The following is a 72,089-nucleotide window of genomic DNA, read 5'->3' as shown; positions in this document are numbered from 1 at the left end:
GTGAAACATGGACAACAATATCAGATAGGAAATTGTGCAGCGACCCACTAAACTAAACCCTCACACTCTTAAAATGCAATAATTACTGATCTTTAGCTTTGGTGAACTGGAAGTAACTAATGTCATACTGACAGCGAACAATTAGCCAACCTCTATGTGATATGTTTTTCAATTAAGCCCAATAGCGCTCGGTTATTCATGTCTGAACTGTTGCCCTCATCTCAGATTTGCTCAGAGATTTAAGTGGGACTGGTGGTGTGCATATAAACGACTGTTTCCCTCAGTTAGAAAAGAACAGCGGGGTCACCCCCCTGCAGAGCACAATCTGCTGAGCCTAGATAAAAACAATAGAAAAGACTTTGATGGGTTTGGATGAGAATATCACAGCTTTACAAATGATTGTAGGTCTGCTTACTTAAATAATAACTCTTAAATCAGCGCATCAGCCTACAATGAGATAACTGCCACTGGAAACCACAACCGCATTGTCCTTGTCAACTGAAAATTATATTGTAGCATTAACAGAGAGCCTGCATTGCAAAATAGGGGCATGGGAATTAGGGTCAAATGGGAATTTTCACATCTACCTTGTTTGGTTTGGACCTTTGGACTTTTCAGTTTAGTCCTAACCAGGATGACAGGTGTGAAAGGTGCCTCACACCATGGTTTGGACCAACACACCAAATTTTTGTCCAACCAAAAGAGGTGGTCTCAGTCCATATCAAAATGAACCATGGTTAGGTTCATTTGCAGTGTGAAAACACTTCATTAGTTAAACCACATGAGAAGAAAAAAAGCGGAGTCCTTGCCGCTCTCCCCAGAAGTGACGATATAATGTTTGAATGACGAGGTCGTTAATTTGGCGTCATTCGAACTACTCAAGTGATGAAGTTGGAAGTATGGAAGTTGGTGATTCTGGTAGTAAAACCAAAATGATATCACAGTGGTGCCAACGTTAACGAAATGAACCACTTAATTTATTTCTCCATTCAAATGGCAAGACTATGTCAGACGAACGCCCATCCACAAAACAATCAATGTCAAGTACAGGTAGATAGAACCCACATAGGTGATGACAACAGGACAAACATACATTTATCATATAAAAGTATTCAGTACACCCCAAATAACATTACAATGTGAACCAAGACTATCAATGTGAAACCATAACTAACTGGATCAAATGTTTACAATGAAAACAAGATATGGACCTTTGTCCTGACGCCCTAACAGACTAGAATGCCTCCGTCAACCAGTGCAGTTTCTGTGTACATATTTCGACATACTTTTTTCCAGATTCATATAAAGGTCACTGTAACCTTTACCTTGAACAACTCAAACATAATCACTTTATCTTTGAGTCCACAACTGATAAAAAGTTGAAGAAATTCCCTCAAGCAGTCTTGAGATATCACATTCAATGTTTTTTTAAGCCAGCGTGACCTAGAACTTTGTCCTCTGAAATCTAATAAATGTATCAGTGAGTCCAAGTGAATTGTGCCAGATGTAATGAAATCCCCTACGGGCAGTCCTAATATGTCACATTCAGAGTAACATGAGGTCTCTGTGACCTTGACCTTTGACCTCCAGGCACCAAAATCGAATCGGTTCATCTTTGAGTCCAAGTTTTTGTACCAAATTTGAAGACATTCCCAGACATTCAAACTGATCTTAAGATATCATGTTCAAGACTAAAATAATCATACATTGTGAGGCCACTGTGACCTTTGACCTTTGGCTACCAAGATGAAATCCAAGCTCAAGTGAATGTTATTCCCTCAAGGCGTTTCAGAGATATTGCATTCACAAGGCAAAAAATATGCTTTCTGAGGTCATAGTGACCTTGACCTTTGGCCACCAAATTCTATTCAGGTTGAATCTTGAGTCTAATGAATGCTTGTGCCAGATGTGATAAAAATTCCCTTTGGGCATTCCTGATATATTGAGTTCAAAACAATGCTAGGCCGTGTGACCTTGACCTTTTGACTTTTGAACACCAAAATGTAATTAGTTCATCTTCGAGTCCAAGTGAACGGACGGACAGATGGACAACCCGAAAACATAATGTCACAAGCTGTCACCGGCACGGAGGCATCACATTTTTTATTTATTGGTATTATGGCAAATGCAGGAATATAGTTTGACCAATACTAGGACTATATGTCTTGATATCTCATCCTCAGCTGCATCAGGTTTGACCAGTTTTTGTTTATATGTCCTGTGTAACTCCCCAAAATTGATAGATAAGTAAAACTGCGCTGCCCCTTTAAATCAGTCACAGCCTTCTTCATGTACCCTGACAAAAAAGAATTACCATATTTTATTTTACTTTGCAATTAAAGAAGTTACACCCCAGTTCTTCTTTTGAAATGGAAAATTTATGGTGCCATCAACAAGCGTGAGCTGATGCCCACCTTTCATTTATTTTCATTCACACCATACTTCCATCCTTAATTAGCCGGCACTGAAAATAATTAAAGACCTGATTCCTGAACTAATGAGTGAGTCAGAGGAAATAAAATAAGAAGCTGATGGCCGTACGCAGTCCCACATCAATCCAATTATCCCAGTGACCTTGTCAGTTTTGTCCCTGTGCAAATGGACAAACATTTTGAGACCACACCCTCAGTAACACATCAAAGTGAGGGAACGGGTGCTTTGCAGGATTCACCTGCCAAGTCCGCCGGGTGCACCGTCGGTTCCCTCAGAGCCAACGCGCTTCAATCGCACTGCGAGGGAGGAGGTTATTAGATTTTATCGGTATGCGTGCCATGTTGGAGAGATTTCCACCCTGAGCACAGAGCGGCGGAGAGAGACAGAACCTGAATCTACAAGCTGCACAATGACCTGCATTTAAATTCAGCGCTAGCTCTCCTGTCTGTCCTCTGAGACACGCACTCTTCAAAGTCGCACAAACACTGCATACACTCAATCTATATGAACAGTCACAGGTGTAATAAGAGCCATACCTTTTGAATACACCTCCGTAAAGTAAAAACACATTTATCCTTACTTCTAAGAGAACATGACTCATGCGCATACACACGCACACACATATGTATACACCTGCATTTATATATATACAAACTCTTACAACATGCTCAGAGATAGTCGATTTTAGTCGACTAAAATCTTAAATCCTTACTGTTGTGTGTAATTTTTCAATAATAGGACTCAGTGTTTCCTCTAGTGCAGTCATTCCCAAAGTGTGGGAATTGTTTTAGCATGAGGGGGCAGGCCGGTGGGGGCCTACAAAATGAATGCCGCTGCAAAATGAACGTAGCGGAAACTGTGGGATAAAACAGTTTTTGAACTCAGGGTGTGTGGGTGCAGAGTAGTTTACCTAGCTTGATAATATAATCGCTGATTCCGACTAGACGTTACTTTTCTTTGAAGGTTTTCTACACCAGAGTCATTAGTACCTATGGTCCACATATCATTGAACATGTACCATTCAGATATCTGTGCATTCACATTCACAAAGCTAAAGTTAGCACTGATTTTCATGCAACTGTCCATGGGACCAATTATAATTAGGCCAATATTATTAACTGTTTTAATACCTGCCAACACAGATATTACACCAATCAAATTATACTAAATCATCAGCCAGAACCAAAACTTTTACCAGAACTCCAGACACAAGGGCACAACGTGCATATGTAGAGTGAACACTCACAAACCTCAGCTCAGTGTTCAGCGTCACTTATCTTGACGCAAGGCTCTCTTTCATCTGCGCGTGTGTGTGTGTGACTGAGTGATGGAGAGAGAGAGAGCGATAGGGGGAGATTGCACTGATCGTAAACAACAGCAGCAGGGAAACAAATGGGAGGTCCCCCATCGGCTACATCCCTGCGCCCAATCGATGATGCACGATAACGCAGCAGCGAGGCCTCAGGGGAGACGGATGGGGTCCCGTGCCTGCAGCTGAAAACCCGCTGTCAAACTCCCCGGCAGCGGAGTGGCGTGTTGTTTTGCATTTCTGGATTAGGCGATGTTGCAGTTAATTTAGAAGCTCGGAGGTGGATGAAATTTTTATCTAAGACTTTCAGAACAGCTTGGCTCTTTGTTCGCTTTGTTGTTCTCCTCCTGCTATGGGGAATAAAGCAGTGGGATACATATTTTTCCCAAAGGAATGATGAATGCCCCATGTGAGCCAATCAGTTACAAATACATCCCCTTGTTTTGTGTTTCTGCCTCAGGACCAGTGCATGTTTGGATACTGGAATGCAGCAGTAAATGCAGCAACTCAGTGTCATAATTCATAATTTGTCAAGTCTAATTTCAGTTTTGACTGGATTCATGTGTCTGATATATTACATGTAGTACATGAGTGGATCTGTGAGGATAGTGGCAGTGATTGACTGCAATCATGTGCGTGTAGGAGGCAGATGGCAGGTGTTGCTTTAATTTGTCTTAACCCACTGTCGTTCCACATTGTCAGCTATAATCCACTGTGCAGAACCAGAAACCACTATCACTGCCACGTAGTCCAGATATACACTACCGTTCAAAAGTTTGGGGTCACTTAGAAATGTCCTTATTTTTCAAAGAAAAGCACTGTTTTTGTCAATGAAGATAACATTAAATTAATCAGAAATACACTCTATACATTGTTAATGTGGTAAATGACTATTCTAGGTGGAAACGTCTGGTTTTTAATGAAATATCTACATAGGTGTATAGAGGCCCATTTCCAGCAACTATCACTCCAGTGTTCTAATGGTACATTGTGTTTGCTAATCGCCTTAGAAGACTAATGGATGATTAGAAAACCCTTGAAAACCCTTGTGCAATTATGTTAGCACAGCTGAAAACTGTTTTGCTGGTGAGAGAAGCTATAAAACTGGCCTTCCTTTGAGCTAGTTGAGTATCTGGAGCATCACATTTGTGGGTTCGATTATACTCTCAAAATGGCCAGAAAAAGAGAACTTTCATGTGAAACTCGCCAGTCTATTCTTGTTCTTAGAAATGAAGGCTATTCCATGCGAGAAATTGCGAAGAAACTGAAAATTTCCGACAACGGTGTGTACTACTCCCTTCAGAGAACAGCACAAACGGGCTCTAACCAGAGTAGAAAGAGAAGTGGGAGGCCCCGGTGCACAACTCAGCAAGAAGACAAGTATATTAGAGTCTCTAGTTTGAGAAATAGACGCCTCACAGGTCCTCAACTGGCAGCTTCTTTAAATGGTACCCGCAAAACGCCAGTGTCAACGTCTACAGTGAAGACGTGACTCCGGGATGCTGGCCTTCTAGGCAGAGTGGCAAAGAAAAGCCATATCTGAGACTGGCCAATAAAAAGAAAAGATTGATATGGGCAAAAGAACACAGACATTGGACAGAGGAAGATTGGAAAAAAGTGTTATGGACAGACGAATCAAAGTTTGAGGTGTTTGGATCACACAGAAGAACATTTGTGAGACGCAGAACAGCTGAAAAGATGCTGGTGGAGGTAATGTGATGGTCTGGGGCTGCTTTGGTGCTGGTAAAGTGGGAGATTTGTACAAGGTAAAAGGGATTTTAAATAAGGAAGGCTATCACTCCATTTTGCAACGCCATGCCATACCCTGTGGACAGCGCTTGATTGGAGCCAATTTCCTCCTACAACAGGACAATGACCCAAAGCACACCTCCAAATTATGCAAGAACTATGTAGGGAAGAAGCAGGCAGCTGGTATGCTGTCTGTAATGGAGTGGCCAGCGCAGTCACCAGATCTCAACCCCATTGAGCTGTTGTGGGAGCAGCTTGACCGTATGGTACGCAAGAAGTGCCCATCAAGCCAATCCAACTTGTGGGAGGGGCTTCAGGAAGCGTGGGGTGAAATTTCTACAGATTACCTCAACAAATTAACAGCTAGAATGCCAAAGGTCTGCAATGCTGTAATTGTTGCAAATGGAGCATTCTTTGACGAAAGCAAAGTTTGAAGAACAAAATGAATATTTCAAATAAAAATCATTATTTCTAACCTTGTCAATGTCTTGACTATATTTTCTATTCATTTTGCAACTCATTTGATAAATAAAAGTGTGAGTTTTCATGGAAAACACGAAATTGTCTGGGTGACCCCAAACTTTTGAACGGTAGTGTATATCCATAGACACTTTCAACTGCAAATCACATTCATTGATGGTAACTTGCAAAAGTTATATGAAGAAACAATCACTGGGGAATGGCTGGATTCAAAAATGCCAAGGCTGGCCTTGTACCCGTCAATGTCCATCAGTAAAGTTAGCCTACATGGAATAGAGAGAAAAAAAATCCTGTCCCAAAAAAGGTAAAGATCCTCCTACGGTATGTTTTAATAAATATATATCATGCTTAGAATTATAATGTGTTTAGTTTTTTAGGAACAATTAGGAAAAAAACCTGATGAAAACATTCTCCCCTTAGGAAATAATCCTCTCTATGAACATACACACCTGATTATGCTGGACACTAAATGTCTATTTTGTTGTCCGATCTCCGTGTATGTGCACTGGAGGTTTCAGATTTCCCCATCCCAACCTGAGCGGCTTTCAAACGTAACAATAAGCAAAGTCAATTTCTGAATGGAGGTTTGATTTAACCAGTGACGGGGTTTCTCTAATCCAGATGCAATAGAAGTTGTCCAAATCACAGTGTGCTGCAAGAGAGGCTAAAACATGCATCTTTAAACAAGAGTAAGCCTTCAAACTGCCAAAAATCCTATTTATTTTTATTGTCACGAAATAGGATGAACAAACTGCCAGCACAATAACCTGCATAAATACATAGTTACAGCCAGTTCAATTCTAACATCTTTGTGGGAGAATTTTAAAGGATAAAATCTGTAGAAAAATGCAGATTGAATGATTATTATTTTTTGAAACCTCAATCGTCAGTCCTGTATAATAGTATCTGCAGGTATTCTACATACAGCCCTCATACATTATCCAATAGGTAAGAGCAGCCCGTACGGAGCCTGAGAAGCATCAGCGCGCTCAGATGTTCTCTCATTTAGACTGTGGAGGCTGAATAGTGAGATAATACGTCCAGAGAGACTGTAGAAAAAACCTGAAACAATAAAGGTGAGGAGGGGGGGGGTGTCCCCAGAGGAAAGTACGCCCTTTGCGAATGACAGAGAAAAGTGAAATGAAGGACTGGACGAAACTCACTGCTGTGTCACTGTGTCCACTCCGATATGGTCCTAATGCGCAGCATCCCCCACTTCAGAATGATCTAAATCAAAAGATGATTACAGAACTAACTCAAAGCAGTACCTACAATTAACAATTAATTGTCCTATTGGAGCGTATTGTTACCCTGCATGTATACATTCTACAGCTACACGCTACAGCTCACTATAGAGAAGAATCCAATATTATAAGATTCCACATTCCACAAGTTTACAAAGTAGGCCTGTAAAATAAATAAGCACAGATTAGACGTGGAAAGGCTTTGAAAGAGCATTTATGCATTTGTTGCTGGAAATAAAATGGTAGTAATAATAATAATGATAATAATAATAATAATAATGCATTATAATTTGTCACTGTATAAGGGAAAAGAGACCATGTTCTGAGATAGTAATTTAACCTCGGGTTTTTTTCCGTGATTTCCAGATTAATTTACTTTAAAAAACTGCTACATTTAAATTAGATATTCAGTAAATATGACTGAACAGCTAACTGTGTGAATAATTAAAACTGTTTACAGACTTATCTTTTTGGTATCAGGGGATGGGTTTGATTTGTGACTTCTAAAAACCTGGCTGGGGCCACGGCCCGGTTCATTTGTACAACTAACTAGCAACGATTTAGTGCATTGTGGGTAAGGAAAGTGCAAGGGATTTTTGACCATGGCAGTAATCATTAGGATCCACAGGGCCTTGTAGAGCTTTATTTTGATATGAGGAAAAGGCAGAAATACTCCAATCAAACATCATCTTGAAATTCTTTTTGAACCAGGGGATATGTAAAAAACAAAAAAAAACACTGAAAATAAAATAAAAAGCTAGATCTCTTTAGCTGCCAGCCTGGAGACTGAAAAACGACCCGGCGCAGCTGACAGGCAGATAAGAGCAGAGACTGTGAGGCGAGGTCACCTTCAAGTAAACTACGCTCCGTTAGATCATTCATCACAGAAGATGATGGATGGGAAAGTGAGACGTCAGCAGCAGGAATCTTGGGACACGACTGGGAAAACAGATGAGTGCTGTGACGCAGCAGGAGCTCTCGACCAAAGCCAAACCAACAGGCGGGGCTGAAGCTGACATGTCAGACAACACATCGGGGTGAATTTCGGCAACATGGATTTGATTCCTGCTTGGGTGACGCATTTATTTATAGTAATTATTTAGCCAGGGGGCACATAATGTAGAATAACCCAAAATAAATAAAACTCAGCAAAACAAATAACAGCCTCTGCCATTGGGGAAAAATGTGAGATGGAGCTTGTTTTGCTTTATTCCCACGCTGCCAAGGAATAAACCTGGATTTGCATCAAAACGGTATAGGTGGGAGACTGTGCACATTTAATTTATTTTTATATATTCTTCTTCTGTGTCTTCTACGTGTTTGGCACAGCTGTTTCATCCTGAGATATTTGTATTCTTTTAGTTTTTCTAGTTTTGAGTCCATCGCATGTTCAAATGTCATCAACACATCCACTCATTCAGATCTGACAAATTAAATGTATTACACAACACACATCCACACCAAAGTTGTGGAATGCCTTACCCACATCTGTATAGGGAGAGTTCACCGAAAAATGAAAATTCAGTCATTATCTACTCGCCACTATGCCGATGGAGGAGTGGGTGAAGTGTTTGAGTGCTCAAAGCTCTTTGAGAATCAGGGGTAAACAGCGTTGCAGCCAAATCCAATACAATTGAAGCAACTGGGGACCACTTCAAACATAAAAGAATAACAGAAAATAAACTAATAAAATGCCTCCATACTGCTCCTGAGATGTCATCTAAGTGTCTGTAAGCCCCGAAATTCAAATTTGACCCGTAACGGCCTCATTTACACCGTGTTTTTAGCCTTAATGTTCGCTGTTATCCTCCTCCGGAGCCACGTTCATGCTCGCGCGCACAAATGCCTTCGCGCACATATGCCCGCACCTCTATGCTCGCGCCCAGGGGCACGTGACGACATCAGTGAGAACTCATCACGTGGGTTAAGGGTGAGTTACACTGTTTTGAGTCGAATTTGAATATCAGGGTTTACGGACACTTGGATGGCACCACAGGAGCAGGATGGAGGTATTTTATGTTTACGTTTGAAGAAGTGCTGTAACTGTTTTTAACTTCTTTGACCCTGTAAAGCACTGTGTGACTTTTGTCTGTGAAAATTACTACACAAATCAACTTTACTTGCTTACTTAGTATATGAACTAAATTAAAACACAAGGCAGTAAGAAGTTTAAAGGTTTTCAAACAGTGAGACATGTTCACTAGAGATTTGAAGCATGGACCAGGTAGAATTGCTACACAGAATGGGCAAAGTTTGGATAAAAATTATAAGCTGACATAAAAATTTGCCTATGAGCGTTTCTAATTTTGACTGAAATGTGAGGACTCCCTCGCCCTGCCCTCACCTCTTCACAGTCCAGCTGAGATGAGCGGCTGGTTAATGTGCGCCGTCATCCCGCAGAAAAGAGTCTTATCTCAGCAGGTCTCTGGGTAATTTACTGCCGGCTCTGTCGTTCAGAGCAGTTTGAAATATGTTAGAACTATAACTGCTGGCAGACAACATTTGTGTTGAAATATAGTATCTGATGCTGCCGCTTTGTCTGACGGCAAAGCTGAATACATAATAAATACATGTTTTATTGGATAGTTTAACAACAGCACCGCCTCTATGGACTTCTCTGTGGATTCATAAATGTACACATATATCACTACATTTCAATAAAAGTATATATACATATACAACCATATATAAACATTACTGATAAACATACAGTTGTATCTTTTACTATACTCAGTGGTAGGTTTTTTTCACAGAAAACTTTTGTTTATCTGGAAATGCTCCCATCTATCTGTCTGGCATCTCAGAAGACTTCTAGTGCTGCAATTGTTGTTGCATGTGATGGGTTTAACCTTAAGATGCTTTTGCGAAACAGGGCCTTGGCATAGTTTGTCATCGTAATGTCACAGCTAGGGCCCTGATATAACACTGCAGTAAAGTGATATGGTAGAGGTTAGATAAAATGCAAAAATGTCAAGGCTTGTTACTCTGTAAAGTTTTAATATCTCTGCTTGACAGGTTCAATTTTTATATCCGACCAAGGAGGTTATGTTTTCAACCCATTTGTTTGTTATTTTTGGAAGCAAGATTAAAAACCACTCGACAGATTACCAGTAAACTTGTTGGAAGGATGTGGTGTGGTCAGGAAAGAGCCCATTAAATCTGGTGTGGACCCAGGTCAGGGGGCGGATCCAGGATATTTTCTGTAACTCAGCAGCCAACCAAGTAGACAATCGACTTCCAGTTTACACCAGCACACACACATGCCCAGTGTACGTGTATGGTCACGTGATATACATTTTCAAGTTTGTGAGTATGGATAGGGAATATTACTGATGTGGAGCTAAAATGCTTATGTGGACAGAGATAGTAGTGTGTGTGTATGGATGTAGCCTATAAGGCCAACGCTGCTCAAGAATTTAGTCTTGTTTTTCTTCCACTGTAACATTTCGTAACATAACTTTTCTTGGAAAGTTTCTTAGTTTTTTTCTGGACTGTTCAGACTCCAAGCTTAATTTCGTTCTTCTCTATTCCATGTCAGTGAAGAAGTGTTTGGACTTCATTACCGCTGCAGCAAGGTCTCCACAGATCATTTTAGCCTTGAGCGCTAGCCGCTGATGCTAGGGATATGGTAATTACCTTGCCAGCCATTCAACATTCACACACACACACACACACACACACACACACACACACACACACACACACACACACACACACACACACACACACACACACACACACACACACACACACACACACACACACACACACACACACAGGTTTCTATGCCTCTCCTTGCTCTGACTGTAGATCTCGGGGGGGAATTGCTCATCCCAGAGGAACAAAATGTTCCAGAAACTTCCACAGTCTCTCATCATATCTGCTATTTGTAGAAAGTGGCAGTAATCAGATAGAGGATGTGTAAATTTTAGCAGTGTGGGATGTTACCATTAGTATTCTCTGGTAAAATGCTGCCATTGATTGCACAGCAGTTTCAATGCTCCTCCTGTTAGACGATTACATGATGAATGTTTGTAATAACACTGATGATTACTGCTGTTAGTATTGTAGTGTACTCATTCAAGGGGCACACTACCAATAACTATATTTATATAGCACTTTCAAAAGCCACTTAGAAATTGCTAAACAATAATTGAGATGAACTGATGAAGTAAGCAATTAAAAGGGAACAATTCAAGTAAACAGTTCAGGTAAAATCGGGATATGGCTCCTGGTGGAAGTGAGGTTTGATAAAAGACACTGACTCACTGACAGCCTTGTTTGCTCTGGCAGGTCATTCCCAGACCGGGGGCATTCAGGGTCATTTTACTGACGTCATCAGTATCTGACGTCATCATGGTTATCTTGGCATAAGATTTGTCACCAAACTTAGAGACATACATTTTAACTAAGCAGGGTAAATCTAATAATAAGACGCTATTGTTATCAGGAAGCTGAGGTTCAGAGCCCTAAGGAAAGACAAGCAATGCTGACCTTATTTTGAGAGGGTTATAGATTGTGCATATTGACTCCATAGTGGAATCAATGAGACGAGAACAAACTGTAAGAGAACTACAATCAGAGATAGATTGTTGTAATCAGTCCCTCGCGTTGAAGTGTTAGGATTCTAATAGCAATAGCTCACTTTCACTGAATCCTAAATAGGAGGATACAACAGTAACCAGTATTGCAGACAGAGGTGTAGTAATCCATGGTCCTAATGGGTCTGAGAAACCTCGCAATACAAAACTGTTTCAACACCAAACCCTAATGACCAGCCTGGGAAATTAAAGGAGAGAACAGAACCCTCGAAAAACTGAACTGAGAACAGCAGCTGTCGCACTGAACACCATAGTCTCTGGACCAAACCACAGCATTGTTGGTCATTACTGGACACTAAAACCACTGAAACCAGACAGATAGATTACTTAAGGTTAGCCGCTTAGCATCTTCAGGACAGGGTGACACAAAGTGCTGGGATGCAAATATGTGTTGCACGTGTGTTGTATACATGTATTGTGCTGAATGCAGCCATCTATCTCACAGAAGGGAAATATCTACATAGTCAACACCATCCTATATATTATTTGTATTATGAATATTAACCTGCAGGTTAATCGTTTGCCCCAGGAAAATCGTGTGTGAAACTCACAGCTCGTTAACACGTAGCGTAGCAGTCAGGAAGCATGCTGAAGACTAATGAGGTAGCTACAGTACATCAGCAACTCTCAGCACTCGAAAGTTAACATTCCACTTAAATTGCCCATTATGGAGCTTCTGGGTTACACTTTTTTCTCCCACGCTGCTTGAAAAGATGAAATGCAGCACATTTTATAGACTATAATGACTAGTGTACATCCCATATTTAGCAAACTTTAGTCTGTAAGGATCTTTGAGGTTGAAGAGGTAACTTCTGCTGTTATTTGTTCAGGGTTAGAAGCTCATGCAGAGGCAGAATCATGACAGTTTCATTTACAGTCTTGAAACCAAACCAAAGGTTACACACCACCAGTGTAAATGTCCCTGTAACTTATGTATTTTTTTCGTAACTTTTTTCTAGAGCGTGGTCTTACAGTTGGAGAGCAGGACGTATTGATTTCATCTTTCACATTTTGTAACGCTTTCAGTCAAAACCCTGCGCTCGCACTCAAACAGCCCAAAAGCTCAAGAACAGCATTACCAACACTGAACAGCATTACCAAATCAATAAGTCCTGCTCTCAAACTGAAAGACACCTCTCTTTAATAAAAATAAGGGGAAAAACAGGTTGAATTTGGTTGGGTGCCCTTTAATGGTAATTTATTTCTGAATATAGGCTTCATAAAAGTTTTTTCAATTACCATTTTGGTTTGTTTATACTGCATTTTTACACGTCAGCCTTGCAGACATAAAAGCATTAGTGTTCAGCACAGCAGCATCACATACGACATGATGTCTTTTCACCGCCTTATTCTCTCAAGGTGCCTTTTGACCTCAAGCAAGAAATATGGCCTCCCCACAACCCTGCTATTTATCAAAGCCAAACTGATAGGAAGACATTCACTGTCCATTGCAGTCAATCAAACACCGCAAGTGTGTCACTCACTTCTGTGGAAATTCCCATGCAAGCAGAGCAGTGACCACATCCTCGTTAGTCATCACCTACACCTTTTATTCTGTTGCTGGGAAAATGGCGGCTCTTTATTGCTATGCTGCGTCTCTGATAAGAAATTAATGAGGGTGATAAAGCAACCGTAGGACCCCGTGCTTCCTGAGCAATCAAGGAGCGTTAGATGACTGCTCTGATGAGTCAGAACGAGCCTCCCTCCTCGGCACACTCAGCGTTTCCATGGGCTTGTCCATTTTTCGGGAAAATTTGTCTCATTAAAACGGTGGAGTCATTTTCCTGTGTTTTATAAAAAAAACAAAGGCCTTTCTGGTCCAGAATGATTTCTTATACAACCACTGCTAATCCTCTTTGAAAACATTTAGCTGGTGTTGCACATATGTTTCGACAAAGCGGCACCCAGCCCCGCTCCCTGTGATGTGTGCTGCATTGTTGGTGGTGGGTGTAGATTCCTGCTGTCCACATGTTTTATGACTCCGGCTGACGGTAACTGTAATCACATGCTGCTGCCGCCTTTATAGAGTTAGAGGAAGACAGACACACTGACAAGTTAAAGTCACAACCAGTTCTTGCCGTTAGCTTTAGTCTGACTTCTCAGTTGGCTCGAGTTCATGAAAAACTACTCGCTGACAATGATGTGGAATAGTTATATGCTGGTGCACAATAAGCTCTCTTCCTACAAAGTTACTTGTGTTACATCATGTGAAAGAGCAGGTGAAATGGATTTAAAAGTTTTCTGACAGTTCTATAAGGCTGAGTTTGATGCTGCAAGTCTCAAATGCAGCTTCAGATACTGAGATTAGAGGAATTCAAATTTTGCTCAAGCAGCATAAATAGTGCATTTGGTTGGGGACTCTTTCCAGCAGCAGATCAATATGCATTTTCAGAGCTTGTGAGTATTTCTGGGGCAGCAGGAGGGTGTGAGTGTGTGCGTGCATGTAAGTATCTGCATCAGTATAAACTACAGTGTGTGTGGTGTGTTCACCGGTACAGAGAAGTGGGTTGAAACATTGGAGCACTATGGCACACAGCAATGTTATCAGGTTTTAAACACACGCACACATACACATAAACACACACAGGTTTGAGCACCTAACCTTGTCAGGACTTTGCATCTACTTCTATTCATTGTGGACAGCCTAAACCTTATTCCTAATCTAGGACCTCAGAAATGACATTTTGCCACATTAGGAGCAGGCTTCATGGTCCCCATCAGGTCCACTTGTCCTTACAAGGTCAGTGTTTATGCTGGTAAAGTTCCTAGAGACTAACCCTAACAAAACACACACACACACACACACACACACACACACACACACACACACACACACACACACACACACACACACACACACACACACACACACACACACACACACACACACACACACACACACAAAGTTCTTGGTGAGCAATGAGATCACACCCGCAACTGAGCTGTGAATATAGGTTGTCTTAACCAGAATCAGTTCAAACTGTCTATTTCCGCTGTTTGGGGCAGATCAACACAGACTGAAACTAGCTTGTCACAGTGCACTTACAGTACAACGCCAAACAATCCTACACATGTCTGTCCAGCTCTTTGAGTAGAAATATAAAGAGACAGAGGAAGCAGTCTGATAATCTAAACCTTATTGTACTTGTGTGTATTGTATAATGTTTAAATCTTTTACATCAAGATCAAATATTATTTCCTGAGTAACTGATTATAAAAAATCCTAAGATCATAGCAAAATTTAATGGGTTAGGTTCAGTGGGGTTTGAACCTCTCTCTCAAGCACTATTCTTTGTTTATGCACAGAATTAATTCCATCGCTTTTTGTGAGTATAACACGGTGAACGCCTTAAAGGAGACAGTATTCTCACACTTTGGATACAGATGTGCGAATTATTATGCTTCACGTATATCAACACTGAACTTTCTACAGTGAACGTCTATAGAGGGACTCTAAAAATCCAAAGAAACTTGGCTCGGGAGATAGAGCGGGTCGACCACTTACCAGAGGGTTGTTTGTTCGATCCAAGTCTCCCCGAATAACATTGCCTCTGATGGCTGTGCCGCTAGTGTGTGACAGAGAAAGTGCTGCACGTAGATACATTGTATGAATGTGTGTGTGTGAATGGGTGAATAGCAAAACTGTACTGTAAAACCACATTGAGTGGTCATCAACTTGAATAGTGCTGTATAAATATAGACCTTTTAATATAAAGATGATGTCTTTAGTTGCCTAAGATGTATGGAGTCACTCTTCTGGTGCATCTGTATAATCCAGTCCCCGGCTACACTGCTGTTCTCCCCCTCGATCACCTGCTCTTCATCCTCTCACTGCGCCCCGTCCTCATTCTGATCACGATCATGTTTGACAAAGGCAAAGACAAAAGAGTGGACAAGCTGCTTCTTTATTAAATTACCCGGCTCCGCTCCAGTCAGCCCCCTTTGCTCCGTGGTGGGCTGTGGTGAAATATCGATCGGAGCGAGCCCTCAAGATGATGGCCGCACAGATAACAGTAACTAAATGATGGATCCTTCAATGGGTTCGCTGAAGGGGGCCTTTAAAAGAGATCGCTGCTGTCTTCCAGCCAGAACTAACGGCCTCGGGGATGTTAATGCTTATCTATGATGTATCAAACTGTATCCGTGTCTGATAGCAAAGTGCGATTGTGTTCCAGCGCCCCAGGGTTATATTCTCCCCAACTGTTCAGGCTGCAGACAGGTTCCTCAGATGTGCCCCCTCCCTCCTCTTCCTCCTCTCTCCTCCCTTTCTCTACCTGTCAAACACTACCAGCTCCTGAGCTTCCAGCCAACACAAACCCCTGCCTGGTATTGATGGATAGAGACAGCTGGAGTGGAAATACAAAACGTTTGAGTATGCAACCACACACAGATACAAACACACACACACACCATACTGCTTAAGGAGGGTGCAACCAGAGCTGTGGAGCAGATTAACAACTTTACTTCCCAATTAGCCCACTCACCAGAGGAAATGGCTTTAACTGGCCTTCTGCTTCCTTTCTTCTCGGTGTATGTGTGTAGGCCTATTCACAATGAGTGTATCGGCCGCCTCTGATCTAATTCTTAAGTCCGACAGCTGCCTACTGGCCTAGTGGCTGTCACATGTTGCCTTCACTTCCTGTTCATCTAACACAGGCATGACTGGGGGCCTTGATGGGGGTTGGAAGTCTGGGTATAGCCTGTGACCAAAGAGTGTGACATAGAGTATGACATTGTGTGTCATAAACTTCTGTTGTAGTTAGCAGTAAGTAGACATTTTTATATACTCGATACATCTGCAATAAAGAGGAAATTCTTTCCCATTGCTAGTAGAGGAGTTTGCCTCTCAGTTTTTTTCCCATGGTGCATCAGTTCGACGTTATGAACACACCGAAAACTCAGGGGCTCTCTCACATCACAGTCTTGCCAAATAAGTACGTTCACCCAAGTGTCATGTTTCCATTACTGCCAATCAGAGCCGGAGCCAATAAAAACTCACGTCCACTGCAGAGTAATTTGACCCAAGACTGAATGCTGATTGTCTCCATTTCCATTGCACACAAAAGCCAGAATAATGTTCCTCTCAAGAGGTAAAAGCAGCTGTTTGTCCCTTTGCCAGGGCGAAGTAACATCATCTAGATGCCTGTAGTTTCCTTCCAAAGTCTCACCTCAAACAATTCCCAACACTGTTGAAATTTCTCGCTTGAGCTATTGGCTGCACAGTCACGATTTCCAGGGGTACTGCTCTGTTTCATGCATATTCTTAAGCGTTAAGAGGATGTGCACAAATACAGAAGAAATGAAAGCAAAGTACATACAGACGGCTCCGTCCCTTTCCGTACACATGTCTGATGTTGAGCATAATCGAGCCTTGAGAAGTCAGTGAGCCAACATGTGAAGTACAAAATAAAATTACCTTTTAACTGGTTCACTTACATGGAAAGCTGCTCTTTTTAAAGTAACTAAAATGTAACCTGTCAATTTGGTATGACGTAGAATGTTGGACATGACAAAGGCACACCATTAACAGTGTTGCGATGGTGTCTTGGTGCATTGCTGTACAGTGGCTTCCAACCCTTAAGAGCAAGCAGTTTATGTTTTCATGTATCACAGATCAGGTGACAGGCTGGCTCGCTGGTGGAGAACAATTATTTTGATAATCGAATAATGTGTCGAATATTTTTTCGATTAATCAATTATTAATCGAATCAAAAGGCAAAAGCTACACATCCTGCAGTTTATTTGAAAAGCAAATAAATTTTCTTGAGCAATTCTGTTTCTATATGTATTACAGATATGTGCAATTTAATTATGATGATAATTCGAGTTTCAGAAATGTACAATTTAATTCTGACAAGTAATAATTCAAGTTCAAGATGTCTAATGAACTAGTCAGTATAGTGTTGTCGATATCGTGAACTTGAATTCTGACTGGTCAGAATTAAAGTGTAGATTAAAGTGTAGATATCTAAAACTGGAATTAAAGAATATAATATATTAATTCAACTGATAGCTTTACCTCTAACAAAACAACCTATTTAGCAGCAAATCTGATGCCACAAGGCCAACTACAACTACAACTACAAACTAACTAAACAGTACAACTTTAAAGGAGCAAGTGCAGTAATTCTATGAAATGTCTTAAATTAAAACACAGTACAGGGGCTACTCTGCTGCCAACACTGTGGGCGCTCCTCCCAACCAGCCTGACCACAACAAACTGTAACTCCAGTTACTACTGCAACAATGACATGATGCTGTGTATTTGAAGGAATGAGTCATTCGCGGGGAATTATTAATTCAGTTCAAATGCCTGAATTATTAATTTGAGGGAACAAATTACCACTTTGTGCGCACCAATTAACAGAAATGTGCCCTTGATACCTGGTGGGCTGGGTAGTTTTCAGCCCCTCTGCCTCCCTTTGTCAATTAATCAAATGAAATTGAAGTGAAAGACAAAATGTCAGTGTGAGTATGTGAGCCACAATGCTTTGATTAACTGATTTGCTGACAGATTTGTTGGTGGGTGTGTACTGAAACTGCGGGGTGAATATTTAGATTTCCCAGTGATAGCCTTAAATACACGCTGTCACACCAGTGTTTCGCACTGTGTAATTTTGCCTGTTTATGAACCCGGATTTACCTGATATTGCATAAGCCTGACAAAGGAACACAGACCAGAGTGCTAAGAATAAGATGGAATCCTTTAACAGTGAGGTTCTGCTTCTGCTGAACTCTCCCCATCACTCCTCCCCTCCCTGTTCTCTTCATCTCTTCCCTGTGGGTATTCTCCTACCTCTCGAGGATCCCAGCCGCCCCTGTGCTGTCTGCTTGACAGTGTTCTGTCAAGCCCCAGCCTCAACTTCTTCCTCTTTTGTTGCCATAGAAACCGGCGGCCGTGGAAAAGTACAAGCGAGTGGATTGTCTGGGAAAAGGACAGTGGGAGGTACAGCTAGTCTTCCACACCACACTGTGAGACAGCTGGCAAAACAAAAAAAGTAGAGTTTGTGTTATCTGAGAGACCAAAGAAAATGCTGTACTACGCTTCCAAGGTCTGGGTTGATGGGATGGTGTCAGATCCTAATATTTCTGGTGGTTTTACCACATTAAGGGCGTGAAGCAATAACAGAGAAAAGTAGATTAATTTGTCACGCAACTTCCCCAAAGTTACAAACAATAAGAAAAAAACTGACAGGCCTTTTCAGCATAACATTCAGGATCTGTGTGAAGTGCGGTAACTACATGATAAAAGTTCCAAGCACATTCATGCACCGTTCGTCACTGTTCTGTGACGACAAGGCAAATTAGAGAGAGCTTTCAGTGGTTGTGTTAGATTCTTGAGCATTTGCATGTTCTTCAAGTCAAGTTTATGGCTCATCACAGGAGGAGTAAGTAGGACTTTTATTTTTAAGGAAGAAAGCAAACACAATCATTCTCTGTCAGTGAGAAATGGAAAAAAAAAACATGTCAGAAATGCAGTCACCTGACTTGTTAAAATCAATCATGCAGCTTAAATGTCGCCTTCTATCACTGTGGCTGCCAATCAGAGCAGGAGGTCAGTGGCAGAGAAGCTGCATGTTCAGGGTGGAGAAAAGTATACTGCAAAGGGAATACTATGGCAAATTGATTGTACAAAGAAAAGGTCTTCAAACAACTATAAAGCAAAAGAAAAGGGCGATGCATCTTACATTCATGTCAATCATGATACACAGACTGTCTTATCTTTTAAATCATGTACTCTCTCCCTCTTTTCCAGCCATGCACAAGATCCCTTGTGGGATATTTAAATACTAGTAGTACAGCAGAGTGTGCTTACAAGTTGGTAAGAATATAGTTTCTATCATCAGGCAATAATACACAATCCTGTGGCTGATTTCACACTAATCAACTCAACAAAATTTGATGGCAACCCACACAAGGAGTAGTGGAGCACCTGTAAAGGCAGTGGAGGAGAATGTGAGCGACCAAACATGGAAGTCAACAAATCACAACTTAAATATATAGACCTTGGGCATTCTTAAAGTCAATCCTCCTTCATCTTAACTGTCAGTTCTGTCGATTGTACCCAAACCTTGAATAAATCGTATAATAAATCTTTGCTTAGAGACTGGTATTGAGTTCATCCTCTCAAGAGAGGGTTCTTTGGCTGCCAAGCCTTCACGCCCCAATTCTAGTCCTTCTCAGATGCTGTCATCATCCTTCATGGTTGCCAACTAGTCTTTGCGAGAAGGAACTGGTTCTCCAGCTGACGCTGTCTGTAGCAAAATGGGGTCAATCACCAATACCTTATCAATATGATCAGTCCAGGTCCAGGTCCATCAGAGGAGCTGCCACAAATAAATACAAACAAGATAAAACAGCCTGCATTTTTAACTGTTTGTTGAAGGGTTTTAATCTAGTAGTTTTGAATTTCAAAATATCCTTTATCACAGGTTTTTCTTACAGAGACATTATTAGAAAATGTTTATTATCTGTTTTAGCAATCAAAGTAGAGTGCATACCACCGCCAAGTCCCATCAGTCCCCTTATGAAACCATATTTACATTCACTAGATCTGGATTTTTATTTGGATCTGCACTAAATTACACGTACTCGTAAAAATCAGTCCCCTAAACATTTTTTTCAACCTGATCCATATAATTGTCCTCAGAGAAATTAATCAAAATGTTGAAAAACCAACTGTCTTGCATTCTCTGCAAAAAGAATCTGCACCAAAATGTAACGATTTCTAAAAAGTTTAGTGGTAATCTGTCCAAATGCAGATCAAAACCTAACGTCCTTGGCGGAGGTGATAAAAACTCCTGCTGTCACATAAATTATTTGTATTATAAAGAACAAAGCTTTAAAACTTATTTTTATTATTTTAGTTTTATGGTTATTTGTTTTTTTCTCATACTATTACCCACTTTCACATTTGAATGTTTTCTTTGACACTCTGATTCTCCTCGGCTTGATAACACCAGTTGAAAACCTTACATTTCAATCTGACCTGCTGACACGTGACAGCAGGAAAAGCCTATAGCTGTGATTAATAACCTCAATGACTCCAGTTCATTTAGGTGTAGTGTCAGACCCCTGCTGCTGGGCTCTCTGGCTCACCAGTTATACTTGCTGGGACAGTGACAGTGCAACACAGCATCATAAATGTTAATAGCTCCATCTGTGCCCTTTCTTCTGCTGTGACGCGTCTTAATGTCTCGTGTTACAAGTCTTTTACACCAGCACAGGTGTTTTTTTTATTTCACCACATTAGACTCCAGAACTGTCTGGGTGGGAACAACCTGCAGTCAGTGGAGCTTTTCTCACAGCCGCCATTTTGACATGACACAGTGGGTAAACACAGGAGTTAGTAATGACACTAATTAAGGCTCTGTTCTATTTAGGTACAGAGCCTCCATTAATGTGACCAGTGACACCTTTGTAAACCCATTATGTCATGACAAAATGGGGTTTGTAACTCACTATTATCTACTTCACTATGTAGGGACTTCTATATAGAAGACTATATAGGTGAGCTCCACGGCAAAAGAAAAGAAAACGCTTTCAGATACTACTCTGCGCATTTCCTCTGTGCCATTATGACATACAACAACAGCAGGCCAGTAGAAAATCCCATAATACATTTTTTATGTTTATTTTACAATTAGTACTTTCAGGTTAAAAGCACATTGAATGACCATGGCTGTGTCTAATCACGAGTTCGCCATTTTAAAGTGGTGTCGATATTTGTTTAGTTGATTTATTTATACCCTATGTAGTGCTTTTATTGTTTGCCATAATGCATTATGAAAAATTGTGCACAACCAAGCAATATCTACCATCATGCATTGTGGTCGCTGCGGAGAGACGAGAGGAGCGAGGGCAGCAGGAACAGCGCAACCTGTCATACTAATGTAAATACGAGCAGAACAGAGCATCACAGCATAAATTGCGGGAAACAAATTTACATATACAATATACAATATATAAATATTCTTTATATTAAGATCTCTTGAAAATCCCTGCGATACATTTTTGGAAAGCAGTGTTAATCTTTTGATATCTGTTAACAATGAATACATATCTGTGTCTCTAAATTTCCTACAGGTCCTTCAAGGTCACGGCCACGCGGACAAAGCTGTTGCTAAATAAATGAAAATTAGGCAAGTCTGAGTCCGGCATACTCATTGCCAAGTCCTGATACTTTCACTTGCCAGTGAATTAACTTGTGTCAATCACTCTTGGCTGGGCTGGGAGCATTAGGTGAGAGGTGGGGTACACCATGGACAGGTTGCCAGTGTATCGCAGGGCTGTATTTATGATTTACCCCACATTTCTGACACCAAAGTCATACACCTTAGAGCTTATCTTGCTGTACATCCAACTGCCAGAAATGAATTGAGAGTATTTCTCAAACTGTCCAGATATTACTTGAACATGGACAGCATGTTCATACACACCCAGGGTGTTGCATGGAAAATGTAGGCCTGTTATGTCCATTTTCACAGCATATATAGAGGTTTCAAGATCCATGAAAGCCTTTCTAACTCCGCAGTCATCACAGTCGTTTTACTTCCACGCATTTATCCTCGCACTGCAGGCCGCCGGCTGCTTTGAGAGGCAGGCAGTAAAATCGAAACTAAACTATTATAGCATAAAGCAACCTGTCAGTGATTCATTGAGCCGTATGCTATCTGAGAGGAGGGCAAATAAACATTTCTGGACAAAAAAAAGGAAAAGGAAAGTTCACCCTTTCTGCTGCAAGCATGAAGGCAAAAGTGGATTTTTAATGTGCACAGATTGAATGTTTTAGTGTCCTGGTTTTAGTACATCATTTTGTTTTTAGCGTTAGTAAAAATCTAATTCAAAATCACAGACCAATAACAGGCTAATGAGCGAACTGAGCTGAAACTAATCATTCCCTTGAAGCAAATCGACTCCTTTTCTAAACACAAGGTTATCAGGCAGAAAGGCACCTGACTGGAGGTGGGTGATCCACGTTCTTCTCGTTCATAAAAGCAGTAGATGACAGGAAAGGCTCATCCGCCGCTCACAACATTCACATTTTGTTATGCAACACGGAAGCCTATTTAGAGCATCTTCAGAGAGATCATCAATAATGAATAGCTTGCCCCTGTTTCAGAGTGGCCTGGTTTAATCTTGATCATACGTTCGTAGTGAAGAGTGCCGCTATAGCCTGAGAGCTAATTAACCAGGCATTAATACCATGTACTATATAAACTGTGGCTGTGCTCAGAGCGTACACAGCAACAGCTATCCTCTGTGGAGTCGTAGTTAGGAATGTGTATGGTCTAAGCCCCTTTTCCAGTGGGCAAAGAAAGCCCACTAACACCCACTAACATCTGGCTATTTTCTGCAGTGGTAATTGATACATTCAGCATTCACTCCCTTACACACAACTATGGCTCCGGCTCCAATCCGAAGTGATGGAAACGAGACACCTTGGTGAGAGAGCGCCTCAGTTTTTGGTGCGTTCATGACGTTGAACATGACTCAGCGAGGGAAAGAATAGGAAGACAAACTCCTCCACAGGCAAAGGGAAAGGAGTCAATTGTCTTTTTAACAAGTTTACTCGTGTTTTTAAAAAGACAAACTGCGTATAGCCGTTATTTTGGGTATAAAAGAGGCACAAGATGTAACTGTCAGTCGCTGCAAATCTAAGCTTCTACACAGAACATTCCATCTTATACCACCTGAGTGCCGCAAGTTTACATTTCGTCTGTGACACCAAATGTCTCTCCTGGTATACAGAGTTGACTGTATACCTGGGAGTCATGGTATACTTACTATTTTGTTGGGTGATATGCAACACTAAGGACAATATAAACCTAAATGCACAGGACCCTTAAGGATCACTGTTTACCATCTTCTAACAGATACTACAGCTGGATAATGCTCCAGGTCACTTAGTGAGTGGGGGTCATGATTTCCAGAAGTTAAATGAAGTATAAAAGCAATTATAAATAGCGTATTTTCCCATAATTGTAACAAAAGGTTAAAAAAAGAAATAGCAGTTAAATTTAGAATGAAATTATCATCATCCTTCTGTTTTCTTTGTCCCTACATGACCTCTAAGAGATTATGAAAGATGAGCATAATATGACTATTTGCAGCACTACAGGACACACTGAGTCGTGTGCATGTCGGTGATGAAGGAGGTCTCTCTGTTTTTTGCCTAGGTTTAAGGTTTGTATGTAGTTTTTTCCACAATCTAGTTGAGGGTTAAGGGCAGAGGATGATACACCTTGTACAGACTGTTAAGTCCTATGAGGCAGACTGCAGGCTACATAAATAAACTTTGGTTGATTGATTGATTGAAAACAATGCTTTTCAGCCTGGCATGAAGTTATTCTCTCAAGCAAAGCACTGACATATCACCTTGTAAGTAAAACATGTTGGAAGGAATTAGTTACCCAGTCACACATCCTGCAGATATCGAGCCACATTAGAATTCATAACGTAATGTTTGTGTTCACCTGATAAATGTTAGTCTAGTTTCTCTCCTTGAAGCTTTGCTTTGGTCAATTATTAACAATCACACCAATCTCCAGCTCCTGTGTTGAACAGCTATTTGCTAAGTTTATCTCTTTGTCGCTTGGTGTTAATTTTCTGTTGGTCCACAGACTGACTCACTTCCCATTGTAATTTGACTTGATGTTATCAAATGTAACCACAGTGACTGACACTCAGATCATGGGGTCAGATCACAATAAAGCTGCTGGTTGCAGAGTTCAGCGTTTCCTACATGGCGGTAGCGGCGGGTGCACAAGTTGCTCTCAGGCTCAAGATATTCTTAGTGACACAGACTAAAGAGTGGAAGACAAGTTATCACGTGACAGAGACACCTGCATTGATGTCACTTGCAGGTACGAGCACAACCACATCTGAACCTATGAAGTCTGACTGTCTGCGTGGATGCTTACAACTTTATGGACAGACACACGGCGAATAACCTTGTACACAGCAACAGAGCAAACACCAAGTTAGAGATCTCTCATGTTACTTTCTATCCTGCCTATCTAAGTCTAGATGATTACTGGGAAACACTGAGACTGTACTTTACCTGATTGGATAATTAAAGGTTCAACATTCAACAATAAAATGAAGACGCTCCAAATATAATGGTAGTAACAATATTATTTATGGGAATGAAATGTTGCCACAGGTGATTTTTTTGAGTAACTTATCACAGTTAGATCTTTTAAAATTAAGGATGAGTTTAAAGACCTCATGGGTAGTCAGATATTTTTTGCATTAATACACATGCAGAGAAGACTTCAGAGGAGATCATAAATTATACATGCAGTTTGTGTGTGCTGACTGCATGTCAGTGCGTCTAAAGGCCCCCGGATTGCTCCGATTCTGTGAGAAAATGCTGTTACCATTTAGAGTCATTACAGTTTCAAAAGGTTACAGCATGTGGAGGGGGAAAAGCAGCACGATGCCAGAGAGTTTTTGATTTATTCGAGGGTGTAAAAGTGAACTGGGGCTCTTCATGTATTTTGCTGAGGGAACTGGCTTTATAGCTGCATGAAAAGTGTGTTTTTTTATTGGAGGATCTTTAGAGGGATGCATATAAAAATGACTGCCGCTGCCTACTATCTGGCTGAGGGATGATACACTGGCATTTTACTGTGGATTTATTCTTGCATGTGTTCAAAATGCAGTCGATTGGGAGAGTTGTCATTTTTGAATTCTCTAAATACGTGTGAAAGGCACCCCACTGTTCCCCAAAAGTCTTGAATTGAAGCGTCTCTGGCTTTATTTCTGGATAGTGGGAGAAGAGGAGACGCATCGTCCATCTTTATATACAGTCTGTGATCTTATCATGCAGGACAGTTGTCAGTTGTTCCTGACCTTTTGTATATATGTTCAAATTGTATTTAGCATGAAAGTACTACTTTTCATATTTATTTAAGTCGATCAAAAGTGGCTTAAAGAACTGAACTCACTGCAACCTCTAGCAAATGTACAAAACACAAGCAAATGAAGATAATATCTTCATTGTCAGTTCAACCACGTACGTCATATTCTGAAAAGAAAATGTGAATTTATGACACAGGACTGGCAATGCTGTATCATGGCTGTGCCAGACATGATAGCAACCTGATGATTGTTTAACCTGACAGATGTGGGGCGTTGTGAGCAAAAGGACCAGAGGGTGCAAGAAGAGGGGCATTTCTGGGACACGTCACAACGTCCCTACAAGAAGACGAGTGTGACACAGGTTGTTACAAGTGGTTCTTTGGCGTTGACCAATGGGAGCAAAGAGCGCTGTCCCATGCGCAGTGGTTAACATGGCGAAGCAGAGAATGATGTTTCATTTAATTTCAGTAAACCAGTAACTACATAATGACTATTTTTGATATGCACCCCCACAGTCATCCTGTTTCTACCAAGTGGAAATGAAAAGTCTGTCACTGCGCAGTGACAATGAATGGTTTACTTTCATTCAGAAAACCCTGACGACAAACTGGCGAGGTGAGCTCATGTCTTAGAGTCAAGTTACCGCAACAATTCTCCACTCAAAGTGATGGTCATCATGAACAAACATGTTGTGTAGTTTGATTCTGGCATTAGTTTGGCAAAATAACCTTAACTCAAGGTCCACTAATGAATCTTTCAACTGTATTTCATGATCTTCAGTAAAAGTACTTCACACGCAATCATTATATTCATCATTAATATAAGTTGTTCAAACTAATGGGTATCCCAATTTCAAATTCACTTTCAACGTTCTGCACAGGTGGCTTTAATTCTTACTGTCATCCTTGCTTCCTGTCAACGGACGGACAGCTTCAGCTCGCCAACTGCTCAGTGCCTTGAAAAACCGAATGCCCCACTCCAGTTGGGCCTGTCTGTGCCTCCTGCACAATTTGCTGCTAAAACTAGGCCAATTAGCTGGTGGAGAGTTTGAGGGAATAGGCAAAGGAAGAATATGTATATGAGAATATGTAATATGAAGAGTTTATCGAGCTGCAACTCAAATCTACAGTGGCAGCAGACCTCACAGTGACAATCACAACATTCCAATTCACACTCATATCCACTCCGCAGTCCCCAGAACGTTCATTAATGTGACAGTATCGTTCCTGGGAGGAAAATGCATGCACCTGTCTGTGAGACAGAATATTAAGAGGTAGGGGGTACGAGAGTGAAAGGGAGAGATGAAAAGAAACACCGGAGGGGGAGGAGGGACAGGATGACAGAGAGAGGAAGTGATGAAGTGTGTTGGATTACAGGGTGACATTGAAAGAAGCTCTCTCCGTCCCTTTCTACGCCATCTCTCTCTCTCTTTTCCACTATTCACTCCCTCTGCGCTCTTCACCTCCCACGCATCATCCTCCAACTCTCTCACCCGACCCCTGTGAGGGCGCCCTGGTCGACTGGTGGGATCGCACGACTGCCCATCAGCAGTCTGGAGTGTCACAAACATTTTCCCAAGGCGGGAAATGAATAAGATCATTGTCCTTCGCCGCAACGCTGCATGGTAGAACGCAGGGGGAGGGGAGGAAAAAGAGAAAGAGGTGAAATGAAAATGAGAGGAGAGCTGACAAGAGACAGGGAGAGTGGGGGAAAGGAGAAGAGAGGGCGGATATGAAAGGAGAGGAGGAAATGTGAAAAAAGGAAGGAAAAACGGGTGAGAGGATAAAAGATAAAAGAGATAAGAGCGCAGGACAAATTAAGGAGGAACATAAAGACAGATGACAAAGAGGAGAGTGAAGGGTGGGGAAAAGGGGGTGAGAAAATGAAACAGGAGTAGAGACAAAGGGAGAAAAGGGAAAATAGATCAAGCAATGGAGGAAATAAAAGGAGGAGAGGGCAGAAAGGAAACAAAAGAAAAGAATGCAAAAGAGGGATGAGTGGAAAATCAAGGAAAATTACAGGTGAGACAAGAAAAGGAGGACACAATCGTAGGAGAGGAGGGCGATGAAAGTAAAGAAAGATAGGAGAGTCAAGGGATGGAGAGAGAGAGAAATGAAAAATAAATACAGACATTATTTTGAGGATAGGAGAGAAGGATGAGAGGGGAGGATAGAAAGCCAAAATATAGTGGATGAAAAAGGGCATGAGAAAGGGAAGGAAAGAAGGGGAAAGGAACAGCTGAGCTGGAGAGATGAGGAAAATAAGGTGATAGAGGAAGAACGGATACAAATTATGAAAGCAGAGTTAGAAATAGACTTTAACGTCCTGAAAAAATGACAGAAAACTATGGAGGACTTTTAATTTTCACTTATAGAAACTTGAGTGCACAATACAGTAGAGCAGAATACATACATTGCGTACAGTAGCCTATAAACACACTCAGAAATTAAGTCCTGCCTCTTTAGGACTGAGCTTTGATCCCCATTAGGTCTACTGATCCCCCCCACACACACACATATAGGTTTACGCGTATGTGTGTAAGGGCATTAACTTGGGTGAGTCACCATCGTGTTGTATCAACATTTATTCATAAGAAATATGAAAATGTCAGTGACGTGTTCGTCATATTTTTTCATTAGGGAGACCAAATCAAACGGTAGATATGTAGAACAAGAGGAAATCAATCCCGGGGGTTGTTCTCTTCCTTCACGTTGTTTGATGAAGGCACGAGGCAACGTCAAAAGGAGACATCTCACTTTGAATACACACACAGGCACACAAAAGCAAACACACCAATATTACAGGCTTCTCTGTACGTATTTAAAAAGCCGCAGCCGTACTCCTGTTACCTCGGCCCAGGTGCTGACTCACTGTGACTTGGCTCATTCACATTCCTGGAGACTGAACAATGTCTGCGTCTATCCCGAGGACACGCAAAATGAAGAGGAGCGTCCTGCCGGTAAAGACATTAAAGATTAGCTGTAACCGGAGAGGCCCGGGTGGAAAATGTCAGGTCTGTTGTTGCCTTTCAAGGACAAAAGGTTGTGTATTCATACAGATTTAGCAAATGTCAGGTCAGCTACTGTTGTCACCGAACCAGCATGGCCTAAAGGACACAACATGATCTCTTGATGTCTGACACACACACACACACACACACACACACACACACACACACACACACACACACACACACACACACACACACACACACACACACACACACACACACACACACACACGTTTAAAGCTTGGCCATTTTGTTTCTCCATTGTCACATTAATAAGATCACTGTTTTCTCAGAAACAATCATTCAGTTTAATAAACTGAGCTGAGTAAACAGCCAACAGACAGTAAAAACCACCAACAAATAAATGTAGGCTACCATACATTTATTCATTCAAACCTATTTACATTTAACCTTTCAAATACAATTCTTAACTTTGGCTAATTGATTAATATAAGCTTTGGGGTTGTCTATAATTTGATATCTTGGAAAATGTGCTTTGACCTTGTCAATCATCTGGAGATACCCTCCGGATTAATATTCACGCAAAATTTTCGTGAGAGTCCGTCCACACACAGACACACTCATAGGGGCAAAGACAATAGCCTGCTTCTGGCTAAGCCGGTGCTCAGGGTAATGAGTTGTGACATCAAGGCTGCAGTGGAAACCTCCTGCCACAGCAGTTGAGCCTCGCGCTGCTCTCTAAAGTGGAGACGGAAAAAAAAAGAAAATCTGCAGAAGCTACAAATTCCCCCCACAAGACACATAAATCTCCATCTGCTCTGATAAACACTGGCTTCTAAACAGTCCTTCCAAAAGTGATATGATGGGACACAAACTCAGCCAGTCCCTGCATAACAGCAACATGTTAATCCACACATTTTCACACAAAAACATTTGAATGTTTACTGATTTCAACCATCATCTCAGTTTTCCTGATAAAAACCCATCCAGTTATGCTCCACTGATTTGATTTGAAGCTGCAAACACAAACAAATCCTGTTTCAGCCGCACTATAAACTTATATACTTTGCTTCCCTGTCTTCTCAGGGACCACTTGCCTGCAGGCTATGTATCACTCCAGCCAAGTGTATGGAGCTTGTTAGCACTGGTGCATGGTAGGAAACACCAAGCTCACCCAACAGAATCTGTTTAGTCAAAATAAGTATCAGAACAGTATTTTTAAATGTCAGAAAAAAGGTTTCCAGTCACAAGTAGATGATAGAAGCCTATAGCCTTTACTATAAGTGAATTGTGAAACCACACAGTGCCCGTTCAGACCCGGTATTAACATCTGTTAATATGAGTCTGGGTGATCAGATCACGAGTGGTCAGCTCTAAGTTCAGATCTGAACGCACCCAAATCCTCGATTGGTTCCTTGGAACCAATCACTCAGACCACATTCGGGGGTGATATAAGACAGACCGTCGCAGCCCTACTGCTGCCTCCCTTTTAGTTTTTCGAAAACTCAAGGGTTGCATTTTAGTCTGGAAAGTCCAAACATTTTAAAACTCATGTTCACTTCCAGACTGGATCTTATCAGTCATGGTGCATTGTTCTCTGCTGATTCATCACACCTCATGTGACCCTCCTCTGGAAGAAAACCTCCAGCCTTGAACATCACAGCTGAAACTCTCGTCTGCACAGAGATTGTTTACATTCCATGTACTTCTATTAAAATGTATTAGTGTGGACGACCTATTCTCTGCCCACATGGTGAAAGATACAAGAGTAAAAACTATGGCAATGGCTATGAGGGATTTTTTTATAAAGACAGGTCCATTAAGACATAATGTTATTTTAAGCTTCATCAGAACTTTCTGTGGTCACTTGTCCACATCAACATGGAACACATTTGTTTTTCAGTAAGGACTTTTACCTGCACAAGGGATTGAACCTGAGTCATCAGGCTATAAAGGATGATCTCCCTGTTCATTTTGAAAAATGTGAATGAGAAGCAACCTGAGAATGTGAGATAAAACCTGAAAAATCACTTAGTTTTTAGAACATTTTGTGAGAAAGAAAAATGTTCCTCTTGGCAACAGCTGGCACTTTCCAGGAAAATGAAATCTACAACTGTCAATAGAAAATGAACAAGTAAAGCTGTATCGTTAGCTGCCCACACCAGTCCTGGCCATCCCTGCTCTCTGCAGCCCAGTTTGCCTGCGGACTGGTCCATTTGCATCATTTTTAACTGCTGTTTGGCTCCTGGGAGAAGATAATCCCAGAGTAACAACGGCATTATCTCATGCAAAAGAGGAACTGAGCTTTTCACACACACAGAGAAAGGTCAGCACTTGGCTGAGAGACCGCTGTCGCTGCTGCTGTCTGCATGTCAGCAACCCAAGGGGGGAGCGAGGGGGAGGCGGGGTCCTCTCAGCTGTTATCACAGTAGGGCAGACACCGTATCACCTGGGTGTGGGCAGGTGTTTCCCTGTCCATGTGCCTGCATGTATTTGCACAGACTGCTTCTGTGTGTCTGCAGCTTACACCACCTGCCTATTCATACTGATAGGGAGGAGGATATTTACTACTGAGTATACAGTATCTCTGTGAACAGCAAAAAACAGTTGAATTATTCTCCTGGTTGAATATGGGGACTTGTAGGACATACACACATATGTATTCCCTTATTCGCTGACTTCATGTTTGCTAACTGCTATCAACAAAAGAAAACTCACACTGGATAGGTTCAGGTATGTCCCCTTTAACCTGAACAGGGAACTGAGCCACATAACGGATTCTGCATTTTGCATTTTTTCAGATGTGCTTGATTGCTTGATGCAAACTGACTTAAACCCCATGTTCTTGAACTTCTCCCCAAATGACACCAACCCTGGCTGACCATAACCAGGCAGGTGCCGCAGGTCTGTCGAGCTTTTGATGGGGATCTATTAGGAGCAATACTTAGGCACAATGAGCATATGATTCATTAACTACGTTGTTCTGTAGAATTGCAGGTTGCATCGAGCCAGTCAACTATCAGAGTAAGGGCCAACGTGAGCTGGTCTTGACTAACACGCACTGACATCGGGTTTCTCTCTTCATCAGTTATTCCCAGGTCAAATGACTGTGGTGAAGTCACAGGTATTAACAGCTCCAGCTCTGTTTGGCAGAAACATGACACTCACCGACTTTCTGCCATCTCAGCCACGACTCGCCTGTGACTCCGTTCAGGCAGCCTCACACATTTCAAAACAGTTATTCAGCTGGAATTGAGGTTTGAGTGACTGAAGTGAGTCACTGGCCTCCGCTGCTTTCTACTGTTTACTAAACCTCAGCAGGTTTTCCACAAAAGAAAACCATGTATATTCACGAATTTTGGTATAAAAAGATTATATATTTAATCACAATAATCCTCAGCCAGCCTCCTAAACCAAAAAAGACTTCAGTTAGAAAGACCCTCCTTTTTTCAATACTGTAAAAATGTGTGATTTTCCTTATATTAATAAGAGAAGTGCTTCTATTTACAAAGATCAACTGATGAATTTACATCTGACACATGTATCTTAAGGCTCAATCTGAATGTATGATATAATTTCATGGCCATCACATGCTTATCTAAGACACTTTTGCAAATTCTCTTTAGCCTGCTAGCTAAAGATTATCAAATCTACCAAGAATACTCGTTATTGTTTGCCAGCTACTTCTGTCTGAACACAAACACCCATCCAAAGGTTCCCCAGACTTTATAGTGGTAAACATGCCTGCATCTGTACCATTATAGAATTATAAGGTTGACAGGTGTAGCAACGGTAACTGTTTGGCCAGAAACTAAGATATTGACGACAGCAAGTCAGTGAGACAGACAGATTTTGGATCATTCTAAAATTCACCATTTTCTAGCTGACAGTCTGTGTAAAAAGGGGTTTCAGCTCATACTTCAGGAATAATGTTCAAATAACTCACAAAAGGAGGTTATAAATTCCCACTCAGCACTGTTTTACAGTCAGCACTCCTGTGTATGTGTGTGTGAGAGTGAGCTCTCAATCAAAGTTTTATGGAGTTTTCAGAAGCTGCAGAGACCAAGGTGACATTTCTGCTCTTATCGCCAACTTCCTGCTGTAATCACTGAGAGGCTGAGCCAGCTCGCCAGCACTGCCGCTGCTGGGTGGTTTGGCAACAGGTGCCGCAGTGTGTGTGTGTGTGTGTATGCGTGTATGCGTGTGTGTGTGTGTGTGTGTGTGTGTGTGTGTGTGTGTGTGTGTGTGTGTGTGTGTGTGTGTGTGTGTGTGTGTGTGTGTGGTGGTCTAGGCCTAAAGCCAACAAGCACAGAGAGGGTCAAAAAGGAGAGATATCTAGAGGAGCCAAGTTTACTAACACACTAGACTCCACACACACGCAGCGAATTGTAGTTTGAAATGCACAATATTGCAGAGAGTTGCTGTAGAAGCAAAAATAGCCATATAGAAGAATTAAAGCACAACAATAATTTCCGTACGTTGTATGTTAACAAACTATAAAAAAAAATGATTGGACAATATGATAGCAATACCTGTCATTGACTTCTTCTATCTTTTGCAATAGATTTCGGACTTACTAACTGCAACTTCGAACATGAAGCGAATGGCTGCTACTGTGAAATCAAAATTATCAAATTATCAAAGGATTTGAAGGGACAGATGTTATTGCAGACCTGCCAGTTTCGGCCTTTGGTACAGTGGCCCAGAGAGCTCAACGCACACATGCAACAAGTCACAACACATGCAAATACAGAAACGCACTGCAAATAGCGAAAAACGGCACCAGAAATGTTTCCAGGAGACCAAAAACAGTGATGGACTTGGCTGTAGTTCACTGCTTTATGACATTATTGAAGACTGCTACTCCTCAGTGGTGATGGAACTTCACAAAGCAGAGAACTGCAGCCAGGTTCATCACTGCTTCGGGTCCCCTGGAAACACTTCTGTAGTAGTTTTCGCAAATTTGTAGTGTGTTTCTGTTTTTGCATGTGTTGTGATTTTTTTGCAGCACCTGTGTCCGTCAAAATTGCATCAATAATTCATCACTTCTACTTGTACAGGTTTCAAAGTTTTAAAATGACAAAAATCAACATAGACCCTTTTAAATCCCTGCAGAGCTGTAGACGTCTCTAACATAACCAACACTATGGACTGAGATAAATCAATAAATAGGTTAATAGCATAAGAGAGAGAGAGAGAGAGAGAGAGAGAGAGAGAGAGAGAGAGACACACAGAGCAACCCATTACTTCACTACTTGTATTATAAAGATTGCAATTATTTAATTGAAATATGAAATGAAAAGGTATGAAGGTGCACACCACACACACACACATATACACAACAGCAGACGCCCACAATTACATCAAGTAGATTGTAACTTTTTTCCATTTTTATACATGAAAGGGTTTAGCGCACACAACTTATAATAACCCAGTAAAAATTGAAATGATCTTACCTTTACACAGGTAAATTTGACCCCAGTGTGTCCAGCAGGCTGTGTCCAGGTGAGTGGTCCCACATTCAGCAGCTCCAGGTCGGGTACCAGAGTTAGCATCCTCCCTGTAAGCTAGCTAGCGTTAGCCGTCATGCTAACAGGTGAATTCTTGTGTTTATTTTTTGCTTCTTTGTGAAAAACCCTAAACCAGCCCAGGTAACATTGTTATTGTCAAAATATTTGACTAAGATAATGTTGTTAATGTTGACGACATGTCAACAGTCTCTTCTTGTTCCACACATGTTCACGTTGCGTGCAATATTCTACAGCGCCCCATAGCGGCTTGGTGATGAAGTGCAGTCATTGTCACTCATTCAGGAGACACTAGTTCTGTTGTAAAAGTCTTTATTTGACCCCAGTTATCTCAGATACATGCACTTAAATGGACATTACATTGCATTGGACAGGGGAGACAACAAAGAGGTGCCTCTAGCAACTAAAAATATGTTTGAGAAGTCCCTCACCCCAAGTGCCATCAATGTCCTAAACTCTACAACGTGACAGAGGGGATTGACATGAACTGTTTTTTTTATGTATATCATGACCATATCTATGCGTTTGTTTCACTAATTGCTTCTTTTTCTTTTTTTTTACGTAGTTGTTTTCCTGGTGTTTGGTGAGCCTAAGACACATTTCCACCTTGGACCTCGGACAATAACGATGTATTCTATTCTGTTCTATTCTATTCTAAATGGCAAAATTTGTGATTAAATTAATGGTTGGCGGCTGTGGCTGCAGGAGGTCGTCCACACACCAGAATGGCGACGATTTGATCCCAGGCTCCTCTGTTCCGCGTTGCCTCAGTGTCCTTGAGCAAGATGCTGAAGCCCAAATTGTTCCTGCTGCGTAGGTGCACTGTATGAATGTGTTAGAGGCAAAAACTGTGTTGTAAATCACCAGTGGTCGTCAAGATAGAAAACATAAATACAAACCATTTACAGACCATTTGTTGGATTATGTTATAGCGACTCCCACTGATGTATGGTTTTATAACTTTCATGGGAGCTCAGATCCATACCTCCTTATGGTTACCAAGTAACTCTCACCCTGCCATCTGTGGTACAAAGGGCAGGGTCCAGAAAATCCATCCTTTCCTACTATCCTAGAATAAATCCACTGTCTTCAGGGTCCATAAAAATGTTTCTCAGTTCTCCCTTCTATCATAAAACTCATGTCTTTCTACTTAAAATGAACACAAGCATATAGCAGATGAGGGAGTGGCCGAGAAATAAATGTGTAGAAGCATTTTTAATGGTAAGTTTCCATTTGTGTTGCTCTTGTTAAAGCAGTGACATTATCATTAAGTTGATATGTAAAAGGTGTTAGCAAACAATTACTTATTTACACATCCTGCAGTAAACACACATTTATTTCTGGCTACCGGGTAAAATTAAGTCCAATATTCAGTCTCCTCTAAGCTCAATTTTTCTCCAAACCAATTTCTGACTAAATATATTTTGCTTTTAATGAGCAAAATGCTTCACCCTGTTTTTCATCTTGTCACTAATTGTATATTCTTGTGCTGGGCAGGTCAAGGATATTAGACTTCACAAAGTTCTTGGACAAAACAATGTTGATTTAGAGCAGAAAACTAAAACAGTTTTCTGAAAGGCACTATCGCTACGAGACATAAAATTAGTATTTAGTATAATAATACTTTGTGTAGCCTTAAAAATGCAGCTTTGATTTCAGAGACACCTTAAAGCTTGTGTTGACAACCTAGGTCCTAAAACCTGTATATCTTTGTAAACCAGCGGGGTTTAACTTGTATCTCAATGAGATTGTGTCCTGATGCACATTCTACAGAATCTGACTGAAAAACTAAACCCAAAACAAGTAGCTGCGTCTGTGCATCATAGAGATGGAAAACAACGACCTTGAACATTCTGGAAGCTTTTCCTGCAAGTCCTGTTTGCATAACTGACACACACACACACACACACACACACACACACACACACACACACACACACACACACACACACACACACACACACACACACACACACACACACACACACACACACACACACACACACACACACACACACAATGACAAGCCAACTTGCCTTGTTCATCATTTTCATTTTTTTTGTTACCATTTGGGTCATTTACATAGAAAGCACATAAAACACAGTGTATGTACTGAGCAGATGGTCGACTGTTCCTGGTTTATATATCCCGATACCACACTGCACAGCCCGCTAATGGCTAAGTACATAAAGTGTAATGGTTCAATAATGCTGAATAGTTAGAATGAAGATCTGAAGTATGGGATTATTCATTTTATGTTCCCCATAATCCTCCATTGCAGAATAATGAAACTTGCTATTTAAAAAAAATAAATAAAAACGTTTTGGAGCTCACATTAGGATCCAAACTTTCATCACTTTCAACAAAGGCACAAACAATCTGGCCGTAATTCTGACGCACAGCTTGAATAAAGCGCCATAAAGCAATCTTACACCTTATCTGCCTTCGGCCCACGCATTTGGGAGAAAACAAAACAGCGAGTGTGTGAACAGTCTGCTCGCCGTCCTCGGCGCTGATGAGCCGCTTCAACGTCTGATGAGGCCGTGGAGTCGGGCTGATGCCAGATGTCCCAGAATAATGGGCCTTTCTTTGTGTACCTGTTATCGCTTCGCCAGGCACTCTGAATAACAAAGCCACGTCTCTGGGTGATCTGTGATTAGGAGATGGCGATGTGGCTCGATAAGAGCGGCGGATGAGTCTCCCGTAATCTGAGTAATGAACACCCTGAAGATGGTTATGGCTTTTATGCACAGTCGTTATCAACACTTGTGTGGCGCCTCAAAAGTTCTTTAAAATGGACACCGCAAATATGAATACATAACCAACAGGAACCGCACCATCAACTCGCTCCTGCAGCGGTTGGCATGGCAGACAATCAAGCACAGGGAAAGCAATACACCAGCAGAGCAGGGGGCATCTTTGACTATCAACTTCAGGAAATTAGGTTTGTTCGAGAACATGAATAAACAAATGAAGCACAGTTTGATGGAGCATGCCAACACTTGAACTTGAGTATATTCAGTCGATCGCATGCTGCATGTTGCTGTGTGCAGATAGTAGATAATAGATAATATGTAGGCTTTCATGCGGCATTGGCAAACTGCACCGCAAATGTTTAGCACATCATGCAAAATGATTTAGAGGAGACATATGATGCTCATATTGAGGTTCATCTTTGTATCACATATGAGAGTTGTGCCATCTAACTAATATTATATAGACAAGAACTGAAATGTCTAACCTGTATGGAAGTGATCATCCCTGGCAGACTGGAAGGCCTCTTCTGGCTTTGACTATAGTTCCTCATTCATTGGAGACAGTTTTATTTTTATTTAATTGGTTTAAAAAATATATTCAAAGTTTCAAATTCACCCCCTCAGACCCATGTTGGTGCAGCACAATTAGAAATCTCCCCCAGGGCTCTCCTGCCCGCTCCCAGATGTGCTGTGTCAGCTGGACAATGTGTCCGAGCAGCCCCCATGTCACCTTCCCTAAACATATATGCTGCTTGAAGACATGCACTGAATGGCTCTGGTGTGGAAAGTTTTTCCTGCCTGCCCCCCCGCAAAATGTTTGGAAAATGTCCGCGTGAGCCCATGTGAGAACACAGCAGGATAATGTCCAGAGAATTCATTGCGAGCGAGTGGGAATGTTGATGACGTTTTTGACACCCAGCGAAAGAACAGAAATAATCTCAGGATGAAAAAGAGGAGCCACAGAAGACGCAGAAGAAAATATCATTTTTGGAAAGACAGTGAAATTCGAGAGCTTTTGGTGTCAGGAACCGACGCTGGTGTTGATGTGCTGTAAACAAAAACACGATGACCACAGCGGAATTTATTCGTCGTGTCCTGCATCCTGCTCCTCTACCCCTCGCCTGAATGCTTTGGACATTTTCCTCTTGTTGTGAAAACGTCTGACCTGGACAATCTCCTGCTGCGGCGATGTCTGGAGAATATCCAGACACAATTGCCTGGACATTTTCTTGAGTCCGTGTCTGGCTTTAGAAATGGCTTCAAAACCCCTCTGCAACCGGACAGTGACACATAAGGAGTTCATTCAAACCACGTACACGGTCTAATGTTAAACTCCTCAGTAAACAGCGCAGGACGGCTCAGCACCTTCCTAATGTTGAAAAAGAGGAAAGGGAAACCACGATCTCTGCAGCACAGTAATCTCATCGAGTGTATAAACAAAAAGCCACTTCACAGTTTTACTTTCACGTGCAGTTTATGGATCAATAACCCTCTGAGGTGCTGTGCTGCTGCTGCTGCTGTGCTCATAATGCCATTCAGCCTAATCACATACAATGGATCCTGGGAAGACTATTGATTACTAGGAATATCGTGGGATTTATAAATGTGAGTGCAGTCCTGTAAAATCAGCGAGGTTTCACAACTGCCATGCTCTGTTTGGCAGGAAGCATCATGGTACACATACTAATGGTCTGTTTAGGGGCTGTTTTGTGTTTTTTCTCATCACAGGGCTTAAGCTTCAGGACTCACGCAGCACAAGTCTCTCTCAGTTCTGGAGGGAATGTCTGAAGAATTCATTTTCCACACATGAAGCGTCGAACATCAAGAAAAAAGGACACGGCGGCTTTGTGTTACGCCACTGGAAAAAAATACCACGGGGAAGGGAAGATAAGTCAGTGTGGGAGTTCATACAACCCGCTGCGTGTTTGTGTCTAGAGAAGAGAAGGACCCGCAGGCTCGGAGGAGGAGACTTGTCTGTCACCATCATCGTCGCCTGCTGCTGCTGCTGCTGCTGCCGCTACCCAGACCGGCCAAGGCTACCAGGCGCTGTGAGCGATCCATCCAGAGAGGCTGCGATCGAGCCAGTGGATTTAACTTCCATTGGTCCCAAAGTTCAGCTTGAAGCAGCCACAGTTTGTCTGTATTTGTGTATGTGTGTGTGTGGTCGAATATTACTCATGTTGTGGGGACCGCAATCTGTTTGCAATGTCATATTAAGGGTGGCTTGTCTTCCTTATGGGGACAAAAAGCAACTCCTCATGTTGTAAATCATATAAGGTTAAGGTGAAGACGTGTGTTAAGGTTAGTTTAACATCAGGATAGATTTAGGTTAAGGTTTAAGGAAGTAGTAACTGTGGTTAAGATTAGAGTAAGCCTCCAGGAAATGAAAGGAAGTCAGTGTGATTTCCTCTGAAGTCACAACTATGTGTATGTGTGTGTGTTCAGTTTCTCCAGCTGACAAGCTCTTGCAATGAGGCATTTTAACTTAATATAAGTGAAGGTCCATATTTTTCAAATCCAAGAAAAGAAAGAGACAGGAACCAATTATTTGTAAATCCTATTCCACAGCACAGTCCCACATGTCCTGCTGCTGGAAATTCTCTCTTTGTGAAGCACCGAATGTGAATTCATCACTAATAAATTCAGCAGTACTTACTTTTTTAGAGGAATTTTTTAAAAGCTACAGCGCCCAGCTATTTTGGGAAACGTCTGGGCTATTTTAGAATTAAATGATATATTTTAGAGGCGCCTTTAGGGGTGTCATTTTAGGAACCAGTGCCACAGACAGAGAAGTCAAAAAATATGAGGAGGACGTTGTTGATTTAAGTCGTTTCATGGGATTCATTAACAGCAAGAAAAACAAAGCCTGTCTATCAAATGTTCTTCTTGATAACAAGACAAAACACTTTTCTCACATTTCTCTTTTTCATTCTTGGAATTACAGCAGTGCGGAGAGACCCCCCTCTCCTCTGACATAGCAGCTCCCCCATGGGTCACTTACGGCCGACACGCCACTCGTTCTCACACGTTTCGGTGTGTTCCTCCTGATCAAAGGGAGACGGCGATGGCGAGGAATATGTTGGCGGTCAAGCCACATGCCAATAAGGAGCTGCAGGGGCTTCTTATGCAACGCTGGAAGAGGGCAGCTGCTGCGGCTGCATCAAAGCGACATGCCGCCCTGGTCGAGGGATGTCATCAACAGGAAAGACTGGTAACTTAAGCGCGTCCTCGCTGATCTCTCTCCTCTCTGGTTTGTAGGTCAATTTGAACACAAAGCTGCCATGCAGAGGGGTTTAAGAGCAGGGGGAGTTTCTGCAACTAAATTATTAAAATGGCATAATGGGCCTAATTGTTTGGTGTGGATTATACAGAAAATAGAGGCATAGCTGTGCGGCTAATATTTTTTGTTGGATTAGCTATATATGCAGTGCAATTTGAGTTTAAAGGCAGCTGTGTATTTCCAGTGGAATCACCACTGCTCCATTCAAACCCCAGTAAAAGTGTATTCCTTGACCCTTCGGCATGGGATTTCTATCATAAGAAGAAAAAAAGTAAAATTTCTAACAAGGCAATAAGACAAACCATTGTGAGGTTTAATACCCTCAGAGGTTGTGCTGTTACAGCCTCATCTGGTCTGATATTACCAGCAGATTATGGTGGATAACTTTTGCAGACCTGAAATAGACCTTTCTGTACAGTCAGTTTGATTATAATAACACTCTTCTCTTCTCTGTCTGCTATTACACTATACCTAGATACTTAAAGTAATTTGGAGTTCAAGGACTTAGAACATTTGCTAAATGTCTGAAATGAAAAGTGTTTCCATTAAGAACCCTAATTACAATAGTGTGACTATTATCAAAGTGTGTGAAGTACAGAGGAGAGAAGCAGGGATAACAGGTGACTCCGTGGCTCAGGCTTTAATATTCACAGAGAGAGGAGGCTGCTTCCTCACACCGCAGCGGTGATCTTCTCCGGGAGCAGCGGACCCTTCATGTGTCAAAAAGGAAGCCCTCATGCGCCCCACGTTTAATTGAATTAGCTTGGCTTCAGACAGGAGGGTGGCCGGGGCCACGTGTGCTTCTGACATTACATAGTGACAGTTTATCTGAGCGGCAACAAATGGCAGTGAAACCCAATTCTCCACGCGGCCTCCACTTTTAGACCAGGAAACAGGAGGTGAAAGGTTCGGCGGCTTTAAAGCACGACGGGCCAGACGCCGACAGAGCGGCAGCTAGTTAAACAGGTCATTTAAATGACCCCGGCGAGCCACAGGGCCCTGACACTCATCTGCCGCTGTGTAAGAAGATGGAAAGAAACCACACAAGACAACATGCTGTGTTTGTTTTCTTTTTTTAATGGAATGTACTGTATCTTTTCAAGGTATGAAAATAGATCTCACGTTGAAATAAGAAATTGGACGGTGGCTACAAAGGGCGCAGCTATAACGGTGTGTAATGATGGCAACAGGAAGGTATGTCGGAGAGATGCATCTCATCAGTTGCATTAGACACAGGGCACAGCTATTGCCCAGTGTGTGAGATGACAGCAGCACAGAGGCATGTGCTGGTTTGGCGGCGGTGATACACTGGGTAGAGGGGAGAGCAGTGGGAAACACCTCCAGCAGACAGGAAGCAACATGAGCCACAGTGAAATAAAACGGTTCCTGACAGCGAGACATCCCACAATACTGTTGCCTGTCACGTCCCACTTAATGTTGCCCTGTGTATCAACACACACGTTGCACAACAATCACATTATTTCCTCTGGTATTTTCTCATGAAAATCGTCTCATACTTTAAAATCTATAGCTTGCAGATTAGATGAGATGGTTTTATGAGCGTTTCTCAGTGGCAGAGCTGCTGCAGACACTAATCATCTGACTGGTTGCAATAAAAGTCAGTGGACTGAGCCAAAGAGTCGGTTTTAGTCTAAATGATCTAGTTGGGAAGCTTTAATCGCCAAGTACCAATTCAACTCAAAATTCTAAATCCATTGTATTAAAGATATTAGACAATCAACAAATAGTTATCCTGAAAAAATATATAATTTTCCATTCAAAACTCTCCTGCCCAATGTTTATTGTATCTATTGGAGAACATAATTCCTCACAATGATTTTAGCCGTCATTCCCTTTTGACTATATTAGCTAGCCATTTTGGATCCAAAACACAGGCAGCCTTGACACGGTGAAAAAACCTTTAGTGCACTTTTAGCCCTTTTAGCCCAACTGTCGTAGTTGCCCCATAGGATTACATTGTAGCCTCATTGTAGCCACTGCCGTCGTGTCATGGCTGCCACAGGAGGCAATCTACTGGACCGATGGCAAAGGTTTTTTGCAAGTGTATTTACCCACTCACATATATAAACAAATGCTGCGTTCCATTACACCTCGGAGCTCGTCCCTCGGAATGACATCACACATGAATAACCCGAGTTGATAGCGCTCTAGTTGCCCAGGAACAATGTTTAGGTTAGCCAGCTAGCCATTGTTAGCATTACATTTAATGACAGAAGTGCTAGTAAACAGTAAAAACTGCAGCTGTCACGATTGTTGATACGCGGAGAGGCTATCTTGGATTTTACAGTTGGGGGTGGTGAGATTCCTTCGACATTATGAGTCGAAATTCCAATCAGGGGTCGGCAATTCCGAGATACGAGGTATAAGGGAACGCAGCATTAGGGCTCAGGTTGAAAAATACCAGAATTTCCCTTTAAGGCCGACAAGACAGTTTAGTGTGTGCCCTCGGTGAGAAACCTATGTGATTAAACTAGCTAATAAGCTATGATTACTTCTCCCGTTTTGCTCTAAATTGACACAAATTCGAAAATTTCGAGTTCCTCATTTGTCAACCTTGAAATGTTTTGGTTTCCTTTTTTATTTAACTCAAGTCTGATGTTACCTCCCAGCAGAACTTCTTATTTGACCCCATCCACTCGGCCTTAATGCAACCAGTAGCTCCTTAAAACTGTCAATACAAAGAAAGCTCCACTGCTCATTTTACTGACTCCTGCTTAACTCTTCTCTGTGATAAGCTCGTATCTCACTCTGATTTAAGACTCACAAGAAAACAAGACGCAGCTTTTGTATCCATGAATGCAGCCAAATAAAATGTTGGAAAATAACTGATGTACACGACGTAGCGATTAATAAACCAAGCACTTAACACAAATGATGTATCGGTCGAGCAGGTATCTCATCATATACAGAATCCATAGTATTTTACTTTCGTATATATTCTAAGGTGTACAACTGCACAAGAGAGATGTAACGTAATGAAATGATTCTTTGGTTCAGTTAAAAAATGAAAGCATGGACAATTTTTACCAACCATGAGGTGATCCGACTAACGTAACTACGTATGAAAGCTTCTTCCCAGTGGACTTTTGAGTGACTTGTAGGCCGTGAACCTCAGAGCGAGTATTTCCTGTTCCACTCCAGCAACAACCACACTGAACATAACATAACATTTTATAGAAAAGATATATATATATACACAACTAATAAATAAAGGGATAAACCCATTGCACGGTAGAATACAGTTGTTTTCTCACATGCTTTTTGTCCATCAGTCTTTTGTGAAAGAAGTCTCTGGGTGGAAAAGGGGGACGGGGGCTCTGCTCTTGGGAAACCACTACATGGAAGAGGGGTTATCCTGGAGAGTGGAGCAGGGGGGAGATGCAGCCCGGGTCAATATTCATCCTCCGGCTCAGCGTCCAATTAACCTGCGGATGCATTCAATTAGACAGACTGCAGACTGGTGGCACCCGCGGGAGCCAAAGGAAATCTTTAAAGTCTTGAAACATGGACTTAACAAAAGGTTGCGTATTTCGAACAGTCAGGAACTAACGATTGGACGCCAACTCACAGTGGCGATGTAGAAATGCTACTGTGCCTCAATTTGCTGCTCAGTCGCCGGTATCCATAATCTAAACATCTGGTTTTTTGAGAGTCGCAGGGGAGATGGAGACAATTGGGCGAGAGGCAGAGGACACCGTGGACTGGTCGGATGCCAAAAATACAAGTCTTTAAAATGTTTGAATTATTCATTCAGCTATTTATTTCTGTAATTGCCTCCAGTCCCCCCGGCAACCCCCAAAGGATAAGTGGGATGAATAGTGGATGGATGATGGATATTTCTCAAACCCTATGACAAACACTTCTCTACACAGGGATAAAATCCAGCTGGGGAAAATATATTAAAAGCCTGTATTCATTTTATCTATTTTCTTCCTGAGAAGAATTAAAATGCCAATTACCTGACCTCAGTGCTACAACCCAACTAATCCTGAGGGATTCACTTAACTTTGATATTAGTTTCTTCTTTTTCTTTACTAAAATAGGTTTTGATCAAGAAGTTTTTTTTTGTAAAGATAACCTAAAAACACAGGCTCTTACAGTGTCTCCCTTCAATTCAAAGCCTTGGCTCGGACAGGATGTGACACTTGCCTGCACCTATTGTTTATTACCATGACTAAAGAACGAGAGGATGGTGAATCAGTTGCAGGAATGTTTGGTCCATTCATCTTCCTCTGGGTTGAAACCACCTTGTGACAACAATCCCCATGTGCCTCAGAGAGCCACGTGTGTGAGAGAGCGGCTCATTTCACGACATACAACCGGAGCCAGGACTGAGAAAGTGACCTGAGCTGCTTGAGCGTGTGAAGCTGCAAACACTTGGCTCCGCTGTCACACTTCAGAACAGGTTGGAGAGCGTGCGCGTGCGTGTGCGTAATGTGAGTTAGGGATTCTCCTGACCGCCTTTGATTTTTTTTTACGCGCAATCTGTGCGTCTCTATGCGTAATTTGGAGTCATCAGCACATACTTTCAAATACTGAGCTTTAACACTGTAGATTTAAAACATATCACATCATTGATTCACCCACGTTGGCTCAGTGTAATTCTAACAACACATAACCTATGCGACACTGGTGGAAATAATCAGGCGACGTGCGTAATTCAATCTATGGATCGCCGCGCGTAAAATCATGTTTTGGATAAATATGAACTCTGTGTATGAAATATCAGACGTGCTCCACCACATTTTTCTGAGTGGGGGTTCACCTCCATGTATGAGAGGACGTCTACAGCAGCCACTTACAAACTTTTCTTTACGCAAAAAATTAAATCCACAGTTTGAGTATTTTCCCTTGTGGAAGAATGTTCGTTCAGGGTTGGATCTGTGCGGGAGGACTGTCAACCTACGATGGCACCAGATGGTATAAGTATCCAGGGAATAGAACCAAATGGGAAAAACGCATCCTGGATTTGTAAAGGAGACCCCCAGCTGCTCCCCGGACCTGGGGGTCCCCTCCTCTCTTCCTCCCAAGGCGTCTTACCGATAATGGCGCACCAGTGTCCGCGGGACTCGCCGCAGGTCACGCCACGTTCGGCGTGCCCCGGACCGTCTTCTGTCCGGGCATCTGCACGACGAGCAGCTGCTGCTTCTGCCGGGTGGACTTGACGGCCAGGATCGCCTGGCGGTTCTTGTACTGGACCATCTGCAGGGTGATCTCCGCGTTCCAGCCCTCGTCCTGCGGGCACCTGAAGTCGATCTCCTTGCCCTCCATCATGACCACGGTGAAGTAGACGTACTTGCCCTTGCGCTCCACGCAGTCCACCGTCTTCATGCTGGCGAAGTGCAGCTCTTTGACTTTGCCCGTGTCCCCGCCGCCGTGGTGCGGCTGGTGGTGCTGCGGGTGGTCGTGCTGCTTGGGCGGCAGCAGCAGCACGCCGTCCTCGGTCAGGACGCAGTGCTTCTTCTTCCAGAGCTGCAGCAGCCCGTCGCTCCGCTTCTCCAGGAGACCCTCCTTGAACACCTTCATGCCGTTCTCCAGCATCTTGTCCCGCTTCACTGCACCGACGGACGGACGCGCAGATGGAGGAGAGGTGGAGGCATGAGATGCTGCTGGGACTGCGGTGCCGGAGTGTGTGGTGGAGCGGGCTGGAGTGACTGAGCCTGGCTGCTGGTCACAGTGTGTGAGGGGGCGGGGGTGGTGCACCGCCCCCCTGAGTGACACCAGCTCCACACACGATGGAAACAGCTGAGAACAACCGGGATTTCACCAGGACAAGCAACTCCTCACTGGGAGCTGCACAGTTTGAAATCAGGTTCATGATAATGGGACATTATGAAAGAGATGGAGATACATCATGGAGGAAACACAACTGACACTTTGACAACCATCTGCACTTTTTTTGCAGGTGATACACACACATATTTAATGTATGCATGTATGTACATATATAACTATTCATATATACAGACATATGCACAATCAAAGCATGCATTTCATCTATTCATATGCACGCACACACACACACACACACACATATATACATACATATATAACCATCCCCACATATATATATATATATACTATATATATACACATATATATATACATATATATACATATATATATATATATATTTACACAGACATACATTTGTACCCATACCATATCTGTATGCACATACATTTTATCTATCAATATATATATATGCACACACAAACACAATATAAACACATACAGACGTGCATATATACACACATTTTATGTATATTCACGCATACATATGCACAAACATAGTAAAATTATATCCATCTATTTGCTATTTTGAGTACTTCAAAATGTATGTACTCATTTCTAGTTTATATATACATACACACACAATATTTACATACAAACAGCACATGCATTTTAAGCATTAAATTCAACCTGCTCAACTCTGACCATCTTTATCGCGATGCTGCTTCTTGTAATTCTTCGTACCAATCAGTTTAATATAGAACACTGAAAATGGGATGTCAATAAAGTCCTCAGGTCTAAACGTATTTTCACTGTTTGGCTGCTTTGGCTTTTCCCCTTAAAGAAAAGAGAGCGTGCAAAATCAGTTAACACTTTATTTTATTGTTTAATATATTGACTACAGCCTGAATGTAATGACATTTGAATTTAAGTTAAAGTCTGAACCTGTGTGTAAAAGTGTAAAACCATTTGTAACCAGTGTTCTGAAGACGTTTTGAAGTTTCATGTTCTGGTCAAATCTACATCAGCATATCAAAGGGCTCTCTTCTGTTTGGGTGGTATTTTATGTATTTAACGTGGTCATATTTAATTCAATTGTGAACCACTCAACCCTTTTTTTTCCCATTAAGTGTCACTGTTGAACCATCTCACAGCAATGGCGCCCTCTGCTGGCGAAAGGCTTTCCATGAAAGCACTTGCTCAAATCACCTTGATGGAGGAACAAAAACAAGTCAACACGAGACTTGTTTTACCAATTTATTCATGAACATACACGTACAGTTATTGAGTACATTAGTATTTTTGTAGCATAGCATTTTGCCTTGACAACAGCTGCTTGGAGGGACCCTACAGAACCCTGTCACCTCCTTTTCCAATGAACAGGATTTGAATACTCCCTGCAGATTGAGAAGTACCCTGGCTCTCCACAGTGGACACGATGCTGCCCGACAACCAACACCTGGCTGTTTTCACAACTAAAAAGGCATTAAGAATTGACTGGGAAGGAGGCAGGCTACGGTTTATGCTTGGTCCCTCCTCCTTACTTTAAATATTGCTCTGACGTACTTCTCTGAGGCCTTCTGGGTAACGAAGGGAGGGTCGGGTGGGGTGGGGCGGGTGGTCGGTCACTGGACACGTAACGGCCTTGTCACGTTTTGCCCTCATTCTTTCACAGTGATAAAATGAACATGGAGCTCAGGGCCTAGACTAAGTTCCACAAGTCACCTGACCAGTCACTAATTGGCCACACCAGAGGTAAATGTCATAAACTGAGGAGGAGAAAAAAGGGGGCGGGGTTTGGTGAACCTGACATGTCGATAAACACTAGATAATCTTTTACTCGTCGTCCGCTGTGCTACATCTGCCCAACATCGTTCTTTTCTGAACAACCAAAGTGTGTCTCCCTCGGTAAAAAAGGTGGCCCGCTTACATAGCACAAGTTGAACCATCCAGAGTGGGATCTCAGCACCCTCCCTGTTCCCTTGGAGGCAGGCGGGGCGTCAAAGTGCTGCTCGCAAAGGAATACTCAGATAACCGATGATAGGACGCCACTGGCACGCCACACACTAGTACAAAGTGCAATAGAAACGACAGCCACGCTACTGCGAGCCTACAAGGAGCCTGAAGCACTGGGATACTGGGGCGAAGAGGCCGGAACTCGCCCTCCTACCAAACCGTCTCATGACCTTCCTCATCTAAAGAATTTCTCTGGAATGTTAAAGAGACTCGACCAGGTGGGATATGATCCAAGTCAAAACTAACTTCACTTCTGGTCGGTTTCGGGCGAGTCTGTGCAGTTGGAGAGAAGTTCACCGATGGGGCCAGCCAGTCTGCTCACTGGAATGTATCAAGAGTGGAACGTCGTTGAGATCCCACACTCTGCAAGATTGTAAAAACTGGAGTGGACACCCGGCTGCCAGTCAAATCTGTCCTCCATCTCCAGAGCTGGAAATGCTACAATGCTTTTTCTTTTTTTTTTACACAAGTGCTAAAGGCCCCAGTTAGGAATATATATTTAAAAAAAAAAAAAGATTCACCTTTTACAACCAGAGCTAACCAAACCTGGAACTTTGGTAGGAGCGAGCGGTGGAAGGGGGAGTTTATAAATTGACGTCACCGTGATGCAGTCTGAACCACAGCTGTTGTCTAAGAGCAAATACAACAAAAGACTTCACAAGAACCCAAACTAGTTTAGCAGTGAAGAAACAAGTTCATGCTTTTTGAGGGAAGTTTTTTTCCTGTATTCTATCTATTTTACAGAGAAGGAGGAAGAGAAGGAAAAACAGGTCTAGTAAAATACTATGTATATTGAGCCACAGCTCCCAGTATATTACCATGAGGTTTTGTAACAAAAATCTTGAAACCTTTTTTTTTTTTTTCTTCAAATTCTCTACCAAGAAAAATACAAAACATTATAAGGCGGTAAGTAACTATTTTTTTATATATTTTTTTCCTCTTTTTAGGATTTCTTAATTTGAGAAGCCGTTACAGTGCAGTTGATCCTCAAGACAGCCAGGCCAGGCTTCACTGCTGCTTGCACTCAGCTGGGGGGACTGCATCCTTCTGTAAGAAAACACAGGGATGAGGAGGGGGAGCTGTTAATATGAACGTCACTCCGGACACGCACTAACACACATACTACACACACACACACACACACACACACACACACACACACACACACACACACACACACACTACACTACACACAGCCAAGCCACTTCAACACCTAAAACATCCAACAAGCTTTCAGAAATCTAAGTAGAGTCTGAAAAGTGTCATGTCTCAACTATTTTGAGCAAAGCTTAAAAAAAAAAACTAAACAAATAAAACAAACCACAAATATGAACAAAATGAATGAAACATTGACTGTTGACAGACGGTGATAACTGTGGTTTGTATTGTTTATTGGTGCCATGACTACAGAAGTGTATAGATCATCAGCTTCTCAATAAGCAGGTAGAAATAATAGATCTGCACCACATGGCGGCCCCGAGGTTTAAGGATTTAGATGCCAACCATGAAAGGCAATGACCCTCCACAGATCTTTGTTCCATCGCCATCTGATTATTTATTTATTTCATGTCTTCATGATTAGTGTCCACGGCATCAAGGCAGACAAAGCTACAAAAACTGGACTAGTTTCTTTTGGCAGGGTTGTCTGTATCTGAGCAGCATTGGATATACAGTAATATACAGTGAGAGTGGGGTATGAAACAATGGTACTTTTAATAGTACAAATATCTTTGCAGCAAATCCTGAGAGTTTTTTTTTTTCTCCCTTGCATTGCTGTGGAGAGCCCAGTTTTCCTGCAGTGTCATTAAAATGATGGATTTGTGACTAACTGCAAGTACAGAAATCTTTACAATGAGGCTGATATGAAACCATTAGTGATTTATCAGCCAATACGAGTTAATACTTATAAGGAAAATGAACATTTTGCTGATGGGATAAAGTCTGTGGTAGAGGTTTCCTTTGGAGTTAGATGTTACTGATCTATCTGTAATAAGCTTAAGTCCACTCATAACACACGTCTGGACAATGCATTGGCTCTAGCCAACAACAGCCCAGATTTAAGAACTTCCAGTGAATATGCTCATCTGATAACTTGCTAAAACACATCATCTCCACTGTGACTGATTAAAGTTTTTCATGTTGGCTAATAGAAAACCCAATATTAGGACAGCGATAAGGAAATTGAAGTCTAATAGCTCATTATACGAGTATATAAAGATTATAAAACTTAAGGAGATAACTACATATCTGATGTCTGCCAGTGGTGCGTATTTTTGGTGTCGCTGCAACAGGATGATAAATGTAAACACTTTAAACAACCTCAGGCCACTGAGCTCAAATTAATTAGCTGTCAAAAGCACAGGAAACACTTCACTGTGTCAGACAGGAAGATAATTAAGAGCCCATCATATCTGAGGTAGGGCGTCCTTCCAGCCGACATTAGACACTTGTGGAGGTGACGGCAAACTGCAGCTGTTCAGGCTGCTCTCCGTGGCCTGATGTCATACTGACTGCACAGTGCAAGGTCATGTTCACCACTGTGAAACACAACTGGCCTTAAGGCAACTCCAGAAAGTTTTGAGGACAAAAATATTACCTTTTGTGTGACAGTATACACTGAATTTTCACTAAAGTTCCTCAAAAATATCTATAAATGTAGACTAGAATGTATTATCCTTTTAAAGACTTACCTAGACTTATTTTTAAAATCTGTTGCCAAAAAATCATGTTCCCAAATATAAATATAAGAAAACAGGCTGCTCTTGCAAACTATTTCCGTGTATTTTGGATAATTGCCCACTATTTGTTAGTCCCTAGGCAGACAGACATTCAAGGCCGTTATCCCAGCACTAAAAGCAGATCTATAGAGACAAGGGAGCAGACAGAACTAATGTGGAAAAGGGAGGAACATAAAAACATGAAGAAATGGACCAATGGTGACTCAATGGTTCTTAAAACAAACATCCACAAATAAAACACAGAATTCATGGCAGACAAATCCTCAACCTGACAAATAAAAACTCAAAAACCAGACAACGTTTTGTAGACGGGAGAAGTTCAACATGGTGGAGGAAAAGAAAAGGGAGGGTTGGACTATTTTCAACATACAGAAGTGATACAGGTGCAAATGCAGAGCTTAGTATGGGTTAAACTTCAAAAAAACCAACAACAAACCGGTGGGTTAGTAGATCGGGGGGGTGGGGGTGCAGCACGGCGGCAGAAGAGAAAGGGGGTGCTCATGTAGGGGGTGGGGGGGTGCAGACAGATGGGTACACGATGGAAAAACAGGAGGGAAAGAAAAGAGGTGGGGGTGTGATGGTAGTAAGCTGACAATTCACAAGCTTTACCTACCAGGACAGGGTTATTTTTCTACTGTCACCATTTAAACCTAGTGAGGAAAAATTTAAAGAGTAGCTGACACAAGATGCCAAAGTGACCGGAGATGAAGAAACATTGATGAATAGGAAAAAAAATAAAAATAAAAAAGCAAAACTAGCAGAATACAGAATGTCAAAGATGTTTTTTTTTTTGGTTTAGCAAAGAAGAAGCAGAGGTCATGCAGGTTTATATCATCTAGTGTGAAATGCTCCAGTTTGGTTTAGAACAGTTTTAACTAAGGCCAAATCATTGAGGCAGGACATAACAAGAAGCCCTAAACCTGCGTATGTGGATTCCAAAATTCATTTATAATGTTCACAAACTGTGCAACTGCCATAAAAAAAGTTTAGCTTTAACCTTTAAGCACATTATTATCAAGAGATCCAGTTTACTGGAGCTTGCGCTGCTTTTGTTCACTCTGCTTGTTCGTAGTTTTTTAAGCTCAATTAGCGCCATCATTAAAGCAGTGACACAGAAAACCAGTGAATAAACAGAGCCGACAGGAGAGGACCTGCCATTTGTCTCAGGGGAATTACAGCAAGCCTCTGCAGGTTTGCACTTCATTCACACCATCTACATTTTTACAGCTGTGCCAGTTTCCGACACAAAATAATGCAACCACATGAGGCAGCAATGTTCAGATAAACTTATTAACCCATTTAGACCTGATGCAACCTATGCATGAAAATACCTTAAAGACCAGATGTGCCATTTGCGTGCATCTCCATTTAGAGCTGGATGAGAAGGAGCGTGTTTTAGGCCTGCGATATACTTGCTGTGAACAACGCATACACAAGTTGGCTGTTTCGCTTATCCTGCATCTGCAAATCCTCAGATCTAACGAAACGCATAGGGAAGATACCACACAATACTCACAAAGGGTCGAGAGAGTAACGAGTCTTTGACAGGGTCGATGGGCACGTAATCATGGGCAGAAATAGCGGAGCCGTATTGGCAGAAACAACGTAAAAGTATAGTAAACTCCCTGTTTTCAGGAGTCATTTAGGAGTCTGACATTCCACCTACAGTATGAATGCGCAAATGACGCCTTTTCTGTCTTGATTCAAACATTAGCCAAAAGGTTGATCTCCTCGAGTGTCCTCCAGCTTTGTCCGTTTACTTAACGCAAAACCAGACGTGGCAGAAAGATGGTCTGAGCCCAAGATTATGGAGCAGAGCGCTCTACACCCTTTAGTTTTAGTTCAGTGTTTTGCCGTAGACTGGAATCCTCCAGTAACACGCGTAGTACCTAAGCAAGTACGTGAACAATACTGTTCACAACACAGCCAGCTACCTTTGTGTAGGTAGACAGCAAGTATATCGCAGGTCTTATCCGATTGTCATTGTTTTCAAGACACGTTTGTGATGAAATACATCGCAGTTTGCTACAATACTCGCAGGAAAGGCGAACATGGATTCTGGGAAATGCAGTTTGTTTGTTAGTGATCTAAGCCTGCAAAAAAAAATTTAAGTGGCTTTTGAGACGATGGCTGAGGATGTAGGCGATGGGAGCGATATTGAAGCAGAGTGCAGCAAAAATGAAAACAATGAAAAAGCTTCAGACCCAGACAATGTACCTGCTGACCCACTGACCAAAGCTCAGTTGGGAAGAGACATGTTTGAGGAGGAAGGGGGGTGTCTCTCAGGGTTGGTTGGATTTATTGTCGTTTTCTTTTTTTTTTTAAATGCTCAAGAACATTTGAGAAAAAGCAATGATTTACAATTAAAGTCGAATATGTAAGCTACCGAATTGTCTATAAATAGGTCTCCTATGTTCAGAAACTTGGCAACTCTGTCAGTTCTTCAGAAAATGGTTCAGGGTTGTTTTCAAACAACGCTTCAGTTTTAGAGGGTGTTTTTTATTCCCCACTTCAGGTCTTAATGGGTTAATTGTATCTTAAGCATGCTGGGTCTGTGTGTTGCTTTTAGTTAAGTTTCAGGTTTTAGTGACAACATGCAGCAGTCAGACTTAATTGACTGGTGAAAAGTCATGCTGAAAATGCAAGTAAAGATCAGGTTAAAACGAGCCAAATTAGATCATGACAACAAAATAAAAGCTGAAGCAAAATGAAATGCATTTGACAGTATGTATTCTGTATGTTGAAATCTGACAAGTCAATTTAAAACAGCCATTCTCTTCCTGCAGCTCAGGACGCCCAGAGGGCACCGGATGGTGCCGTGCGAAAAAGTTTCTTACTGTGATAACGACAGAACATTTACTCATGAGCTGTCAAAAGGTTCAGAGAGATCACTGCGGGCTATCCATGGCCTCCAGTCGGAGCTGGAAAGAGCATCCTGAGCCAACTAAGTTGAGAACAGCTGAGTAAGGTCTTTCTCAGGACACCAGAGATCTTTAGAGGGAGGGGGAGTGCGTGTGCTGGGGAATGAACTCACCTTGGGATCATAGTCGGGGTCGTTCTCCTCATCAGCCTCCTCCTCACCTTCCTGCACACACAGCACAGAGACTTCAGTTTAATGGGTTCCCTCAACACAACCACAATAAGCTCTTAATCACATTTACCACAACAATAAAACCACATCTCACTGTGGTCAATCATTCTCACTAGTTAACTGTGCAGTGCCCTCAATAGTCTCACCTCATCATCAGCCTCCTCTCCCTCTTCATCATACTGTAAAAACAAAAGTGAGGATTGGTTAGAAAACATCTGATGATAAACTGTCACATTTGTAATGAAGAATACCCAACTGCCAAGGAACTTAGCAATGTTATCTAAGGCTACATCCATGCTACAACATTGTCTATGTGATTGTTTCCACACATCACTGTTCCTTCTTGTCCAGAATAAAACACAGCCAAGAAGTTTTCAAACTAAACTGTGCCCAGCAGCTTTCCCAAACATATTTGTAGCAGATTTGATGCATTATCACATGAAAACGTAGTAGTATGGATGAAGCCTTAACTACTAAATTCAGTGTGCAGTCCAGCAATCAAAATAAGTGATACTCACATCGTCATCATCATCCTCTATGGCCTCTCCTGTGAAGTAGAGCACGGCCCGAGGTACGATCCGCTCACGGATGAAGTGGCCGATTTCAAAGTCAGCAGCAAGAACTGCCTCTGAGTCCTCATCCTGAAGAAAGACAGACATTTTATTTGTGGATGTCCTGTATTCTCCCTTAAAGATTAGCACTACTTGGGGGTGAAATAAAAGCTATGTTGGTATCATTACGTTTTGGTTGAACAACCACAGCCTCCACAACGAATAGATTAGAGTTTGTTAGGAAGTTACACCATTGTTTAGTTCAGTATTGGACATTGAGTTTTCAAAATGATTTGTCGGCAACATTTTCCATTGCGTCCTCGGGGGGTGTTAATAGTTTTAAATTGCGTCCACATTGAGGCTTTCTATCGGTTCCCATGGTGACTGCACCGACATTCAATCACAAATTGATCAAAACGGAATAGTTTGCAGCTTGTGGATATATATTCTATACTATACTAGTCTTGTTCTTCTAAAGCATGTTAAATTAAATTTTGTTTACTTTCACCAAGTATTTTCATCATCAAGAGAGAAACTTTCAAACAACCCTAAAAGCTCGGTCCTGCAGTAATCTCTGCGTTGCACAAAAAAAAAAGAAGCACTGGGCATGCAGTGAATAAGCAGCAACGTAGACAATAAAACATACAAACTACTTTTCTATTTTCTCTACATCCCTCTGTGAACAACTACCACTGGGTGATTTAAAAGACTGATTATTCTTCCATTTCTAATCAAGTTAAATCACCAAAATCTATTTAAAAAGGAGAGAAGAGGTGCCCGAGTACTCTGTCAGGCAGTATATAGGGTTTTGGTTTTAGTACTGATGATATAAGGCATCAGATTTAGAGTAAGCCTTCTGCAGTTTAATGACATCATACCAGATAATTAAAAAACTAACAGTTCTGCAAATTTGAAATGACGGCATCTAGTGATGGAGTTAGCGTTGACCAGTAAAACAGCCATCTCACATATTCTTAACAAACCCAAGTTGAAGTTTAACTAAAATGCATAAACAATTGGAAGAACAGTGACTTACCAACTCTCCATTTTCTGGAACTGTAAGAGAAGGAGAATAGATAAGGTTTGTTTAAATAAACAGTAGTTTCAACTCCATGATTAAATGATCCCCCATATTTCAGCCCCATCGTTCTTACCCTCTGGTGGAGTGAAGAAGTTGAAGAAGGAGTCGTTGGGGACGGTTTTGGTGACTGTCCTGACGGTGCCGCGACCCTTGTGCTTCTGTTTCTTCTTAATTGTTTTCAACGTGACGTTCTTGCCCTTTGTCCAGTCAATCGTGCAACTGTGGTGAAACAGGAGGAGGAGGCAGCGACAGAAAGCAGTCAGCATCCACCATTTCAAAATGTCAAATCTAATTAGAGATTCAAATAAATCAGCTTAGATTTATTTTTAGGAATGCAAGTGGTGAGGTCACATAAAGATGAGTCAGCAAATAATGAGGTCACGATGAGAAAATGTTTGGTGCAGATTATATTGGTTGCTGTGGGGTTTCATTAAATAACAGCTCATGTATAAAAGACTGAATAATAAACTGACAGTATGACATCAAATAAACAGTGTGATTTACTTGGATTCAAAATGAAGACCACTGCAAAACAAATTAATGTAACAATTAGGGCTAAAACTATAGATTATTCCATCGATTATTCAAGCAATCACCTGAGCAGTATCTGTAACTTGCATATCATAAGAGCATGTTAATTATGAGGCAACGCAGTCATTCTGCATATGCACCTGATTGTCAGAAGCTCTGCTAAACAGCCATAAAAACATATTCACCTAAATCAGGGGTCGGCAAGTAAGCTTGGCCGCTGATTGGCTGTCAGTGTTTTCCAATTAGGAACTAACAGATCAATAGATGTGTGCCTGTACGCTAAACCCATGGGTGACCCGATTAACAGTTCACACAGCAACGAGGCACAATGCATTAACATACGAAATAAAGTTGTCAATATGCACATGCTATACCTGTATGAACAGGTAGAAGCTCAGCTAAACACAAATATCCCGTTTCACATAAACCAAACACAATTCTAACACCAAGCAACTAAAGCAGCATGTCACACTAACAGCACATGTCTACAAAGCTTGTACCGACGATCATGCTACTTCATGCAACACAAGCTGCCAGATGAAAGCTCAAACTCCCACATCTGTGTGAAATCAAAGATTCCAATGGTATCATATATTCTTATGACCAAGACTCACTGCACCAGCAGCCAAACAAGAGTTAAAACTACCGTTTTACCTTTGCTCTATTCTTACATTTTAATCCAAAGGTTTACTATGACTGGATACTATAATGTCTGTCACTTTGGAATGATCCCTGGGATCTACCTTTAGTTGGAAATGGTCCCAAACTTAGGACTTTTTTTTTCTCCCTTTCTGTGGCTCGTCTCTCGGTTTTGCTCCTCGCTATTTTATCTGCGTTACGACCTCGTGCCATCCTTTCAGGTCGTGACATGCAAGCACGTGACAGGTACATACATAGAATAAACATGTTGTGCAACAGTAACAATGTTCTGTGGGAAACACTGAACACCGTCTGTTATACGGATTAAGAGAAGCTCAATGCAACTTATTTGAATCGAGGAAATGTATTTGAGTAATCATTGCAGCCTTAGTGAAAGAGACACATCATAACTGAAAAACAGGAAAAAGCAACTGCCAATTCTCGCTAAAACAAATCCACTACAGCATAATGCAACACAAATGAGATTCAGTGAATTTAAGACAGATGGCCTGATTGAACAACAGAATCCGGCACTGTACTCACCCTGTGCAGCACATGATCTCTGGGCCGTCAAAAGAGAAGGGGTCGCTCTCGTCGGGCTCTGACCTCATCTTGTAGGTTTTTGTCAACACTGTGTTTGTGAAGAAGTCGTTGGCCTCAAAGAGGAACTCTAACGTGAAGCTCTGGGTGAAGAAAGAAAAGAGACATGATTGAATACAACTCACTTGCTTAATAAACAGATCGCTTTAAGCCATGTAACCGAGTGTCGGCTTACTCACCATGGGCTGTCCTGGATCTGAGAATTTAACTTTAATATCTTGTAAATGTTTAAGGATGGGTTCGTCGTGTTCCTGAGGAAGAGCGACAGCACCAGAGCGTTAGATCATCCAGAAATAGAGAAAGAAAAGAGGCACGTCTGTTTTTTTTTTAACATGACTGGGAATGTGCCACATACTTTGTTATAACACCCACCCACCCACCCCCCCCTGCAAACCCCTGCTCTGCACTAGTTGGCCAGCAGGTGGAAGCATACCCTGATTTTTCATTGTTGGAAGCACATCCTGACAGTGACCCATTTTGTCTGGCTCACCAGGAGCCATATGGATGAACCTACCTGCAGCATGTCACTGAGCAGGTCCACGTTTTTGAAAACTGTTAACCAGAACTCGGGGATGCCTTTGGGGTCTTCCTTCTCCTCGTCCTTCTTCTCCTCCTCTAGTTTGGCCTTCTCCTTCATTTCATCCTGATCAAAAGGAGACATTTTCCTGATCAAAATAAGGCTTGCTCGACCACTTGCTCTTTTTGACTATGTCAACACAAGCTTTTCACCCAGAATGACAGCACTGGGGACAAGATGAAGAAAAGAATAGCTAAAATTACAGTGGCAATAAATCACTGATTTATTGATCATCAAGTCCGCTGCCGCTCTGCGACTGAAACCAGGGGTAGTGATTTTAAATTTGAATCCTTGTCTTTAATTATTAGCCGCATGCAGTGCTTCCATTTTATGAAGTGAACCTTATTGAAATCTGGTTGAGCAAAGATTATACATGCATGAAATGTAAGCAGAAGGTTAAGAATTCAGTCAGCCAGGAAGCATGCAGGTGTGTAAATTTCACCTGTACCTGCTTACTTACGGTCAGCTCTTCCTCCTCATCTGCCTTCCATTCACATTCCTCATCTGTGGGCTCGTAGGCTGCTTTCACTATTTCACTTCTCTGTCAACGGGAGAGGAGAAAGTTAGCTGTGGCTCGGGAGTAACGTGCATTACACCATTATCTCTGTGTTCCATCATGTGATGCGAGTCGTACAGAAATGTAAGATTACAAACAAAGAAAATAAGGGTTTTTGTTAAATTAAGAGCAAGTTGTTTCAGTGATCCTGCCCTGTGAAAACACTGGCCACTGCTTCATTCCTCGGTTTGTTTACACGAAAACAAATGTGCCTGAAAAGCTGCATTAGGGACCTGGGAAACATGCGGGTTGACCGTCAACAAAATGGCTCCTCACACTTGAAGGTTGAGAGCAGGGTCATTCTACTTTACTGAACAACATCAGTTCTGCTGAGTCATGTGACCTACAGAAGTATGACAACGCCATCTTTAAATCAGTGTAACTACAGGAAGTGTCAGGTCTGTTTTACTCCCACATCGATGACAAGGCCTTCACTTTGTTTCATCTTTGATTTTGCTACAGATTCTGAGTGAGAAGGCATCAAGCATGTCGTGTATTTGACATAAGCTGTTGCAGGTGTCAAAACCCCAAAAAACTGTTGGGTAGCTTCTAAACAAGCAGGTACACAGGAAAATGTTAACTGAGAGCTTATGTTTTAAGGTAATAAAAATCCTTTAACGGGTAAAAAAAAGAGAAAAAAGAAATGTATGACTGCAAGGCAAAGACAAAAATGATCTCCAGGATGTAAGCGGACATGTTTCCTCCTCAATGATTGAAACTTAATGACCATAAACTCAGGAGGATCCACAATAAAGAAAAATATTTGGTAAATATCAGGAAGAGATGCTGCAGTTCACTAAAACACAAAAGGGAAAACAGAGTTCTGGATCAAAGTTCCACAGACTGATGGAACAAAAATGAACCTTGTCACAGATACGAAGCATCTGGTCGCATTTATGATCCAATACCTCAGGCAATCATTGACCCCATTTTACACTAGATATGTAATGATCGTTTGACTTCATGTGTATCTGTAAAATTACTCTTGAACTTCTGTAATAGGACTAAACCTTCCACACAATTGTCTATATTGATGTAAACCTGCAAAAATTGAAGCTGAGACTTCAATCTCAAGTGCGGCTGGCTCATTGTGGAACTATAATATTGACAGGTTTCCACCCAAATCAGCCCTGTGCCAAAGTGCTTTGAGAAAAGGTATGTTGTGTTTTGGCATTACGTGACAAGCAAACTGAATTGCTCTCAACACTTTAATGTATTATTTTACATTTGTGAAAACAGAGCATCAAGAAGAAGAAATGTAATTGTGCAAATACTTGGCCAGGACTACTCAGGGAAAAAAAGTGTACACAGAAAAGTATGTAGTAACAGAAAGACATGTACTTTCATCAAACATGCAACATAGCTGCATAAACATTTTCAATACTCAAAGTAAGGATAAAGAATGTGTATAAATGACCTACTTTGTCAAACAGGGGTTGGTAGAGAGCTGCGTACTTCCTCTCCAGTTCGTGTACTTCTTCGTAGAACTTGGCCTCAATGTGGGCACACTTCACCTGCAGGTTCTTCAGGGCGTTTACGCGTCTCTTTACAACCTTTGGTAAACTGTGGGACAGACGGAAGCAGAGAAGATGTGAGGGGAATCCTGGGGGAAAGAAAGATCCTGGAAAGGACATGGTATGAGGCCATAGGGACTGTTAGAATATTTTGTGTGGTTTAAAGGCTACATCCACACTAACAGTTTCAGACCAGTGATTTCTTTTCTTGGACAGACGACAACATGGAACAGTTACTAACAGGAAGTTTTAGCAATGTTTTGCCTTCACCACTGGTAGTCTAGTTGTGACTGATAAGACCCAATCAAGAAGCGCATGTAGGTAACGTCTCTGTCAATCCAGACTGAGGTCACAAACAAACATGAATGTGTCAGAGGCAAACCTCACGTCCCGTTTATTTCCAATCTGTGGGAGCGAGGAGGCAGTTTGCTTCCTGTGGTGGTAAATATTTGTACAATATTTGTTTTCGCATTCGTGCATGTGTGAGCAACATCAGAGTAGTGTGGATGGCAGGTGTCAAAGTAGAAACAGTGATGAACGTAGTAATGTGGATGCAGCCAATGTCATGACTGTAAAGACTCTCAAACATGTGGTTATTAGTATGTGTTGACTTGTGACACGTCGGCATAGGCTAATTATGAAACTTAGAATGGCATTTGTATATGCAGCAACACCAGCCCAAAAATAATTTCCCCAATGGGAGAAGTAGATCATAACATTCTCCTGTCCAATCAAAACTAATATATGAACTGTAAACGAGTACATATCATGAAATTACAAGAGAAAACAGTTGGACTGCTGAGTTTGTGAAATGTGAAACCTAAAGATAGATGTGTATATAATTTGTTATTGTGCTTTTCTTCTGCTTCCAGGCTTCTAAATTTAAAAACATGGGACAAAATGTGCTCAATTTGGAGGACGTGGTAACAGAGAGGACCCTGCCTCTGAAGTTAATCTGCTGAGAGCTTTAGAGCCGAGCGACACACTGCAGGGGAGCACTCTCCCCAGAGGATCTCCAACGAGCCAGGGTGGCCTTCCCAGTACGCTCTTTAAACAAACTGAAACCAAGCCAAGAACACATTTTATTGACATTTGCTTCATTTAGCAGTGAAGAAACGGTGTCTTATTTGTAGACAGATTTATTGGTTTACGCTTGAGGGATTCACGGACTTATTCCTGCTCTGTACAACAGAGTGGCTTCCTCGACATCATAATAAAAAATGTAAATCTTTTAAAATGGCCTTTTAAAACCCCTTTTAGATGACATGTTAATTAATTCCAACCAACTGGACACCATTGGATTCTAATGATTTACTTATATTCTTCACCCTGAAGTTCAGCTATAAACTGTACCACAATAATGTTTCTGTTGATTAGAACATGTGATTAGAACTGATTTTGTTTTAACTGATCATAAATCAATAATATAAATCAATAAAATGTGAGATTGATTGTTTTATTACAAGTCCAAAAGCCAAAGATATAACAATTATCTGACAAGTTATTACTGCCTGAGGGCTTTTACAAAAAGATTTTAGTCTTCGAGCATTTTCCTTTTGTCTTAGCATTTTTAGAAGAAATTGACAATTGTCTTTTTTGACACTGTCGTCAACCTTTGCTGTCTCAACTCTTTCAGTAGGTAAGGGTTATGTTTGAGGATACAATAGCTGCTTACTAAGTAGGAAACAGGTTGCCTATACTGCTCTCCATCTTCTATCCTTGGACTGAGCCAATCAAATTCGAGCTAAACAATGTATCACACAGGCTGTCGACAGGCTGCCTGTTAAGCTGCTCTGCACAAAGTGAGGTCTCTGAAACTGAGCCAATTTTCCCTCTTGCTTCCCTGTTATTGAGACGGCTAATACCTGACCTAATGTGAGCTGAGGTTTGACATTCCCCTCATGTGAGGGACTCAGCAGTACAATGAAACCTGACTATAAACTCAGTATGGGCTCAGCTATTGAGTATCAGGCTGAATGCATCTTCATGTTTAAGTGGAACACTGCTGCTACAGATGAGAATGACTGAACTTCACCTGAACTTAAGTTGCCTGAAAACACATCGACTCAACAGGGCACAGTCGCCACTTAGAAAACTAATTAACACAATATGTAAGCAATTGGACAAACAAGAACATCCACGTCCTCTAAATCATAGCGCAAAGCAACATAATGAAACAGCCTGGTTAAAAGCTACCAAGATTTAGATTAAAGAAACAACAAAACAATCAAATGTGAATAATAAGGGAATGTTATGATGAAAACAAATACTGTAGTTTTGGCCAATAAAAAGTTTTTACAGCCTTTTGCCAAAAGATTTTATCGTTAAGTCGATTGCCAGTAAAAGTAGCAATAGACTGAATTATCAGTCGACTGATTATTTGGAACGATATCTGGCATTGTGAGATAACTGTTATTGGCTGATGTCGGCCCCCACGAGGCAGATAAATGACTTAAAAAGCATCTCCCCTACTTTCATGTCCTTACAGATGCTGAACATCTAAATTATGCTGCAGCTGATTCTGCTACACGACAAAATTGCCAAGAAGGTCAAAATGAGTCATTCCCTCACCTCTCCATGTACCCCGATGGTGAGCCGTTCAGCCCGTCCAGCCTCTCCTGCAGCGCAGCCAGGATCTGTGGATTCTGCATCATCTGCACAGTCAGCTGACGAGCTGAGCACACGAAACACAGAGAAGTCAAAAGTGTAAGATGAGGGCAGACAAATTCAGGAGTATGAAAGAGTCATTTGGGTCATATTTGGATGAGAACAGGTTTAGGACAGGATTCAAAAGGCAAGAACATAATATTAACTCTTTCTACTATGTAATGTGACCTGATCCTTAAACAACATCTGAGTTTTCCCTGAGTTATATTGCAGATCACAGAATAATGGTGCAGCAGAGTACAAGAGCAGTTTCACCTGTTTGCTTCCTGCATACTTTGTTGTTCGTTTGAGTAAATATCCGCCTGAATCAAATCCACTTATTAACGTGCCAATGCAGCAGAGACACAAGAGGTGCCAGTCTCCAATAATAAAGGGTGCTCTCCTTTTGTAAAAGCAGACAGGTGACATATGGTACGATGTGAGTGTACAACACATTGCTCGTGCCTATCAAAGCTCAGCCCGATTGCTGCTGGCAGGTGAGAAGATTAAAGAGACTGGATGTCCCTTTTCTCTGTTGGCACAACCTGGCCATTTTGCTTGTGGTGTGTTAGCAGCTCAAATAGATCAGCTGTCCAAGACTCTGCATGCAGTCAAATAAATAAACTCTCCCTTGTCTAAAAAAATAACATAAGAGGTACTGGCTGAATGATTTGATACAAAATACCACTTTGGGTGGATAAATCAGTGAGAATTAGCCGCCACCACAGAGTACAACTTTTAGAGGTCAATGTCAGCTTAGCAAGTAGCTATACTTTATGTCTCTAGTGACTTCCATACACTTCCTAACCTTGAGCAAAAATGGCTCTTAAAGATACTCCACTCAAAATCCATCCAACAACTATCCAGCATTTGCCCTCTGCAGGTCTAAACAGAAGCTATAAATGTTTGAAGCCTGTTATTTTCCCGAAGAAGCGAGTAAATATCTTTAATTAGTAATTTTTACAGTAGATATTAATTCATGGAAGCTACAGTATGATTGCTCCTGATTTACTGCTCATCACAAACCAGTTGCATCCATACTTTTTGAGCATTGAAACAAGGTGAGCACGTTAAACACGAGAGAATGTGAGTGAAGAAAATTATTGTTGCGTATTTTAATGAGTATGGCTAACCCAGGGGGAATTAGGCTTGCTCTTCTGCATCTAAACTGCAAGTAAACCGCTATTATATGTATGCTTCTGAAGAGATGGCTCTACTGTAAAAGAGAATTTTTAAAATGTGTTCTGAACCCAAGGAAGAGCCGTGTTGAGCTTTAAGTTGTTAGGATGTTGCTCTCAAGAAAGCTGCAACTGGGATTTATGCGCGCCCATCAGCCCCTACGTACAGGTACATTTTAAACAAGCACAGCATAAGTGCAAATCAAAGATATTTAATTAATTCAATAAGACAAATTAATGTGTGTGGCGTATATATGAAAAGTGCAACACTTTTAGTGCATTTCTGGAGTAGTCTGTCCTTATGGAAAGCTCTGTTCCAACCACCGACATGCATATTTAAAGACAACATTTATGCATCCCCATTTTTTAGAAGAAAAAAGCTAAACTGTCGACAGTGAATAAACCTGAGGAAGAGAGATACTGTATAATTTACAGTGTATGCCAGCAGATGTATTTTCACCTTTGGATTAGAAACATCGGTTCACTTTCACAAATCTTCAGAGCGAGACATGCGGGTCCTCTTAGCTTGTTACTCATGTCTCATAGCAGCCTTGATGCGTCAGTGTGTTATATGAGTGGTTTCTTAACAAGAGTTTGCGCCGCACGTTAACACCAGCAGTCTGTGTATTACTCATGCATTTCTAATCTCCCCTCAGCTTCCAGAGTTCTTGTAAGGCTTTCCTGAGTGTGTGGTCGTTATGACGGATCACTCGCACGCAGTCAGAACGAGCCTTTTATCAAGTCTGCCTTCTCAAAGACTTTTTAAATCTTGCTATAAATAGAAAAGGCCAAACAGCCATCTATATCTATCTACAATGAGCCGGGAGTGGGCTTACACATAGGAGCCGTCTGAATCATTTACTGAGCATCAAACGGATGCATAAACAGCATCCAGATCCGAAAATAAAATGGATTAGTGCCTCCCAGCTTCTCACTACAATTCTAAAATCATTTCATGCAAATACCTGCTCGGTTCAAAAACAGTAAAAAGTAGAGCCAGAGTAAAAACATTTATATACACCCTGAATTATTTAACATTCCTTCTTTAGATTTTTGCCAATTTCTTCATTTAAAAACAATGAACTCCTCTTTCCAAACTGCACACAAATGATTTAATTTGCATTAACAAATAGACCTTGAATAACTACACTCAGATTGTTAATGACGCCATATTGCATTTTTTGCAAATAGGCTCACCTTTGCTGTTTTCATCTTCTCCAGTCTCCTCTTCTTCTACTTCCTCCACATCCTCCATATCTGCTGGGTCCATCTCGGCCTGGTCTTTGCTGCTCGGGTGGCAAAGGGAAGACGAGAAGGTCAGACAAAGCACAGACACTTGGGTGTTAATCAGTCAATTAATTCTAATACAACCAATCTGACTTTGAGGTTTTGTCAAGTCACAGCACCTTGTTTAGAGATTGACCAATCTATACTTGTATAAGTTTCAATGATCGTAGGGGTCCCTCAGAATGCAAAATATTGAGCCATACATATGTACGCAGCACACTTACTTGTTTATGGCTGTGAGGGTGCAGACAACTGGGACTCTTATGAGTTACATTTAAAAACTAAATTCGGCTAAAGACCATGCAAGGCAATACCCTAAAAGACTATCTGTGTATTTATATCCCAGTGAGGACTTAAAAATAAACAAAAAAACAACTCTATAGAGATTCTGGCACAGTAGAGGACGACAGGACCTTTAATGTGCGTCCGTCTTGATCCTAAAGCAGCAGTGGTTATAATTATTCAGCGGCAGGACATTGCTACAACAATGAACGTAGCGGAAAATATGAATAGATTATGTTCGGTCACCGCATTGCGATGCATGGAAGAATCAAGACATTTCCGAACCTCTAGTGTGTGCGTATACGCTCGAGCATGTGCAAGAGACATACACTGTATCCATTCCTGTGTGTGAGATGACCACAGGAGGGTAACTAAGGCTGGATCAGTGTAAATCAATGTGTTCTGTGGTGACGCGTGCATCAAACTGATGGTTAAACTGACTGCGTGGGCATGACATTAAAAACCCGTAGTTTTGGTAAACATCTGTTTACTCTTCAGCTTATTGGGGGACAGTGTGCTCCCCTGTGGGTTTGAATACGTTGCACCACACCTACATCAGTGATGTCACAGCTGGTGTATCTATCACTTTAACTGTCACCGACCCCTGGAGGCTACTTCAGGGACAGGACATGCAACCAAAAGCAGAAGAAGAGACAGGTGGAGGAGAGGTCAAGTGTTTTTAGGCATCACTGAGGGGAAATGTACTCACTTGTCGATGTCTGCCATTTTAGCTGAGTTTCAGGTGATGCTAGAAAAGACAAGATACATAAGAAAATAATTAGCTTTGAAATACTGAAGAACAAATTAATCACTTTTGATCCAACATATACTGTCATCAGATCTGGGTCAAACAGCATTTACAAATACACTTTCATGTGTATTTTAAACTGCTTACAGCACTACAAGGGTGATGGCAAAGTTAGTTAATTTGACTTAATTACAAAACACTAATAAAACATTCCTTAATTAAAAGTTAGCTCTGATGGGATTTTAACTTCATTACAACTTGAATGGATTCTATACTTCTAGCGAGACAAGATGCAGGTGTACACAGCCTGCATGCCTTGGGTTCAGTAAAAACATAAATGAATGACTGAGATGGTTCCAATTATTCAAACTTAACATTTGGATATGTGGCAATACTTCCCTCTACATCAGGAAAAACCACCACAGAACAATAGGGACTTTTCATCACTCAACCTATTTATTTTTACATAATGGCAGTAAAAGCTTTGCATCCCAACCGTTATGATGGAAATCAAATAAAAATAAGCATTAAGAGTAATCCCACTCTTGCAAATGATGGCTGTGTGCACAACCATGTATAAAGGAAAATAGATATAAAAAAGGAACCATATGCAGCAACACGACAGTCTGCATCTGATAAACGATCAAAGCTGGTTTCCTTTTAAACATCATCTTAAGATGTACAAGATACTTAGAACAGATTGAGCTGTTTAAATCTTGTCACATCAGCAAAACATTTTTTTTTTTTTTTTTAAATGTATGCTACATCTATATGAAGTCTACCCGTCACTGTAAAGAGGAGCATAAACTAGAGTTTGACTCTGTTCCCTTGCAAAATGCCTACACAGAATCTAAAAGGTTTTTAAGAAGTGTATTATTAACATTTTCTCCCCCACTTTGAAATTTCAACAAAAGTGAAAATGATGCTTTAGCACTAGGGTTGGGATGATGAAGATGCCATTGGCACCATCATCATGACAGACATTCAGGGGTTTGTGTCCATTCTCAAGGTCTCACAAGTTCACGTTTTACAGTGGAAAATGTCTGTTCTTGAACACAACCCAATACATTCCTCACACATTATAGTAGTCAGGTAAAAGTTCCTTCTACTGCTTGTAAACACCACTCAGGAAATGCTTGTCAGGCATCTGCACTGTCTAGGGAGGTGTTCAGATTAATCAAGCAGTTTATTTCACAACAGATTGAAAAATACCTCTCTGCAAAGCACATCTATAAGCACTGAATATCCCTCAATGTCCATGATTATGTTGTGGATAACGTAGAATATAATCATGTTCATTCTTTCAGTCCAGGAAGTAATCAATACAATGTTAAATATGCCAAAAGAATTGGGTTGTGGTTCCTCATTTTTATCACAGGCTTTGAAACAAACTATGCCGTGCTCTGTGTGTACAGAGAACGTTTATTACACAAACACAAAAGGATTTAGATAATTCAGGCCATATGCTCTAAAACACATTCCGATCTTAGTCCAGACAGGATCAATCCAGGTTGTGATGCATCCAACCCTCATTCGCTCATTCCCTCCGAGAGCCTTCTTCTCTTAAGAGAGATGGTAACCATGCTGTTCTTTTCAGGGGGGGGTGGACAGGGGAAACTTGCATTGACAATAAGCAACCATTAGGATGTATATTGTGTTATGATAGAATAATGTCTATCACTTAATATTGTGTTCTATTGTTTATTTCTTTGTGTCGCTGATCACACACTTTTTAATTTAGATGTTTTGGCTCCACAGACAGAGGTGACAGAATCGTGCAAATCTGAAGAGAATAGAATTGTTTTCTAATATTTTTGACCATGTTCACATTTGCATTTCAAATGTAATGAGAAATGGGCCTTACCATGTGGCAATTCTATATAAAACTAGTAAATTAATTTGCTGAAAATGTGCTATATGGTGATATTGTTATCTGTATATGAAATGGCTGATAGCAGTTTTGGAGCTTGGCCATACTGCACGGTAGTATAAGACAGTAAGGCAACAGATCAGGACCTGGAAGTGGCCGTGTCAAAACTCACTGAGGTGGCTGTAACTCAAACCTATAGCCTTCCGGTGAATAATAGACTGGGAGGAAATCTGCTTGTCACATGAAACCGAGCCACATCAGCTGTTAATCGGAAGTGGTGAAGATTTTCAATACTGATGCCGGATCAACACAGACACAATGCTGATAATGTTAAAAATGACAGTTGTCAAAATATCAACCAAATAATGAACTGAGTTTAAATGTTAGATATTTATTGATCCTGAGGGGAATTTACTTGTATGTTGTGTGGGTTCGTCCTACCAATCAGTCTGTCCACACTGCCCATCAACAGTGTGGTGAAAAGGAGTACAAGAAAGATCAGACTCCCCAACAGACAGAGGAGAAATTCTTGTAGTTTGGCTCAGCTAAAGCAGAGGTAGCACTTCCCACATGGCAGCTCCCTCAAGGGGCCATTAATGTGCTTCTAGTGACTGTCAAAGCTCCGCTGGACTCCCTGTTCTGCCAGCAGTGAGTCTGACAGGAGCTTCTCGTGGCATGTTAGCTCCAACAACCTGCTCTGTGTCACTGTCCATGCTAAACTGAGCGGCGGGCACACAGTCTCTCCCATGTTCCAAACTACCCAGCCATGCCTCCGAGTTACAGCCCCCCGACTCATCTGATGGCTTTTTAAAAATGTTGGAAGAGGGTCTAACAGGATAGGTGCGGTCAAAGGCAGAAGCTGATCAGTCCAATACATGTTGATGTAATACATCCAGTATAAACAAACTGTTTTACAGACTTCAACCACATTGCCCAACCCTAACCCAGAATCCCCAGGTCTCTCTGTCAGGTAAGATATTCATATTGCACCTCCTGGTGGCGGGGGAAATCTGTATCTTATAATCCAAATACAAACTACAAGCTCTTTCTTTAAAAAATAAAATCAGAAAATCTGAGTGACATTTGGATAAGGTTGAGACTGTGGCAAAGGTTCCTAATCCTAGTCTGACAGCCGCCCACCTGCTGGCTTTCCATCCTGTCATGTGTTGAGCTACATTCACCTGTCATCCCATAATCACTGCCTTTTTGAATGGCAACACTTCACAGCAGAACAGCTCGGACTCCTGAGGCCCACAACTCTGAACGTCCCGAGTCACGTAGCAGAGAAAAATGGAAACAGCAAGATAAAACCGTTTCTCATAGGGGACCAACAATTTAAACCAAAACCATGAGAAATTTAGGCCGTTGGGATTTTTTCTTTAAACGAACACGACGAAAAATATTTTCAGCAAAGCCGTCGAATCATCAACATCCCTTCATATCTTAGCTGTCCTACATTTCTCTTATACGGCGACAATATTCAACCACAGATCTGAAGTGACAGTTCATTGATCTCAAAATAAATCCACAACAGATCAAACCGGTTTGTCCTTCATAAGGGTATAACTGATCAAGAGTGTGTGTGTGTGTGTATTTATGACTTTCATTAAGTCCCATTTCATCTCAACTGAGAGCTTCATTCTGTCACTTTCTTAAAATGGTGACACATTCTGAAGCTTTCACTTTTCAGTCGACATAATCCCAAAGTGAACGGCTGCACATGTCCCCGTTATCTCGCTACAATATCTGAGGTAAGATGACACCCAACAACACAGCCATCTTCTCTGTCTTCTCTATAATGCCAAATTATTGATGGGAAAGCTCTTAGCAGCAGAAGCACACATTCTTCAAATACACTGTTGTTGCATAAAATGTGATGACAGGGTTTTTTTCAGTCAATGTGCAGTCCTTTGTAGATGGACAGAAATGTATGTCTGGTGCGAGACCAGGCTCTACTTTTTACAATGATGTCTGTGGGGAGTTAGAATTTACATTTATTGTTAGTGTTTATCATTTGCGGACGCTAAGGTTCCTAATATAGCTGAATGTGATTGAATATCTCAATGCAACATGGTATTTTGTCATGTAAAATCGACCAGAACCACCATCCATCTCCACCAGAAACCAACATCTGTCCAAGTCAAGACACGTGATACGAGATTTCTCTGATAACATCACAGCTCTGCACATGTCGAGTGAGGCACGTTACTCCTACACATACATGGGACATATGAATCACATATGTTTTTTTAAAAGGCCAGCAGATACTACCAGACAGTAAATGCAGTCGGTTCTGTGTGGGAGCTGCATGTGTCCCGGTGAACCATCAGACCGATCACACACACACTTCTCCTCACTGGTACCAGCCCCCCCCAATCCTGCCCAGCGACCACGTGTTGCATGCTCAAGTCTAGCGAGCCACCAATGACTAACAAAAAGCGCAGGGTGGGAGCCTGCTCAGTCTTTACTCTTGACATATTTACAACTGCATGCAGCCCCTAACAAGACAGCGAACCTGCTGAGACGTCAACTAAATAAACGTCCCCTCGCGTCCTCCACAAAACGAGGCGACCCCCCCCGGCTACTAAACAGGCTAACTTTAGCCGGCCTGTGCCCGGCTCTTGTCAACGCGCTGCCTCGCTGTGTCCGGCTAGTTAAGCTAGCTTGCGCGCTGCTAGCTTGATGCGCACTACCCGGGTCTGAGCCTGTGGGAGGACCAGACTGGGGCTTAGAGAATGTGGGCCAGTGGACAAGTGGTGCCACGGGCGCCTGTACCGCGTTCGAAGCCGCTTTTGTTGTGTCATGCAGCCGGCTGAGCGATCGGAAGCAGCCGCGGTGTGCCGTGTCCCTAAAAGTCCAGAGTCTCGTAACCAGTTCCCCGCCCTGAGGATCACCCTCCAAAAAAAATTAAGGTCGAGTCCAGAAATTACAAGATACAAGACACGTGTCAACAAATGTCGAATAACGCTGACAATTCTAGGAGCTATTTGACGTTTTGTTGTTTCTGCCAATGCTGTAATTCTCGGGATAATCCCCGGGAAGCGAACATAGATGATTGCTGGATTTTTTTGGGGGAAACGCGTGTAACGTTAACACATCATGGTGGAGCAGGCTCGATGGCTGCTGCCGCTGTCTGACTTGCTCGGTAGCATTAGCAGAGACAGAGACGTCTCCCTCCGCCGTCCGTGTGGCTAAAGCGGCTCAAAACGGGGTTTTAACTCCCGAGACGATGCACAAGTTGTGGGGCGTCGGCGCTGAGGCCGCGTCCATGTCCCGTCCCTTACCTTCTCTCTGTGGCCGGAGGCTGGACAGGTTTAGACGGCGCTGCGCAGTGAAGCGGTCCCGGGGAAGAAAGACACTCCGCTCCGATGGCGGTAAAAGGGAGAGAGATCCCGCCGCCTGCGCTCATATACATCCTACGTCATCACGTAAACTGGCAGTCACCGAGGCAACGCTGCTTATGGGAGGGGCAGCGGCGAGGGCGCCCCAGGGGAGGGGAGGCGCAGGGGAGAGAGATCATCATAATCATCACCATAATCATCATCAAGCTTCATCTTCATCATCATCATCATCATCATCATCAAAATCATCATCAAGCTTCATCTTCATCATCATCATCATCATCATCATCATCATCAAGCACCACCATCATCATCATCATCATCATCATCATCATCAGAATCATCATCATCACAATCATCATCATCAAGCACCATCATCATCATCATTATTATCATCATGCACCATCATCATCACTATCATCAAGCACCACCACCATCATCATCATCATCATCATCATCATCATCATCATCATCAAGCACCACCACCACCATCATCATCATCAGAATCATCACCACCATCATCATCATCAGAATCATCATCATCACAATCATCACCATCATCATCATCAAGCACCATCATCTCAATTGTCATCATAAGCAGCAGCATCACCTCTGTCATCCTCTTCCTCCTCTAATCATCGACATCCTCCTCTTCATCCTCTTCCTCCTCTAATCATCATCACAATCATCAAGCACCATAATCCCAATCATCAAGCACCATCCTCCTCCTCCTCCTCACTGGGACTCTCCCTGTTATAAACCTTTATTTTCACCAGCAACAGCAGCTTTTTTCATTATTGTTGATTATTTACAATAATTACTGCTCCAATGAAGTTATGTCACAATTCAAACCTGAAGGTTCACCATTGACC

The 72,089-nt window shown here is 41.7% G+C and overlaps 2 protein-coding genes across 4 annotated transcripts; both read right to left on the bottom strand.

Moving 5' to 3' along the window:
- Positions 1-42,443: 42,443 nt before the first annotated feature.
- Positions 42,444-45,917, bottom strand: phlda1 (pleckstrin homology-like domain, family A, member 1). Its single transcript, XM_035148156.2, has 2 exons — positions 45,279-45,917; positions 42,444-43,663 (listed from the first exon to the last, which is right to left on the bottom strand). The coding sequence occupies exon 1, from the start codon at positions 45,777-45,779 to the stop codon at positions 45,318-45,320; it is 462 nt and encodes a 153-aa protein (XP_035004047.1). The 5' UTR covers positions 45,780-45,917; the 3' UTR covers positions 42,444-43,663; positions 45,279-45,317.
- Positions 45,918-47,215: 1,298 nt separating this feature from the next.
- On the bottom strand, positions 47,216-71,318 carry nap1l1 (nucleosome assembly protein 1-like 1). 3 transcript variants are annotated; one of them, XM_035147289.2, is made up of 16 exons: positions 71,161-71,318; positions 65,968-66,006; positions 64,887-64,975; positions 62,437-62,539; positions 59,773-59,914; positions 58,244-58,336; positions 57,733-57,861; positions 57,398-57,469; positions 57,162-57,301; positions 55,522-55,667; positions 55,404-55,423; positions 54,335-54,457; positions 53,963-53,995; positions 53,760-53,810; positions 51,339-51,375; positions 47,216-49,034 (listed from the first exon to the last, which is right to left on the bottom strand). In XM_035147289.2, the coding sequence occupies exons 2-15, from the start codon at positions 65,982-65,984 to the stop codon at positions 51,370-51,372; spliced, it is 1,164 nt and encodes a 387-aa protein (XP_035003180.1). In that variant the 5' UTR covers positions 65,985-66,006; positions 71,161-71,318; the 3' UTR covers positions 47,216-49,034; positions 51,339-51,369. The 3 variants fall into 3 exon arrangements, with proteins under 3 accessions (XP_035003180.1, XP_035003178.1, XP_035003179.1); XM_035147287.2 differs by lacking the exon at positions 51,339-51,375 and having other exon boundaries at positions 71,161-71,317; XM_035147288.2 differs by lacking the exon at positions 51,339-51,375 and having other exon boundaries at positions 58,256-58,336; positions 71,161-71,317.
- Between the last annotated feature and the right edge of the window lie 771 nt (positions 71,319-72,089).

The sequence above is a fragment of the Hippoglossus stenolepis genome, chromosome 22 (genome assembly GCF_022539355.2).
Source record: "Hippoglossus stenolepis isolate QCI-W04-F060 chromosome 22, HSTE1.2, whole genome shotgun sequence".
NCBI lineage: Eukaryota > Metazoa > Chordata > Actinopteri > Pleuronectiformes > Pleuronectidae > Hippoglossus > Hippoglossus stenolepis.
The sequence above is the reverse complement of the archived record's forward strand: the minus strand, read 5'-3'. Positions and strand labels throughout refer to the sequence as shown.

What these genes read in the sequence shown, in the direction of transcription:
- phlda1 (XM_035148156.2), bottom strand. Translation starts at nt 45,779, where the DNA reads ATGCTGGAGAACGGCATGAAGGTGTTCAAGGAGGGTCTCCTGGAGAAG.
- nap1l1 (XM_035147287.2), bottom strand. An exon ending in TGCTCAGTGACATGCTGCAG is followed by an intron (nt 57,470 to 57,732) that starts GTAGGTTCATCC and finishes GCTCTTCCTCAG; the next exon opens with GAACACGACGAACCCATCCT. An exon ending in ACCCCGACTATGATCCCAAG is followed by an intron (nt 49,035 to 53,759) that starts GTGAGTTCATTC and finishes GTTTTCTTACAG; the next exon opens with AAGGATGCAGTCCCCCCAGC.